The sequence below is a fragment of the Nycticebus coucang genome, chromosome 20 (assembly GCF_027406575.1).
Source record: "Nycticebus coucang isolate mNycCou1 chromosome 20, mNycCou1.pri, whole genome shotgun sequence".
Taxonomy (NCBI): Eukaryota; Metazoa; Chordata; class Mammalia; order Primates; family Lorisidae; genus Nycticebus; species Nycticebus coucang.
Window position 1 is genome coordinate 11,714,009 of NC_069799.1, and position 72,089 is coordinate 11,786,097.

Genomic DNA, 72,089 nt, shown 5'->3' on the forward strand with positions numbered 1-72,089 from the left:
AAAGAAAGAAAGAAAGAAAAAATAGAAGAGAAATCTGTTCCTTGATCAGATTCAATCCATAAGGATATGCCAAATGGAGGAATAATTTCAAGTATCAATTTCTTTACTACTGTCGGAGCATCTGCACATCTGGTTGGGTAACATTCAGTCCAGGCACTAAACAGATAATAACTAAGCAGTGGGAAAAGCCTAAAGCTGGAGGTAAATCTATCAAATCAATTTGGAGTGCCATAAATGGCAACATGTGTCTTTGGGGACTCCCTAGAGATTATTATTCTCCTCCAGAGATTTGGTGATATTTACAAATAGTATACTGGGAAATAATTTGGTCAGAGATTCTGTAGATTCCAGGGAAGTACCAACTATTTTTTAGTTCCTTAATTATCATTTGCACGTAGGTCCCATTTGGTGAGGGATAAGTGCAAGACAAAAAGTTAAAGGAAAGGGGGCCACGATGAGTCCATTTAGTCCAATATATAATCCATTTGATAACTGTTTAGCACCTTTATGTATCCATTTATCTTTTTAAGTCTGTGGGTTATTAATCTGATGATTATTGATGCCAGATAAAGATAAGGGGAAGGTAATAAGTTGAATGGAAAAAGGAGAAGGGGGACCATTTTGGCAACATGTTTTGCAGCTCTGCCTGCTCTATCATTTCCTAGAAATACAGCATCTGTTTCTTTAGTGTGGGCTGGACAATGAATAACAGTAACCTTAGAGGGAAGGTGAATGGCTGTAATAGGGAAGCAATTATAGGCCCATTGGCAATAGGAGTGCCAGTTGACATTAAGAAACCACGAGATGCATTAATGTACACAGCTATGATTTATTTAAAAAAAAAAAAAGAAAGAAACCACAAGATTTCCAAATCATGACACCTGCATGGCAGACTTTGAAGGCATGTTTATTGTCTGTGTAAATAGTGACAGTTTTTCCTTGTGTTAATGTGCAAGCTCTAGTGAGAGCTATAAGTTCGGCAGCTTGTGCTGATTTTATAGTAGGCAAGGAGTATGCCTCCAGGATTTCATGTGGAGAAACTATAGCATAGCCAGCTAGTATACTATTGAAGAAGCTAGGGAAATTTTGCCCCAATATATGACTTGTTGGTATAAAGAATATTTTGACTAAAAGGCCATTCATGATCAGGAAGCATTAAAGGAGGCCTTTCCTCTGTCTACATAAAACTTGAGCAACCTGATTGAGAATCAGAAGGGGCTGCTGACTTCCTTTCTACATGCTAATAGATCTGGTCTCAGAGTTATTTGAAGCAGGATACCTGTCTATGAGGTTAATCTACAGATAAATCTGTTTCCACCCATCTACACACACTGCCCCCTAGCAACCAGTTGCTGCACCTATACTTTCCATATTCTCCCCCCTCCCTTCCAAAAGGCATCTATAAAAGTCTCTGAACATCACGGAGACTTTGGATCATCATTCCTGTGGTTCCCCTCATGTGCATGGTATTTGGAAATAAACCTTTCTCTTATTAATCTACCATAAGTGTAAGTTGATTTTTCAGTGAATCAACCAAGGGAAAAGGGCAATTTTCTCCATGATCCCTACACTATCCTTGAAATCACATTTCAAATCACATTTGCAAGAGCCTTCACAAAAGAAAATTAAGTCTGGTTTATCTAAAGGAATGCCTGAGAAATTTTCTCATGGTTTTAAAATCACATCAACAGCTGTAAGGTAGTTATGTGAAATGTACTGGGGGTCTCCATCATCAGGGAGAGGTAGTAGTGTAGCTGGATTTAAAATGTTGCAATGGTGGCACAACCCATATTCAGTGAGTGGGAGCCAGCCACATACACCAAAGCTGCCAGGTTTGAACCTGGCCCGGGCCAGCTAAAACAACAATGACAACTGCAACAAAAACAACAACAACAAAACCAGGGGTTGTGGCAGGCGCCTGTAGTCCCAGCTACTTGAGAGGATGAGGTAAGAGAATCGCTTAAGCCCAGGAGTCTGAGGTTACTGTGAGTTATGACTCCATGGTACTCTACTCAGGGTGACAGCTTGAGACTCTGCCTCACACACACACAAAAATGTTGCAATGGTGTAAAATAGTGGAGGGGTTGGTTAGTGAGGATTGTTCAGAGGTGGTTCACCATCTACCCTGTTTCCCCCAAAATAAGACAGTGTCTTATATTAAGGTGTGCTCCCAAAGATGCGCTAGGTCTTATTTTCAGGGAACGTCTTATCTTTCCTGTGAGTAGGTCTTATTTTTGGGGAAACAGGGTAGTAGAGAGATGCTGTGTTTGTGGACTTGTAAGAGAGCATGGGAAACATGTAGGTGAATAGGCGAACCTAATGTGAGGGTGCTGGCTTTGTTAACTAGGGTGGCAGCTGCTGTTACTGTATGTAGGCATGGGACATGCTTGGAGCCAAGGGATCTAATTGACATGAAATATGCACTATTCGGGGACAGATCTGAGAGGGAAAAGGCTATCTTAAAATACAGCACCAAATTCCATTATTTTTAAGGCAGTATAAATGGAAAAGTTTATCAAAACTGGGTAGCCCTGAGAAAGAGGTGTGGATAATGCTAATTTGATAGTTTTTTAATTTAAAAAAAAATTTTTTTTTATTTTTAATTTCAGTTTGCTTGTTCATTCTTCTTTGTTTGAAGTAATCCTTTTTTGTTGATTTTCTTTTTCCTCTGGCGGTGCTGGCTGTTTTTGATATTGTTAGTAGAGACGGGGTCTTACTCTGGCTCACTGCTGCTCATACTGGTCTTGAACCTCTGAGCTCAGACAATCCACCCGCCTCGGTCTCCCACAGCGCTGGACTACAGGCGTGAGCCACCACACCCGGCCAGCTAATTTGAGAGTTTTAAAGGCGTCTAATGCCTCTATAGGTCAGAGGAGGATAGGCTCGTGGATACTGTCAGAAAGGAGGGAATATAATGACTTAGTGAGGGCGGCAAAGTTGGCAATCCATCGGGGGCAGTAGCCAGCTGCCCCTAGAATTTTACCTACCCTGTTTCCGTGAAAATAAGACATCCTCTGAAAATAAGACCTACTCACAGGAAAGATAAGATGTCCCCTGAAAATAAGACCTAGAGCATCTTTGGGAGCACACCTTAATATAAGACACTGTCTTATTTTCGGGGAAACAGTGTAGTTACTTTTTAGTTTTGGGAAAGGGGATAGACAAAATTGACTCAAGGTGTTTTGGGGTGAGTTTTTGAGTGCCTTAAGATATTTTGGGTCCTTACTAAGTAACAGTGGTCTGTCCCACTGGAGTTTAGACTGAGAGGCTTTATGGCCTTTCTTAGCCAGAGCTTTTAAAAGAACGAGAGAGTCTAAGAGGGCACCTTGTTTAGTTCGATTACATAGTTAGAACATCATGAATGTACTGAACTAGAGTGGACTCATGCTTAAAGATTACAGAGTCTAAATCAGCCTTGAAAATTTGAGAGAATATTGAGGCAGATTGAGAATATCCTTGGAGTATTCAGGTCTATGTTAATTGTCTCTCTCTGAAGGTAAATGCAAAGAGAAATTGTGAATCAGAGTGCAAGGAATTGAAAAGAAAGCTCAGCAGAAATGAGTCATTGTAAACCAGGCTGCATTAGCAGGAATCTAGGTAAGGATTGTAGCTGGATTAGGTACAACAGAGTATGGAGGGATTACCAAGGAGTTTATGGCTCTCAGATCTTATACAAAATGGTAGATTTGATTCCCATCTGAATCAAAATTTCCTTCCTTTTTTACGGTAGAATTGGGATTTTACAGGGTGAGGTGGTAAAAATGAGTTCTCTTTGCTGTAAAAGGGAGTCTGTTATAGGTGTAATTTCCCATTCTGCATCTCATGAGAGGGGGTATTTAGCTACTGAGGGAAAAGAGTTTTTTTGTTTGTTTGCTTGCTTGTTTTTTGAGGAGAGGCTTACAGGCTTTGCACTTAGTAGTTGTCAGATTTCATTTACATGTTTTGCCCAAAGGCTATCTGGGATACTCCAGGACTATCTCATTTACATGTTTTGCCCTAATCTATCTAGGACACTCTCATTAAGGGAATTTATTTTTTTTAATTAATTAATTTATTATTATTATTATTATTTTTGAGACAGAGTCTCACTTTATCACCCTCGTAGAGGGCCGTGCCATTACAGCTCACAGCAACCTCCAACTCCTGGGCTTAGGTGATTCTCTTGCCTCAGCCTCCTGAGTAGCTGGGACTATAGGCACCCACCACAACGCTTCACTATTTTTTGTTGCAGTTTGGCTGGGGTGGGGTTTTAACCTGCCATCCTCAGTATATGAGGCGGGAGCCCTACACACTGAGCCACAGGCACCACCTCATTAAGGGAATTTAAAACAGAATTGGTTTCCATTAAGGAGAGTAAGAAGTTTGGAGTTTCATCTGAGGGCAGAGACATAAAGATCCTATTTTCATTACATTGTAAGGTAGCATTCAATTCAAGTAACAGGTCTCTACCAAAAATGTTTGCTACTGAAGAATCAGATATTAGAAAAGCATGGTGAGTGTTAAGACGACCTAGAGATGTAGGAGTAACCTCAGAGATAATGAAATAGGTTGTCGAGAGACTCCATTAGCTTGAATAGAATCAGAGGTGAAAGGTAGAGATAATTCTTCTGATCAAATGATAGAAAATGTCACACCAGTGTCAATCAAAAATTCCACTTCCTAGCACAATAACTAAGAAAATGCCAGGAAGGCTATGTTAACCAGTGTGATGAAAATGTGTCAAATGGTCTATGAAGCCAGGGTATGGTGCCCCATGATCACATTAATGTACACAGCTATGATATAATAATAATAAAAAAAATTCCAGTTCCTGATCCTCTACTTTAAGGTTAGTGGTGGGGTCTAGGGTGGGACTGAGGCTCAGCTGTCCCAATCAACTGGATATTGTTGAAGAAACGAAGAAAATTTCACCCCAAAATATTATTCCTTGGTATAAAGATTATTTTGAATTAAAGGCTATTCATAATCAAAGAACTTTAAATGAACACTTTCCTCTATCTTAAGGGGCTGCTAGACTCCTTATCACATGCTAGTAGACCTGTGTTAAGGTTATTTGAAGCACAATACCTGTCTCTCTCTCTCTGTTTCCCCTCCATCTACCCATCCCCCCTAGCAGCCACTAACTACACCTATACTTTCCAGTTTCTATCCCCCCTCCCTTCTAAAAGGCATCTTTAAAAGCCACTGACTATCACTGGGACTTTAGGAAATCATTCTTGTGATTACCTCCCATGTGCATGGTATTTGGAAATAAATCTCTCTTATAAACTACCATAACTGTGAGTTGATCTTTTCAGCGAATCAACCTTAGGGGAAAGGGCAAGTTTCTCTGCAACCCCACCAGTTTGGCACTTTGAGCCGGATCCTCAAAACTGGACTGCTCTCCTGGAAGGCCACAGTGGAAGGATTGGAACACGGACCCCAGATGACACATGGTGAGATATTTTACTTACCAGTCACCTCCCAGGCTTTCTCTCTGTGGGCCCTGGTTGAGCAGACTGTAAAAGATCTTTTGTTCTTTCCATAGTTAAGATTGATAAGAGAAATGTTTTTGTTGGTGACTAGTCTTGTAAGCAACTCTGGTATTGGTATATTTTGTGGTGTATGAATATTCATATTGTTTGATCCCATCTCCTCTCAGAAATAGCTTTTATTGTTATTGTCATTTTTTGTCTTGTCCCTTGTCTTTCTGTGTCGTTTTGTCTAAAAAAGCTTACCATCTGGTGGAACTCGGGCGTAGCCTCCCCCGGCCTGACCTTCAGACTAGGCCCCACATGCCAGCAGTTAGACAGCTCCTGCTGGGCTGATGTCTTATAAGATGAACTTCGTTGTGGGGCCCTGAAACAAAAACTGTATGAAGTTTCTCTCTTGTCCTGTTCTGTATCTCTGAGTGTGACTTTGTGACTGAGTGGGAGTTCTCCCCTCAGTCTCTGCCATCCGGAGTAGAACACGCAGATACAAGTGTGCAAAAGGAGGGTGTGTTTTGTCGGGAACACGTCAGGTGGCCAGTCTGAAAAGACAGGGAGTCTGAGACACGTGTGTACAGAACGTGTCAAGCTCTGAGGAGTGAGTGTTTTGTCCTTGTCTATTCTAACATGAGTCTGTTTCTGAGAATGAAGTTTGGAAATCATGGGAACTGCCTCCTCTAAGCCCTCTCCAAGAACACCTCTAGCTTATATGGTAAAAACTTACTCTAGGCCTGTGAGACTACTGCCAGGGCTCTCTATAAAGAGGCTTATTAGGTTGAGTTGCTTTTGGAATGAATATACCATAGAAAATTCTAATTATAAATGGCCAGAAGATGGATCCTGTGAACTAGAAAAAACTTCTTAATTTAAAGAAAATTCTAGAGAGCTCTCATCCTAAGCAATTGTCTTATATATATTTATGGGAAGATCAAATTGAAAGAAAAACAAACATCAGTGTTATGACTAACCTTCAAAACTCCCTTAAAAAACTGAAGAACAGAAATTTGAATTAGAACAAAAGTTAAAATCTGTCTCCACCTTAAATCCCCCTGTGACTTATACTCCTCTCTACCCTCAGTTACCTGTTTCTGATCCCCGAGAAGAACTTTTAGATCACTGGGTTCCTGGTCAAAATCAACCTCAAAATCCAACCCAAATTCCTCAACAATCACCCTTAGGAGATAGTAAAAGTATTTCAATCCCACCTTTTCCAGGAAACTGTGCTGATAACCAGTTGACCAATTTAAAAGCTGTATCTCGGGCGGCGCCTGTGGCTCAAGGAGTAGGGCACCAGCCCCATATGCCGAGGGTGGTGGGTTCAAACCCAGCCCCAGGCAAAAAAAAAAAGCTGTATCTCTCCAAAATGTACAGAAGGCCCTCAGGTCTGATTTGCAATCCCGGAACATACAGGTTGATTGCATAAAAGCTGATAAGCAAGAAGTAGACCTGGTACAGAGACAAAGTAAAGCTCCATTCTCTGTGCCATATGATGCCTCTTACTTTCCAGGATTGTGTAATCTTACCCCATCAGCCCCAGACCTTCCTATACAGTGTCCCTTAAGAATGTGTCCAGGCTTTCCGCCACAGAGAATTCATGTGCTCTGGACTGCAACAGATCTTCTGAATTATAAAACCCTTTTACCTACACTTTCAGAAGATCCCACCAAATTCAGAGACGAATTAGAGAGGCTTATAGCCATTCATAATCCCACTCACAGAGATCTTGACTGGCTGCTGAGGAGTGTTCTCCCTACACATGATCATACTGGAGTCAGTAGATAAGCCAGAAGGCCTCTAGGAGAAAACCTATCCATAGAGGGAACAGTGGCCAGATCCTCCTCCTGGACCCCCTATAAATGACCAAAAAATTACAATAAAGGAATACCTGGGAGGCGCCTGTGGCTCAGTGAGGAGGGTGCTGGCCCCATATACCAAGGGTGGCAGGTTCGAACCTGGCCCTGGCAAAACTGCAACAACAACAACAAAAATAGCCAGGTGTTCTGGGGGGGACCTGTAGTCCCAGCTACTCCAGAGGCTGAGGCAAGAGAATCACTTAAGCCCAAGAGCTAGCTGTGAGCTGTGATGCCATAACACTCTACTGAGGGCAACGGAGTGATACTTTGTCTCTAAAACAAAACAAAACAAAAAAATAAAAACAAAAACAAAACAAAAAAGAAAAAGGGAAAGATAAACCTCCCCAAATCTCAGCCACTTAATTTTTCCCCGATAGTACAATATCTAGTTGATTAATGGGGAAAACTGATCCTCAGTCACACCCCACACCCCACCATTAAACTTAAAGTAGAGGATCGGGAACTGGAATTTTTATTAACACTGGTGCAACATTTTCTACTATTTGCTCAGAATTGTTTCTACCTCTCATTCTATTCAAGCTATTGGAATTTCTGCACAGCCTATTGCATTACCTATCTCTCAAACCACTCTTGTATTTCTAGGTCCTCTAAATACTCACCATGCCTTTCTAATATCTGATTCTTTACCAGCAAACCTTTGTGGTAGAGATCTGTTATGCAAATTTAATGCTACCTTACAATGTAATGAAAATGCTACCTTTATTTCCCTGCTGTCAGATCAAACTCCAGACTTCTTAGTCTCCTTAATAGAAACACATTCTATTTAAATTCCCATAATGACACAATCCTAGAAGATGTCCCAGACAGCTTTTGGGCAAAACATGGAAATGAAGTTAGATTACTACTAAGCGCAGAGCCTGTAAGCTTCTCTTGGGAAAAAGAAAACAAAACTTTTCCTTCTGTAGCTCAGTACCCCCTCTCATGACATACAGAACGGGGAATTGAACCTATAATAGACTCCCTTCTACAACAGGGAGTAAGAAACGAAGGAAAATTTGATTTAGATGGATTTGATTTGATTCAGATCTTTTGTACAAGATCTGAGAGCCATAAATTCCTTTGTGATCCCTCCACACTCTGTTGTTCCTAATCCAGCTACAACACTTACCACCACTCCTGCTAATACATCCTGTTTTACAGTAATTGATCACTGCTCAGCTTTCTTTTCAATTCCCTTACACCCTAACAATTTCTCTTTACTTTTACCTTCAGAGGGAGACAATTAACTTGGACCCGAATACCCCAAGGATACTGTGAATCTCCGTCAATATTTTCTCAAATTCTCAAGGCTGATCTAGACTCTATAACCTTGAGGCCTGGGTCCACTTCAGTTCAACACATTGATAATCTTCTACACTGTAATCAAACAAAACAAGGTGCTCTCTTAGACGCTCTCATTCTTTTAAAAGCTCTAGCTAAGAAAGGCCATAAAGCCTCTCAGTTCAAACTGCAGTGGGTACAGACCACCGTTACTTACTTAGGATATGAAATATCTCAAGGCACTCAAAAACTCACCCCAAATGCCTTGAGTCAATTTTGTTTATCCCCCTTCCCCAAACTAAAAAACAACTACAAAAATGTCTAACAGCAGCTGGCTACTGCCGCTAATGAATTGTGGATTTTACTGCCCTCACTAAATAAATCATTATATTCCCCTATCATCTGTATGTTCTCCATGCTGTGTCTGCTCTTCTACAAGTCCACAAAACAGAGCATCTCTCCACTAGACGACAAACTATGAACAAGCCCTACTAACCAACCCCTCCATTATCTTACACCGTTGTAACACCTTAAATCCAGCTACATTCCTACGTATTCCTGATGATAGAGACCCCCATTCCATCTCACATGATTACCTTGCAACTGTTGATATGGTTTCAAAACCATGAGAAGATCTCTCAGACATTCCTTTAGATGAACCAGACTTAATTCTGTTTTGTGATGACTCTTGCAAACATGATTTCGAAGGCAGTATAATAGATGGTTATGCTATAGTTTCTCCACATGAAACCCTGGAGGCATACTCCACACCCACTATAAAATCAGCACAAGCTGCTGAACTTACAGCTCTCACTAGACCCTGTACATTGGCGGAAGGAAAAACTACCACTATGCCTTTGGAGTCTGTCATGCAGGCACAATTTGGAAATGTCATGGTTTCTTTTCTTTTCTTTCTTTTTTTTTGTAGAGACAGAGTCTCACTTTATTGCCCTCGGTTGACTGCCATGGCATCTCCTCCAACTCTTAGGCTTAGGCAATTCTTGCCTCAGCCTCCCCAATAGTTAGGGACTACAGGCACCTGCCAGAACGCCTACTATTTTTTTTTTTTTTTTTTTGCAGTTTGGCCAGGGTAAGGTTTGAACCTGCCACCCTTGGTATATAGGGCCGGTGCTCTACCCACTGAGCCACAAGCACCGCCCATGTCATGGTTTCTTAACATCACCTGGCACTCCTATGGCCAATGGGCCTATAATTACTTCCCTATTACAAGCCATTCACCTCCCCTCTGAGGTTACTATTGCTCATTACCCAGCCCACATTAAAGAAACAGATCCTGTATCTTTAGAAAATGACAGAGCTGTAAAACATACTGCCAAACAGCCACCCCCATCCTTTTTTCATTCAACTTATTACCCTCCCCTTATCCTTATCTAACATCACTAGTCATCAGATTAATACTTCACAATCTAAAAAGATAAAAGTATACATAATGGTGCTAAATAGTTATCAAATGGATTATATATTGGACAAGTGGACTTCCTGTAGCTCTTTTAGTTTTAACTTTTTGACTTGCATTTATCTCCCACCAAATGGACATATGTGCAAATGGCGGATAATTAAAGAACTAAAAAATAGTTGGTTCTGCCCTGGAATCTACAAAATCTCTGATCAGATTATTTTCCAGTGTACTATTTGTAACTCTAATCAAATCTCTGGAGGAGACAAATACTCTTAAGGAGCCCCCAAAGACCCACATTGCCTTTTGCAGCACTGCAAATTGATTTTATAGATTTACCTCTAGCTTTAGGCTTTTTTCATTGCTTAGTTATTGTCTGTATGTTTAGTGGATGGTCTGAATGTTACCCAACCAGACGTACAGATGCTACAACAGTAGTAAAGAAATTGGTAACTGAAATTATTCCTCAATTTAGTATACCTTTATGGATTGAATCAGATCAACAAATGCATTTCACAGCAGAAATAAATCATCTACTAGCAAAGGCTCTGCGGTACCTATTAAAATGTCATACCCCATGTCACCCTCAATCCTTAGGACAGGTGAAATGTAAAAACCTAGACATAAAGAGAACTTTGGCAAAAATATGTCAAAACATTGGACTTAAATGCCCAGAATCATTACCTCTGGCCCTTATAAAAATCCATAATACCCCAAATAGAAGACATGGATTAACACCCTTTGAAATAGTGTTTGGTCACACTATGTCTACTGGTACCTCTAAACCTCCTGGGCTGACTGGAAAGTATAGGGATCTTGTTATGCACAGGAGTCCCCCAATCTACAACACCAGATGAGTTGAATTTAAATAAGAGTCCCATTATTGAAGAGCCAACTGGCAACTGCCTCAGTGTCCCAACATGGGGCTTCTGAGAGCAGTTGGCTGAGGCTCTGACTTTTTTTTTTTTTTTTTTTGAGACAGAGTATTACTTTATCACCCTGGGTAGAGTGCCATGGTGTCACAGCTCATAGCAACCTCCAGCTCTTGGGCTTAGGTAATTCTCTTGCCTCAGCCTCCCAAATAGCTGGGACTACAGGCTCCTGCCACATTGCCTGGCTGTTTTTGTTGTTGTTGCAATTTGGCTGGGGCCAGGTTTGAAACCCCTTCCCCCTCTCAGTATACGGGGCCAGCACTTTACTCACTGAGCCACAGGTGCTGCCCTAAGGCTCTGAATCTTATAAGGCAAAATTTTTCCAGAGGGCAAGCAAACATAGTTACCGAAGCAAAAACACAGTTAGAGGAAGTCACGAGGGTAAGGAGGCTTAGTCAGATTATACAATGGTATGATCACCAGAGCAATTAGTAATTTTTTTTTTACAAAACAGGCACAATCTACAATGTCCTAAAATAATGTAGGTAGGGGGACTCACAAGTGAGGGTCATAAACAGCATGATCATAAAAAGCTCTAATCACCAGGGATATAATTATGAGTGCAGTCAGTAACTTACATTACTAACAATTTTAGTTGAATGCATTCACAGATATACAATGGGAGGGCAAACAAGACGAATCAGCTTAACAGAAAAGGAGTAAACAGTAAAATGGAGTTAAACTTGCTCTTTTAACATTTCCATATCATATACAGATGGCATGAAGACCACTTTAACATAATCACGAGGGTTGTCATAAAGGTAATTAGTGAATTTCTACATAATATTAATAATTCCAACAGTTCTGACAAAGTATACTTAAAACACCATGCAATGGGTGGGGAGGCAAGTGGAACCGTTTTTTTTAAATGTGATAAAATGTAACAAAAACAACAGGATAAAATCAGACCTGCTTCTCTTTCCCACTGATTCTTAGGAAAAAGAAATAACAAAATGGAATTAGGCTTGCTTCTCTTTCAGTTTATCAATCTGAGTGAACAATTTGGTACCATGACCAGCTATATACAGGCACTAACTAATGTACTTGGAGCATATCATCAACAGGTGAAAAGAGCATGGCCTCTGCCAACTGATAAGCCTTGTCATGCCTTTCAGCCAGGAGATCTTGTATATATCAAAGTTTTCAGAAGAAAACATACACTGTCACCCCGCTGGGAAGGCCCTTATGAAGTACTGCTAACCACCTATACTGCCATAAAAGCAAAAGAAAAACCCTCCTGGATTCACATGAGCCATGCCAGATTGCACCAAGATGGTTGAAAGACAACCCCTACAGGTGACCTGAAAGTAAGGATTTCCAGGGCCAATCCCCAGGTCCCTGAAGCAGATGACACCATGGAATAGACAACTGTTCCCAAGATCTTGGATCAAGAAACCATTTAAATTCATTTTCCTTGCTTTTAAAATCCCCAATAGTCACTCTTGAACACTTTTTCCTTTAAGCATCCCCCTCCACTCTCAGAAGTTAACACATTGAAAGCTGAGTGAAGGTTGCCTCAATCTATTCCATTCTCTCTTCTTTTTATCTTCCCCTATGGCTCTTCTTTCAAGCTATACCTTACTGTTACTAACCCTTATTATTTCTCCAGCAGGTCAAGCTCAGACCCAGCACCCTTTGCACCAGTCTTTCAAACCCTGGCCACACTAACTAATCAATCTGATTGCTGGTTATGTCAACATCCAGATCGTTCAAAGGGACCTGAATTCATTTTTATCTCTACTGATGTGAGTGCCTGTGGAACCAATGTGGAAAATGGACGAATGATAAGATGTGGCATCCACGACCAGAGAAGATACAACTTCCGACTTCACCTGCTGGGGAGATAAGTGGACACAGAAAAAGTGTGGAACTATCTTTTTTCAGGTAAAATCACTAGAAAAGAAATTTCCCCTCTGCATTGAAAATAGGAATGATGCTGAATCTTTTCTAGGTGATATCCTGGAACACTATTGGGATCAAACTCTATGGTTTGATTTCACAAATGGCATTCTTGCACCTCTCACAAAGATCATAGATGATGCCGACACTAACCTACATATTGACAATACATGTCGAATTATCATCTGTTATGAACAGCCCACAGGTCACACCTGTGAAACTTGGAATAGTTCACTCTCTCCCTTTGTTAAACTGCCAGGCACTTACAATTACATCTGAATTGACAAAAGTCTGGACTGGTTAGGCAACAGCAACAAATCATGTAAGTGTCAAAGCCAGATGAAAGGCCTTTTGCATCAAATACTCCTCAACCTGTTCTGTTCCTACAAATTAATAGGAACACCTAACAACCAGATATGTGAACGTGCCAGTGAGAAGAAGAAAACACAGGAAACTCCAAGCTGGAAAGTCATAGGTTCTAACCTGACTCTATCCATAAATAACACTGGTCTTTTTATCTTCTGTGGTAACAAGGTATACAAATGGTTCCCACCCAAATGGTCAGGATGCTGTGAACTTAGTTATTTGACACCCTGTTGTTACCAAGTACTCCACTTTGACTACTAGTCAAATTACCAACTTGCACTCTTTTGTTCATAAGGTTGTACTTTATAAACATATGAAACATAACATTATAATATATCCCCTTGTATGTCATAACTCGAAGTTCTTTTCAATGCTCAGGATCCTTTACCCAGCATTCAGAACTTATGAAATTGAACAGTCATGAATCTCTCCATAGTAATAGAAGAGCTCAACATCACCATACAGGCATTGAAAACACTTCAACCAGAGATTAACAGCCTAGTGTTTGTTGTAATTCAAAATCACCACATCTTGGACATCTTGACAGCTCAACAAGGAGGAACTTGTGCTGTTATTGGGGGAAAATGTTGTTTTTATGTAAATCAATGAGGGTAAATAGAGACTGATGTACATCTCTTAAAGGACAAGGTAAACATTCTTCATCAAATTAATGAAGCAAACCATTCTGTTGGACTGACCTCTTCCTGGGAATGGGAGACTGGTTTAATAGGGTGGGGGGAAATGTGCTCAGGCCTGTTCTTTTCTGCTTACTTATTCTCATTCTAATTTATGTTCTTATATCTCTTTTAAAACATCCTATTCCTAAATTACTAACCTGATCTCTCTCTCCAGTGTTACTAACTCAGCTCTTAATATGTGAAATTTCTAGGGACATTCCAGATGAGGGGAATGAAGGAGCTAAGAAAATTTCACCCCAAAATATGATTCCTTGGTACAAAGATTATTTTGAATTAAAGGCTATTCAGAATCAGGAAACTTTATTATTATTATTATTATTATTATTTTGTAGAGACAGAGTCTCACTTTGTCACCCTCAGTAGAGTGCCAGTGGCGTCACAGCTCACAACAACCTCCAGCTCCTGGGCTTAGGCAATTCTCTTGCCTCAGTCTCCTGAGTAGCTGGGACTACAGGCACCTGTCACAACACCTGGCTATTTTTTGTTCTTGTTGTTGCAGTTTGGCCGGGTTGGGTTTGAACCCACCACCCTCGGTAAATGGGACCAGTGCCCTACTCACTGAGCCACAGGTGCTGCCCATAATCAGGGAACTTTAAATGAAGACTTTCCTCTATCTTATAGGGCTGCTAGACTCCTTAGCAGATGCTAGTAGACCTGTGATAAGGTTATTTGAAGTACAATACCTGTCTCTCTGTTTCCCCTCCAACTACCCATCCCCCCTAGCAGCCACTTACTACACCTATACTTTCCACTTTCTCTACTACTCTCTTCTATTTTTTATTTTATTTATTTATTTATTTATTTATTTTGCCAGTTTTGTGTCTCTATTGACGCTATAAGACTCAGGCTTTGACAGCATACTTCCGCAGTGGGTATAGCTGTTCCTTGTGCTGCTGCTTCTTGGTCTTCAGGTTCTCCACATGCTTGTTGAGCCAGTGGCACCCAGCACGTGTCTTCTTAGGCCACAGATCCAGGGGCTTGTACTTCTTGCCCTGTAGAACTTCCTGAGAGTTTCTTTCTGAGTCTGGTTAATGATGGTGAGAACACAGGCAATGGATTTACAGACGACTCTGATCTTGGAGAGTTTGGATGCAGTTCCGCCTGTCACTTTGGAAACACAGAGCTGAGACAACTCCACCTTGAGATCATCCAACTGTTTCAGGAGCTCCTCCTTCTTTCTGCAAATGTCCTGAGCCTTAATCTTGGCCATTGCTGCACAAGCCTCTTCTGCCGCTGCTGCCTGGACCAAGGGAAAGAGGAAGTCACCCTTCCCTTCTAAAAGGCATCTTTAAAAGCCACTATCACTGGGACTTTGAGAAATCATTCTTGATTTTCAAGAAATTGAGAATGGTATTTGGACATGAATCTTTCTCTTATTCATCTACCATAAGTGTGAGTTGATCTTTTCAATGAACCAACCTAAGAGGAAAAGGCAAGTTTCCCTAAGACCCCAACACTGTCCTACAGGAGAAAAATTACCTACCTTTTTTTTTTTTTAAGACAGAGCCTCAAGCTGTTACCCTGGGTAGAGTGCTGTGGCATCACAGCTCACAGCAACCTCCAACTCCTGGGCTCAAGCGATTCTCCTGCCTCCACCTCTCAAGTAGCTGGGATTACAGGCGCCTGCCACAACGCCCAGCTATTTTTTGGTTGCAGCCATCACTGTTGTTCGGCGGGCCCAGGCTGGATACGAACCTGCCAGCTCAGGTGTATGTATGAATCTTTCTCTTATTCATCTACCATAAGTGTGAGTTGATCTTTTCAGTGAACCAACCTAAGAGGAAAAGGCAAGTTTCCCTAAGACCCCAACACTGTCCTACAGGAGAAAAATTACCTACCTTTTTTTTTTTTTAAGACAGAGCCTCAAGCTGTCACCCTGGGTAGAGTGCTATGGCATCACAGCTCACAGCGACCTCCAACTCCTGCACCCAAGGGATTTTCCTGCCTCAGCCCCCCAAGTAGCCGAGACTACAGGCACCCGCCACAATGCCTGGCTATTTTTTGTTGCAGCTGTTGTTGTTTTAGCTGGCTCAGGCTGGGTTCAAACCTGCCAGTCTCAGTGTATGTGCCTGGCACTATGACCACTGTACTATGGGCACTGAGACAAAAAAAATAACTTATTGAGACTTGGGGTGGTTTTTCTTTTCTTTCTTTCTTTTTTTTTTTAATGACTGGACAGTTAACTTTCCAATGTCCAGATCTGCACACATCTTGAGGAATAAAACAAGATGACCTATTTACTTTCAGAGAACTGTTTTTGCTTTTGCAATGATTCAATTTGTAAAGCAAGAACTGAGAATTTTAAATCTTTCTTTCTCTTGTTCTCTTGTAAGATATTTTCAAAAACCATGTAGCTGTTTCTACTATAACACTTAGAGGTTGAGCAGTCCGGCCAAGTACACTGTTGTTTTCTGTTTGTTTGTCTGTTTTGTTTATTTGTTTGTTTTTTTGCATCCAAAATCTTTTTAATAAGACAGTAGTTTCCAGGGTTAGTTTTGTAGCTTCTGTTGGCCCATAAGCCTTTGGCACACTTGAACTTCCAGCCCTTCAAGTAGACATAGGGTTTGGTATGTCTTTGTGGGGTTCATGCATCCTTGCCAAAATGCTGGTACACCTCCCAGCCCTTGTGAGGACCAGAAAGCAGGACAGTGCCACAGCCCTCGTGGGAGTCCATGGCCAGCTGGCTGAAGGTGAGGATCTTGTTCCCAGCCTTGAGGATGAGGGTGCAAGTCCAGCTGCCCAGGCACAAGGCACATACCCTCAGATTGGGCACATCCTGAACCCACACAACATCAGTTATGGTCCCCACAGACACAGCTGTTTTGTTTTCCTGCCCAGGAAGTTTCATCTTCCAGATCATCCACAAAAGAGAGAGTGGTGGCTGATTGGTGTGACTCATAAACCACATCTTCAGGACCACCTTATTGAAGGTAGTGTTGGTGTGTCTGGCCAGAAACCTGTACAGCTTGACCAGCAGCCTTAGGTAAATGACCTAGCTTTGGGGCTACTTTTGACGAACCTTTTGGTTCTTGTTGTGGTGAAGATCAACTCACCAGATGGCAACTCGTGGTTGGCCAGGTCCAGAAAGAGCAACTCTACTGTTTTGAATTTTTTTTTTTTTTAAATTTCTGGAAGTAAATTTCCAAGCAGGGCAAAAATTAAAAGATTTCTATGCTCTACCACTTCAGAAGTAAATGATATATGTCTCTGGAAAACTTTCATAAATCTTTAAATGAAGGCTTTAGGATGTTCTCCCTCCTTCTGAGTACATAATTCAACTTTAGACCAATTTACTTTAGGAGAGAAAGCTTCTAATATTGCTTCCAATAGACTCTGAATGTCAGAATTTAGCTGAGCAATTTTTTGGTCATTTGTAGAAGATCCAGGAAAAGGATCTGGCCATCTGTTTCCTCTATGGATAGGATGTTCTCCCAGAAGCCTTCTGGCTTGTCTAATGACTGCAGTATAATCATGTGTGGGAAGAACACCCCTTAGCAACCAGTTAAAATCCCTGTGAGTGGGATTATGAATGGCTACAAGCCTCTCTAATATATCTCTAAATTTGGTGGGATCTTCTGAAAGCAAGGGGAAAGGGGTTTTGTAATTCAGAAGATCTGCTGCAGTCCAGGGGACATGAATTCTCGGAGAGGGAGGCCTGCATGCATTCTTTTTTTTTTTTTTTTTTTTGTAGAGACAGAGTCTCACTTTATGGCCCTCAGTAGAGTGCCGTGGCATCACACAGCTCACAGCAACCTCTAACTCCTGGGCTTAAGCGATTCTCTTGCCTCAGCCTCCCGAGTAGCTGGGACTACAGGCGCCCGCCACAACACCCAGCTATTTTTTGGATGCAGTTCAGCCGGGGCCGGGTTTGAACCTGCCACCCTTGGTATATGAGGCCGGCGCCTTACCGACTGAGCCACAGGCGCCGCCCCTGGATGCATTCTTAAAAAGCACTGTATAGGGAGGTATGGGGCTGATGGAATTAGATTACACAGTGCTGGGGGAATAAGACACATTATATGGGATAGAAAACAGAGCTTTGCTCTGGCTCTGTAACTGGCCTATTTCTTGGTCATCAGCTTTTATGCAATCAACCTGTGTATTTTGAGATTTTTAATCAGGCCTGAGTGCCTTCTATAAATTTTGGAGAGATACAGAGATTAAGGTATGCAACCGGTTATTAAAAAGTTTTTCTGAAAAAGTTGGAGTTGACATAGTTTTAATAGCTCCTAAGGACAATTGTTGAGGGTTGGATTTTGAAGTTGGTTTTGACCAGAAACCCAGTAATCCAAAAGATCTTCTGAGGGATCAGGGACAGGTAATTGAGGATAGAGAGGAATATAAATTGAAGGGCACCTTAAGGTGCAAGCGGATTTTAATTTTTGTCCTAATTTAGATTTCTGCTCTTCAGTTTTTTTAAGGGAGTTTTGAAAGCAAGCCACAACACTGATATTTTTCTTTCAGTTTGATTTTCCCATAAATACAAATAAGGCAATTGCTTAAGATGAGAGCTCTCTAAAATTTTGTTTAAGTAAGGAGTTTTTCTAGCTCAAAGGATCCATCTTCTGGCCAGTCATAGTTAGAATTTCCTAAGGTATATTTATTTCAAAAGTGACTCAATCCAATAAGTCTCTTTATAGAAAGGTTTAGAGGAAGTTTTTACCATAGAAGCTAGAGGTACTCTTGGAGAGGGCTAAGAGGAGACAGTTCCCATGATTCCTAAAATTCACTCTGAGAAATAGATTTATGATAGACAGTGACCAAAAAGATCACTCCTCAGAGCTTGACATGTTTGGTACACACAATGTACTGCTGAGAATTTCATGTGTCTTGGACTCCCACTCTTTCAAGATTGGCCACCTGACAGGTTTCCAGCAAAACAGCACCCTCCCCCCAACCAGATGACAGAGAATGAGGACAGAATTTTCACTCAGTCCCAGAATCAAGCTCAGAGACAACGCAGAATGAGAGGGAAACACACACATATATATATGGAAACCTTGTAACCACAATCAGCTAGAAATATATGTATATTATATATATATATATTCTTTTTTTTTTTTGAGACAGAGTCTCAGGCTACCACCCTGGGTAGAGTGTCTTGGCATCACAGCTCACAGCAACTCAAATTCTTAGGCTTAAGTGATTCTCTTGCCTCAGCCAACCAAGTAGCTGAGACTACAAGCACCCACCACAACAACCAGCTATTTTTTTGTTGCAGTTGTCATTGTTGTTTTTTTAGCTGGCTCAGGAGGGTTCAAACTCACCATCCTCCAGTGTATGTGGCCTGCGCCTTACCCACTGATAAGTGGGTGCCACTGGAAATACAGGTTGATCTCTCTAGCTTGGGGCAAAATGTTAGGGTACGCTCTTCACAAAATTGCCCAGGCCTAGGAAACTGGGGTCCATTGTTCAGGCTTGAATGTAGGATCCCTGTATCAATAGAAGGGGAGGTTTAGGGTTTTTCCAGATGAAGGGTGATCTAAGGGTCTGCAACTAAATCAGGTCTTGGGCTGGACCCCTTTTCACTCTTTATGACCTGATGATCTCATGTATGGAAGACATGAATCTCATTAGCACATCATCTGACTAACGTTTGCCTTTTGAATTTAAATGCCCAGAAAGTTTATGAAAAGTATAAAACAATTGGGCGGCGCCTGTGGCTCAAGGAGTAGGGTGCCGGTCCCATATGCCGGAGGTGGCGGGTTCAAACCCAGCCCTGGCCAAAAACCAAAAAAAAAAAAAAAAAAGAAAAGTATAAAACAATTAAGTCTTTTCCCAAAGTTGGCTTAATTGCCTCTGGGGTTAAGAGGGCAATGGCTGCTACCACCTGTAATTAGTGTGGTTATACTTTAGACATGGTGTTAATTTCTTTACTAAGATAAGCTACAGGTTGTACAACTGGACCCCAGTGTTGGGTCAAGACTCCCAGGATAGGAGGCTCCCATAGCTCAGTTGGCAGGGCGCTGGCCATATACACCTAGGGTGGCGGGTTTGAATCTGACCTGGGCCTGCTAAGCAACAATGACAATTGCAACCGAAAAATAGCTAAGCATTGTGGCGGGTGTCTATAGTCCCAACTATTTGGGAGACTGAGGCAAGAGATTTGCTTAAGCCCAGGAGTTTTAAATTGCTGTGAGTTGTGATGCCCAGGGTGACAGCTTGAGACTCTGTGTCCAAAAAAAGAAAGAAAGAAGAAAAGAAAAGACTGCTAGGATAATCTGTAGCATAGAGATTAAATTATTGTCTGGTAGGAAGACTTAAAGCAGGGCCTGTAAAAGAGCATTTTTCAGCTGTTTTACCTGCCTTCAGTTCCCATTCTAGAGTGACCAGGCACTCTTTGAGTATTTTTAATTAAAGAATAGAGTGGTCCTGGTATTTCATTACACCCAGGAATACAGAGTCTGCAAAAGCCTGTAATCCCTAAGAAGCCTGGAGAGTTCGAGGTTTGGGTTCTATTCTTTCTTTGCTCAAGGCTCTCTTACCATCTGTAAGTTGGAGGCCCAAACAGTATACTTCAGGCACATATAATTGGGTTTTAGCCTTGGAAACCTTGTACCCACAATCTGCTAGAAAGTTTAATAGAGCTTGGGTAGCTTTGTGGCATTCCTCTGCATCTGGTGCTCCCAAAAGAATGTCATTTACATACTGAACAAGAGTCACTGTGGGATGTGAGAAATGACTCAAGTGTTGGGCTAAGTCTTGTCCAAACAAGTGAGGGCTGTGTCTAAATCTCTGAGGTAATTTGGATCAATTGAGCTTATTTTTCCATTCCCATCTGCCCCTCAGTAGCCCATACTTTGGGTTAATTTTTGTCTCTAATAAGGGAAGGCACAGTAGAAGTACTTGTCCTATATTCATATAAATGGTTATTCCTGCTTTAGTTAGCAGGACTTTCAGTCATGATTAGAAAAGCAGGAGAGAACAGCCAGTGGCACAAATTGCAGTTTAAATGCTGAGAGGAGAATTTGGTAACCAGCTTTCAAAACACCTCCTATATAGTTCTTTTTATTATTATTATTTATTTATTTATTTTTTGAGACAGTTTCACTACGTCACCCTCAGTAGAGTGGTGTAGCATCACAGCTCACAGCAACCTCAAACTCTTGGGCTTAAGTGATTCTTTTGCCCCAGCCTCTCTAGTAGTGGGACTCCAGTTGCCTGCTACAGTGCCTGGCTATTTTTTTTTTTTAAACCAATCCCGAGCTGAGTTCAAACCCACCAGCCTCAGTGCACGTGGCCAGCACCCTAACCACTGAGCAACAGATGCCCAGTCCCCCTGTATATTTCTTTTAAAATAATCTGGCCTCCTTGGGCAGCACCTGTGGATCAGTGGGTAGTGGCACTGGCACCATATATCAAGGGTGGCAGGTTCCAACCTGTCCCTGGCCAAGCTGCAACAAAAAGTAGCTGGGTGTTGTGGCAGGTACCTGTAGTCCCAGCTACTCTGGGAGGCTGAGGCAAGAGAATCACCTAAGCCCAGGAGTTGGAGGTTGCTGTGAGCTGATGCCACAGCACTCTACCAAGGGTGACAAGGTGAAACTCTGTCTCAAAAATAATAATAATAATAAAATAAATAATGTGGCCCTCTAAGGAGTCAGGCAATAAATTGGATGTGTTTGCTCACCACTTCCTTAAGCCATTCAAGAAAGGCTGAGAGACTTTCATTTTGTTCCTGGTAAATGGTAGACAACTTTGAATAATTCATAGGCCTTTTTTTGGATCAATGTCAACCTTCCATGATACATGTTAGAAAATATTTATGCCACCAGTCACCTTGTTTCTTAGGGTCCATTCAGGATCCTTAAAGGGAACTGTCTTCACATGGGGTATCTGTTCCTGTCCTCGGGGAACATACTACTGTCACTATTGGACATAAACCACAATTCACCCCACTTTCTAGTCTCATTCAAGACTTCACTTTTCTCATCCAAAGTTCAAGTTTATTCGGTAGTAGCATTACATCTTTCTAAGACAGGACAAACCTTTGTCCTAACCTTTAGAGAACACATGTGTACCTATCTGGGTCATCAGAAAATTTTCTTAAATTAATTTGTTTTAAATCTCTTAGAGAAAATGAAGTGAATACTCACACATTTCCCCTTTCACCACCCACAGTCTCAACCACAGGTCACAAATCAGGATATAGTTGCTTTCTGGGTGTCCCAACAGGACCAGAAGAAACTCTTGGAACAGACTCATTCTTGAGGTTTTCTAAAGGTGTGGAGGACGGAGCAGGTGTAGAAGTAGATGTGTTTGAACTGGGCAGTGATGACATCTCTTTCTGGAATCTCTGGCCATTTGGGGAAGTTACTATAGCCAGGAGAGATGGATCTATCTGATATATTGTACCTAGTTGGGGGTTGTCTCTGAGAAAAAAGAAAGCCTTCACATAGGGCACTTCAGACCACTTCTCTTCTTGTTTACAAAAAAGATCTAACTGGGAGGCACCTGTGGCTCAGTGGGTAGGGCACCAGCCCCACACCAAGGGTGGTAGGTTCAAACCCGGTCTGGCAAAACTGCAACAAGAAAATAGCCAGGTGTTGTGGCAGGCGCCTGTAGGCCCAGCTACTTGGGAAGCTGAGGCAACAGAATTGCCTAAGCCCAGGATCTGGAGGTTGCTGTGAGCTGTGATACCTAGGCATTCTACCTAGGGTGGTAAAGTAAGACTCTGTCTCTACAAAAAAAAAAAAAAAAAAAAATCTAATTGAAAAATGGTATCATAATGTAGAGTACCCTCTGGTGATCATTGTTGATCCTTGGCAAGTTGATAGTGAGGCCAGGCCTTGTTGTACCCATTGCCACCTGTAAGAAAAACTCGGATTCTACTTCAGGTACAAATCAGATGATTTATTATACCTGCACAGGGGGGCTGCTGCCCAAAAGGGCTAGCGGCCCTGAAATGAGGAGCAGGTGATTTTTATACCATTTTTGTGCTATGTTAGCAAGCAGGCAAGCGAGCACAAAAGCAGAACATGGCAGTTAGCTCAGGGTGGGGTTATAGTGTGGTAGTTGGCTCAGGGGGGCTATAGCATGGTAGTTAGCATGCGGACAAATTTAGCTTAGTAGCTTGGGAAACTCAGCTTGAGTAAGCTTTCACCATTGTTTTACCTGTGGCTAGGAATTTTGGGGAACACAGGGAACTTCCTTATTCTATTCTGAAACCTGTTCCAGGATTTTGCCAGCGGGGGGATGGTTGAGACGTGCGGGGACTTAGGCTGAGACAGTTAGGGGCCTTTAGGGGTCCTTTGCTGGGTTGATTATTACAGCCTGGGTGCAGAAGAAAACCATGCTTTCCTTTTTCAGCGTCAGGGGATCAAATGGATCACCATGCTTCAGAAAGCAGCACAGCGGGTGTTCTCTTGGTGAGAGAATGTGTTCCCCATCCCAGATCTTCAATCCTGGAAGGTGGCCCCAAAATATGTTACTGGATTTCTTCCTTCAGTAGGTCCTTTGTCTCAGGGATTCCAAGAATGGCCCACAGACCACGGATCAGTGGCAAGATAGGATTTTATTAGACAGAAATTAATACAGAAAGAGTAAAAAAGCACCAGAGCTTCTAGCAAAGGAGAAGACTCAAGTTGGAAGTCTCCAATTTTCAAATAATTTTTGTAATGAAAATCAGCACATCCTGGCTTGGCACTTGTAAAGGCGCCAGCCACATACACCGGAGCTGGCAGCTTCAAACCCAGCCTGGGCCTTCCACAATGCAATGACAAGTACAGCCAAAAAATAGCCGGACATTGTGCTGGGTGCCTGTGGTCCCAGCTACTTGGGAGTCTGAGGCAACAGACAAGCTTTAGCCCAAGAGTTTGAGGCTGCTGTCAGCTATGAAGCCATGCACTCTACTGAGGTCCACATAGTGAAACTGTCTCAAAAAAACAAACCAAAAAAAAGGTGAAATAATGTTATTGTCATTTACTTTTCATTTTCTTTGTATAAAAATCTCAGACAAGGTATAGTAAATACTTTTTTATATTATGTATTCCTTCTATACTTTTAATACTGGTTGCTAACAAAAAGAAAAAAACATTTTCTGGTTAATATTATTTACCTAATTTTAAACTTTCTTACATGTAATTAATTTTGATGTATCTTATTTTATTGTAGGATATTAAATATAATTAGGTATTGCCATTTGTGTGACATTTGCTGTATTTTTTTTTTTTTGAAATATAGTCTCACTCTGTCACCCTGGCTAGAGTGCTGTGGCATCACAGCTCACAGCAACCTCAAACTCTTGGGCTTAAGTTATTCTCTTGCCTCAGCCTCCAAAGGAGCTGAGACAATAGAACCACCAAAATGCCCAGCTATTTTTTCTCTTGCAGTTGTCATTGTTGTTTAACTGATCTAGGCTGAGTTCGAACCCGCCAGCCTCAGTGTATACTGCTGGCACCATAACCACTATGCTATGGGAGCCAAGGCAGTTTTTCTATTTTTAGTAGAAACAGGGTCTCCTCCATTCTTTGGTCTGAAACTCCAGAGCTCAAGCAATCCTCCTGCATCTGCCTCCCAGAGTGTTCCACTCCCAGAATTACAGGTGAGAGCCTCTGTTCCTGGCCACATTTGATGTATTTTATTTACCTATTTTTATTGGCATTTTACACTGAAATCATGCAATATTTATAAGTATATTTAATTTTTATGTAGGAAAAATAATAGTATTTAGCCTTTTGTTTTACTTTGCCAAATAATTTCCAATATCTTGGAATTGCTGAGAAGAAATACCTCTTAATCTAGTATCTCAGACACAGTGATAAATAAAAACATGTTCATCATTAAAGAGCACATGCCAAAGACTGAAAATTCACACTAATATATTTTCATTAGAATGAGAAGAAGAAATTTGGTCCTAGGAGAAAGAAAACATAAGAAACCAGGCCAGGCAGCAGAGGGCCATGAGCTAAGGTTATTTTTATTTTTTTATTTGAGACAAGAGTCTCTCTTTTTCACCCTCGGTAGAGTACTGTGGTGTCACAGCTCACAGCAACTTCCTGCCCTTGGGCTTAAGCAATTCTCTTGCCTCACCCTCCCAAGTAGCTGGGACTACAGGTGCCTACCACAATGCCTGGCTATTTTTTAGTTTCAGTTGTGATTGTTGTTCAGCAGGCCCAGCATGGGCTTGAATCCCCTTCAGGCATATATGATCAGCTCCTGGCTGACTAGGAAGCTATGGTTCGTGCAGTGAACTGGATGTTGACTATGCACTTTGGTTCTCCTTTCCATGGTGTCTCATCCCCCAACGACTTAACATTGCCTCACGGGGATGGCAGAGCCCTAAAAGACAAAGCAGAAGAATTGAAGACCTTTTGTGTCTAGGCCTGAAACTAGCATACTGTCATATTCACAGATTTTATTGGCCTGATCTAATAAGGCCAACAGATCCAAGTTTTGAAAAACAGACTTTGCAATGAGAGCAGCTGTGATCTGCTAGGAAGAAACATTCTCCTGGTGCAATTTGCTGACTTATTTTTCTATTGGTGCAGAGATAGAGAATTGCTGTCATTTTTGCCATCAGTATTATCAGACCTTTTCTTGTTAATGAGGTTTAAATAACTGTTCCAAGTCAAGGAACTTGTCCAAAGTCTCACAGTTACTTAGCAGCTGGGCTCAGACTGAGAATCAACTCTGCCTGACTCCATGCTCCTCCACAGAGCACAGTACTCATGCAGTTCTCCTGGGCCTGTGAGGTTCTGGAGAGTGATTCTTCTGTAATAGAAGCAGGATTCCTTTGAGATTCTCATCCTTCTAGTACTCTTCAACACTGGGAATAATCCCTTCCAGAAAAATGCTTCTGAAGCACCTTAAAAATGATTCTGAAGCACCTTGTAATAAACTGGAGAAACAGCTAAAGTCTGAGTTTAGGAAATCAAAGCCCCCAGACAAAGGGTGTCCATAAAGTTTATGTGTGATTTAAAATATGACACCCTGCTCGGTGCCTGTGACTCAAGTGGCTAAGGCGCCAGCCACATACACCTGAGCTGGTGAATTCGAATCCAGCCCAGGCCCACCAAACAGCAATGACGGCTGCAACCAGAAAATAGCTAGGCATTGTGGCCGGTGCCTGTAGTCCCAGCTACTTGGGAGGAGGAGGCAGGAGAATTGCTTGAGCTCAGGAGTTGGAGGTTGCTGCGAGCTGTGATGCCACGGTACTCTACCCAGGGTGACATCTTGAGGCTCTGTCTCAAAATAAAAATAAAAATAAAATAAAATAAAATAAAATAAAATAAATAAAATAAAATAAAATAAAATATGACACCCTTCATATTGCTTATTTCTCATAATAGAATATGAAAAACACACACATAAAAACATATATATGTTTTTTCTTTTTGTATTGTAGTCTATAATTTTAAACAGACGAAAGCAAATTACAGTGCCTAGAATATCTCTCACTACGAAGGCAAGAGACAAAAAAAGGAGATTTCAGCTTTGTGCATTGGCAGTATTGTAGCCAATGAGGTTTATCCGAGGCGCGATTATTGCTAATTCAAAAAAAGGAGATCTGCTAGGAAGAAACATTCTCCTGGTGCAATTTGCTGACTTATTTTTCTATTGGTGGACATTTGGGTTACTTTTTGTTTGAGGGCTATTATAACAAAGGATCTATAAACTTTCTTGAAATGATACATTTTTTATTCAACTTAATTTTTATCAAGATTTCATAGTCATCCTATTTTTTAGTGGTTGCTTCACAGAATACAACATACTTTTACCACAATTTTATTTTTTTTTTGGCCGGGGCTGGGTTTGAACCCGCCACCTCCGGCATATGGGACCGGTGCCCTACCCGCTGAGCCACAGGCACCGCCCGACCACAATTTATATATTTCTTTCTTTCTTTTTTTTTTTTTCTAGAGTCTCACTTTATCGCCCTCGGTAGAGTGCCGTGGCATCACACAGCTCACAGAAACTTCTAACTTCAGGGCTTAGGCGATTCTTTGCCTCAGCCTCCTGAGTAGCTGGGACTACAGGCCTCTGCCACAACACCCGGTTATTTTTTTGTTGCAGTTTGGCCGGGGTCGGGTTTGAAACCACCACCCTCAGTATATGGGGCCGGCGCCCTACTCACTGAGCCACAGGCACTGCCCCTTTTACCACAATTTATTTAGGGTTAACACTGTACTATTTTAGTAACTTTAAAATATAAAATCTTTGCTACAGGCCAAGCATGGTGGCTTATGCTTGTAATCCTAGCACTCTGGGAGGCTAAGATGGATGGATGGCTTGAGATCAAGAGTTGAGACCAGCCTGAGCAAGAGTGAGACCCTGTCTCTGCTAAAAATAGAAGCACAAGAACAACAACAAAAACTAGTAGGGCATCATAGCAGGCACCTAAGTCCCAGCTAGTGGGGAGGCTGAAGCAAGGGGATAGCTTGAGCCCAAGAGTTTAAGGTTGCTTTGAATTATGATGATGCTAGGGCAATCTACCCAGGGTGACAGAGTGAGACTATCTCACAAAAAAGAAATCTTTGCTACCAAACTGTTCCATTTCCTCCTATCTCTTGTGCTACTGTTATAAATTTTACATCTACATATTGTAACCCCCATAATTGGAAATATTATGATGCTATCCAACGATAGTGCTTCTCCTTTAAGTCACATACAGAATTTTCTCATCCATCAGTGAATCTTAACTATACTTATTCCTACTGTGAGAATGTAGTGAGAATTCTCTTATTCTCCATTGCACATCTCCATTTATAATTTAAAATTACTCTGTGAGAAAGACCTGTCCCCACATCTATTCCTACTTTCCTTCCTTCCTTTATTCCTTCCTTTGTTCTTTCCTGCTTTCCTTTTACTCTGCCTTTCTTATTTGGTTCCCTGACACCTGTGGATTAAGGACTGTTATTAGGGAAAAAGTGATGCAGACACCACTAGAACTGCTGTTACACAGGAATGTAGTGAAACAAAAAAGTTATATATTCTTGAGGGCATTTAAGAAGTGAATGTCTCAAAAAAAAAAAAAGAAAAAAAAAGAAGTGAATGTCACCATCAAGGCTCTGGAGAGCACAGAGTCAGTAGATTCAATTGATCTACTTGGACCATGTGGTGAATGATGGATATTGGAAAATGACAGTGGATCAGAATAAACTTAACCAGGTGGTAACTCCACCTGCAGCTGCTTTAGCAGGTGTGGTTTCATTGGTTAAGTAAATTAACAGAGCCCTGGTATCTGGCATTCAGCTATTAATCTGGTAAATGCTTTTTCTCCATACCTGCTCATCAGGCCCACCAGAAGTAGTTTTCTTTCAGCTGGCAAGGCCAGCCATATGCCCTCACTGTCTTACCCCAAGAATACATCAACTCTAGGCCCAAAGCACGACTTACTTCACAGGGATCTTGATTACCTTTTCTTTCCATAAGATGTCATAGAAGTCTGTTACGTTGATGACATTATACTGATTGGCCCTAGTGAGAAAAATCAGCACCTGCTCTAGACTTATTAGTAAAATACTCATATATTAGAAATAGAGCAGTAACTCCCAACAAAAATTCATGTACCCTCTTTCTCAATAATTTCTGGGGACCTAAGGGTGTGGAATATGTCAAGATGTCCCTTCCAAGATGAAGAGTAACTTGTTACATGTCTTCTTTCATGTGTAATAAAGAGGCACCGCCAAGTGGAGTTCTTTGGATTTGGGAGTCAACATATTTCTCATTTAGATGTATAACTCTGGCCCATTTTCCAAGTGACCCAAAAGGCTGCTAGTTTTTGTTTGTTTTGTTTTGAGACAGAGCCTCAAGCTGTCGCCGGGTAGAGTGCTGTGCACAGCAACCTCCAACTCCTGGGCTTAAGTGATTTTCTTGCCTCAGCCTCCCAAGTAGCTGGGACTACAGGCACCTGCCACTACACCTGGCTATTTTTTTTTTTTTTTGGTTGTAGTTGTCATCATTGTTGTTTGGCAGGCCCAGGCTGGATTTGAACCTGCCAGCTCTAGTGTATGTGGCTGGTGCCTTAGCCATTTGAGCTACAGGCGCCGAGCCTTTTTTTTTTTTTTTGAGACAGAGTCTCATTATGTCAACCTCAGTAGAGTGTGGTGGCATCACAGCTCACAGCAACCTCAAACTCTTGGGCTTAAGCGATTCTCTTGCCTCAGCCTGCCAAGTAGCTGGGACTACAGGTGCCCACCACAACACCTGGCTATTTTTTTGTTGCAGTTGTCATTGTCATTGTCATTTAGCAGGCCTGGGTCAGTTCGAATCTGCCAGCCTGGGTGTATGTGGCTGGCACCCTAGCCGCTAAGCTATGGGCACTGCCCCAAAGGCTGCTAGTTTTGAGTGGGCCGAAGAACAAGGCAAGGCTCTGCAATGAGCCCAGACTGCCATGCTAGCTGCTTTGTCACTTGGGCCATATAATTCAGGAGACCCAGTGGTGTTCGAAGTTGTCAGTGGCAGACAGGGTGTCAGGGCAGCCCTACTTAGGGCTTCTGGAAGACCTCTGGAGGAGGGGGAATAATAACTAAATCCCTCTTGAGAAACAGATCTTGGGCTTCTATTATCCTTAGAAGAGACTGAAAGCCTAACTATATGCCACTAAGTTACCGTGTGACTGGACCTGTCCTTTATAAACTAGGTGCTACCTAACTCACAAAGCTGTAAAGTTACATGTGCCTAATAACACTCCATTGTTAAAGTAACATACACTTTATCAGACAAAAACACTTCCTAAAGGCATAAGTTACATAAAGAAGAGGCCTGGCTCAGTGCCTGTAGCTCAGAGGTAAGAGCGTTGGCCGCATGCACCGGGGCTGGGGGGTTCAAACCCGGTCAGGGCCTGCTAAACAACAATGACAACAACAACAACAACGACAACAACAACAACAAAATAGCCAGGAGTTGTGGCGGGCACCTGTAGTCCTAGCTACTTGGGAGGCTGAGGCGAGAGAATTGCTTAAGCACAAGAGTTTGAGGCACGAAAAAGAAAAAAAAGAAAAGGCCTGAAAGACATAAGTAAGTTACATAAAGAAGAGGCCCGGATGCCCATAGTCCTCATTCTTGCTACATTGTCCTCTTCCTCCCACTCTTTATGTTCTCATGTGATTAGTTGAGAAAGAAAAGACTTTGGACTTCTTTAGATATGATTCTGTGTGGTATCCAGTTACCACTCAGAAGTGAATAGCTGGGCGGCGCCTGTGGCTCAGTCAGTAAGGCACCTGCCCCATATACCAAGGGTGGAGGGTTCAAACCCAGCCCCTGCCAAACTGCAACCAAAAAATAGCCGGGCATTGTGGTGGGCGCCTGTGGTCCCAGCTACTTGGGAGGCTGAAGCAAAAGAATCGCCTAAGCCCAGGAGTTGGAGGTTGCTGTGAGCTGTGTGACGCCACAGCACTCTACCGAGGGCGATAAAGTGAGACTCTGTCTCTATTAAAAAAAAAAAAAGGCGGCGCCTGTGGCTCAGTCGGTAAGGCGCTGGCCCCATATACCGAGGGTGACAGGTTCAAACCTGGCCCTGGCCAAACTGCAACCAAAAAATAGCCGGGCATTGTGGCGGGCGCCTGTAGTCCCAGCTACTCAGGAGGCTGAGGCAAGAGAATCGCTTAAGCCCAGGAGTTGGAGGTTGCTGTCTGTGAGCTGTGTGAGGCCACGGCACTCTACCGAGGGCCATAAAGTGAGACTCTGTCTCTACAAAAAAAAAAAAAAAAAAAGCGAATAGCTTAGCTTGGCTCCTGTGGCTCAAGCGGCTAAGGCACCAGCCCTGAGCTGGCGGGTTTCAATCCAGCCTGAGCCCGCCAAACAACAATGATGGCTGCAACCAAAAAGTAGCCGGGCACTGGGCAGCGCCTGTGGCTCAATGGATAGGGTGCCGGCCCCATATGCCAGAGGCGGCGGGTTCAAACCCAGCTTGGGCCAAAAGCTGCAACCAAAAAAAAAAAAAAAATAGCCAGGCGCTGTGGCAGGCACCTGTAGTCCCAGCTACTTGGGAGGCAGAGGCAGGAGAATCGCTTGAGCCCAGGAGTTGGAGGTTGCTGTGAGCTGTGATGCCATAGCACTCTACCCAGGGCAACAGCTCTATGGCTCCTCTCTGGATCACCCTGAAGGACAGTGGCCAAATTCAATATTCCTGGTGGGCAGAGCTTCCAAAAGTGCAACCGGTTGTTCCCTCCACATGAAAGAAGAAATGGCCAAATTACTCACCATAGAGTAATCTCAGTGGAAGAGATTTTAATAATCAAGTAAACAACACAACCTGTGCTGTGGATACCAGTCAGCCTCTTACCACAGCCTTTTCTGTCACTGCCCAGTGGACTCATGAACAAAGTGGCCATGGTAACAACAATGGGGTCACGCATGTGCACAGCAACGTGAATTTCCTCTCACTGAGCCCAGCCTGGTGATGGCCACAGCTGATTGATTGCTCACTCTGCCAACAGCAAAAATGAATACAGACTTCCTAATATGTGACCATTCCCTGGGGTGATTAGCCAGCTACCTTGGGGCAGGTGGTTCCATTGGAAACTTTCCATCAAAGAACGGGCAGTGTATTCTTTGTACAGTAACAGACAATCCCTCTGGATATGAATTGGTATTCAATGCTTCTGCCAAAACTGCCATCTGTGGACTCATTTGAACTGTGGACTAATTTGTACTGTGAATATACAATAATGCTATTTCAAACAGCCTTGCTGCTCATGAAAAAACTAAGCGGAGCTAAGAAAGTGTGGCAGAGGGCCCATCCTCACCAGTTCATGGTCTTACCGTAAAGCTTTTCCCCATTATAAAGCAGCTGGCTTGATAAAAAGGTGGAGTGGTCTTTTGTTTCCTTTTGTTTGTTTGCTTAGAGTCTCACTTTGTTGTCCTGGGTAGAGCGTCCTTATATTAGAGCTTACAGTAGCCTCAAACTCTTAGGCTCAAGTAAACCTCTTGCCTCAGCCTCCCAAGAGAGAGAGACTACAGGTATGCACCATCTTCCAGGCAGTTTTTTCTATTTTATTTATTTATTTATTTATTTTTTGCAGTTTTTGGCTGGGGCTAGGTTTGAACCTGTCACCTCCAGCGTATGGGGCTGGCACCCTACTCCGTTAAGCCACAGGCGCCGCCCTTCTATCTTTTTTTTAATTTATTTTTAAAGGGCTGGGGAGCACCCACGGGGCTCAAACCGGCAGAACCTGCGCCTTTAGTGAATCAAAGTTGTACTGTACAGGCTCGGCACCTATAGCACAGTGGTTGTGGTGCCAGCCACATACACCAAGAATGGTGGGTTCAAGCCCAACCTGGGCCAGCTAAACAACTACAGCAAAAAAAAATAAAATAAAATAATGGCCAGGCATTGCAGTGGGCACCTGTAGTCCCAGCTACTTGGGAGGCTGAGGCAAGAGAATTGCTTGAGTTTGAGGTTGCTGTGAGCTGTGATGCCATGACACTCTACCCAGGGTGACATGGTGAGACTCTGTCTCAAAAAAAAAAAAAATTCACTGTACAGGCAAAGGAACCGCTGAGCTAGAACCATCCGGTTTTTTCTATTTTGTAGTAGAGATGGGGTTCTCACTCTTGCTCAGGATGGTCTTGAACTCCCAGAGTGCAGGGATTACAGACGTGAGCCACGGTGCCTGGCCCCATCTTTAGTATGATGATGAAAAGAAGTACTGATAGTAAGCTTCTTTCATTTCCAGTCTCAAAAGGAAATCTTTCATTATTTCACCATAATTTGACATAGGTTTTTATAGAAAACTTTTTACCAAACTAAGGAAGTTCTATTCCTAGTTTTTAGTGTTTTATTTTATCATGAATAAATATAAAATACTTTTTCTGCATCTACTGAGATGGTAAGATAAATTTTGACTTGTATTCTGTTAATAATGTGCTGTACTCTGATTGTGTTTCCATAAAATACATAAGTTGAAATCCTAGCCTCCAAGATAATTGTATTAGCCATGACATGTTATTAGGTCATGGAGGAAAAACATTCATTATTTGGATTAGTATCTACATAAAAGAGGGCCCAGAAGGACCTTTCCTTCCTTCCCATGTAAAGAGACAGCAAAGGATTTATGCCATAAAGGTACCCACTTTATGGCATTTTCTTCCAGCAACTCAAGCAAACTAAGACATAATATAATACAAAAACTCAGGCCAGATATCTGCTGCATCCAAGAATCGCATCTTACATTAAAAGACAGATATAGACTCAAGGTGAAGGGATGGTCATCTATATTCCAGGCAAATGGAAAGCAGAAAAAAGCAGGCATTACAATCCTGTTCGCAGACCAATAGGCTTTAAACCAACCAAAATAATTAAGGATAAGGATGGACACTTCATATTTGTTAAAGGTAATACTCAATATGATGAGATCTCAATTATTAATATTTATGCACCCAACCACAATGCACCTCAATTTATAAGAGAAACTCTAACAGACATGAGCAACTCGATTCCCTCCACTTCCATAGTAGATGGAGATTTTAACACCCCTTTAGCAATCCTGGATAGAGCCTCCAAAAAGAAGCTAAGCAAAGAAATTTTAGATTTAAACTCAACCATTAACAGACATCTACAGAACATTTCATCCCCAAAAAACTGAATACACATTCTTCTCATCAGCTCACGGAACATACTCCAAAATTGACCACATCCTAGGCCACAAATCTAACCTCAGCAAATTTAAAAAAATAGAAATTATTCCTTGCATCTTCTCAGACCATCATGGAATAAAAGTTGAACTAAATAACAACAGGAACCTGCATACCCATACAAAAACATGGAAGCTAAACAACCTTTTGCTGAAGGATACATGGGTTATAGATGAGATGAAGAAGGAAATCACCATATTTTTGGAACAAAACAACAATCAAGACACGAATTACCAAAAGCTCTGGGATACTGCAAAGGCAGTCCTAAGAGAGAAATTTATAACACTGCAAGCCTTCCTCAAGAAAACGGAAAGAGAGGAAGTCAACAACTTAATGGAACATCTCAAGCAATTGGAGAAAGAAGAGTACTTCAACCCCAAACGCAGCAGCAGAAAAGAAATAACCAAAATCAGAGCAGAATTAAATGAAATTGAAAACAAAAGAATTATAGAACAGATCAATAAATCCAAAAGCTGGTTTTTTGAAAAGATCAATAAAATAGACGAACCTTTGCCCAACCTAACCAGGACAAAAAGAGTAAAATGTCTAATTTCATCAATCAGAAATGGTAATGATGAAATAACAACAGACCCCTCAGAAATTCAAAAAATCCTTAATGAATACTACAAGAAACTGTACTCTCACAAATATGAAAATCTGAAAGAAATCTACGAATACCTGGAAGCATGCCACCTACCAAGACTTAGCCAGAACAAAGTGGAAATGTTGAACAGGCCTATATCAAGTTCTGAAATAGCATCAACTATACAAAATCTCCCTAAAAAGAAAAGCCCAGGACCAGATGGCTTTACATTAGAATTCTACAAAACATTTAAAGAAGAACTAGTACCTATGCTACTAAACCTCTTCCAAAATATAGAAAAAGAAGGAATATTACCCAGCACATTCTACGAAGCAAACATCACTTTGATCCCCAAACCAGGGAAAGACCCAACAAGAAAAGAAAATTATAGACCAGTATCACTAACGAATATAGATACTAAAATACTCAATAAGATCCTAATAAACAGAATCCAACAACACATCAAAAAAATTATACACCATGACCAAGTGGGATTTATCCCAGGGTCTCAAGCCTGGTTCAATATACGTAAATCTATAAATGTAATTCAACACATAAACAAACTTAATACCATATGATTCTTTCAATTGATGCAGAAAAAGCTTTTGATAATATCCAGCATCCCTTCATGATCAGAGCACTTAAGAAAATTGGTAAAGAAGGGACATTTCTTAAACTAATAGAGGCCATCTACAGCAAACCCACAGCCAATATCGTATTGAATGGAGTTAAATTGAAATCATTTCCACTTAGATCAGAAACCAGGCAAGGTTGCCCATTGTCTCCATTGCTCTTTAACATTGTAATGGAAGTTTTAGCCATTGCAATTAGGGAAGAAAAGGGGATTAAGGGTATCCAGATAGGGTCAGAAGAGATCAAACTTTCACTCTTCGCAGATGATATGATCGTATATCTGGAAAACACTAGGGATTCTACTACAAAACTTTTAGAAGTGATCAAGGAATATAGCAATGTCTCAGGCTACAAAATCAACACCCATAAATCTGTAGCCTTTATATATACCACCAATAACCAACCCGAACAAACAGTCAAGGACTCTATTCCTTTCACGGTAGTGCCAAAGAAGATGAAATATTTGGGAGTATACCTAACAAAGGACGTGAGAGATCTCTACAAAGAGAACTATGAAACTCTAAGAAAAGAAATAGCCAAAGATATTAACAGATGGAAAAACATACCATGCTCATGGCTGGGAAGAATCAACATTCTTAAAATGTTCATACTGCCCAAAGCAATATATAATTTTAATGCAATTCCTATTAAAGCTCCATTGTCCTACTTTAAAGATCTTGAAAAAATAATACTTCATTTTATATGGAATCAGAAAAAACCTCGAATAGCCAAAACATTACTGAGCAATAAAAACAAAGCAGGAGGAATCACGCTACCAGACCTGAGACTGTACTATAAATCCATAGTGATCAAAACAGCATGTTACTGGCACAAAAGCGGAGAAGTGGATGTCTGGAACAGAATAGAGAACCAAGAGTTGGATCCAGCTACTTACCGTTATTTGATCTTTGACAAGCCAATTAAAAACATTCAGTGAGGAAAAGATTCCCTATTTAACAAATGGTGCTGGGTAAACTGGCTGGCAACCTGTAGAAGATTGAAACTGGACACACACCTTTCACCATTAACTAAGATAGACTCTCACTGGATAAAAGACTTAAATTTAAGACATGAAACTATAAAAATACTTGAAGAAAGTGCCGGGAAAACTCTTGAAGGAATCGGCCTGGGTGAATATTTTATGAGGAGGACTCCCCAGGCAATTGAAGCAGTATCAAAAATACACTACTGGGACCTGATCAAACTAAAAAGCTTCTGCACAGCCAAGAACATAGTGAGTAAAGCAAGCAGAGAGCCCTCAGAATGGGAGAAAATATTTGCAGGTTATACCTCCGATAAAGGTCTAATAATCAGAATCCACAGAGAACTCAAATGTATTAACAAGAAAAGAACACGTGACCCCATCTCAGGGTGGGCAAGGGACTTGAAGAGAAACTTCTCTGAAGAAGACCGACGCACAATCTAGAAACACATGAAAAAAAGCTCATCATCCTTAATCATCAGAGAAATGCAAATCAAAACTACTTTGAGACATCACCTAACGCCGGTAAGAGTAGCCCACATAACTAAATCCCAAAACCAGAAATGTTGGCGTGGATGTGGAGGAAAGGGCACACTTCTACACTGCTGGTGGAAATGCCCACTAATACGTTCCTTCTGGAAGGATGTTTGGAGAATACTTAGAGACCTAAAAATAGACCTGCCATTTGATCCTATAATTCCTTTACTAGGTTTATACCCAGAAGACCAAAAGTCACAATATAACAAAGACATCTGTACCAGAATGTTTATTGCAGCCCAATTCATAATTGCTAAGTCATGGAAGAAGCCTAAGTGCGCATCGACCCACGAATGGACTAGCAAATTGTGGTACATGTATAGCATGGAATACTGTGCAACCTGAAAGAAAGATGGAGACTTTACCTCTTTCATGTTTACATGGATGGAGCTGGAACATATTCTTCTTAGCAAAGTATCTCAGGAATGGAAGAAAATGTATCCAATGTACTCACCCCTACTGTGAAGCTAAATTATAGCTTTCACATGAAGGCTATAACCCAACTATAGCACAAGACTATGGGGAAAGGTCCAAGGAAGGGGAAGGGAGGGGGAAAGTTTTGGTGGAGGGAGGGTAATGGGTGGGGCCACATCTATGGTGCATCTTAGAATGGGTACAGGCGATTACGCTAATGTACACAGCTATGATTTAACAATAAAAAAAAGAAAAAATATTAAAATAAACCAAACAGATTCTAACAATACTAATTTGCTATATAAGATGTGAAAAAATGTACTTCAAGTTTTAAACTTTTCTCCTATCCCTAGAGAAAGCAAATTTTAAAAAAAAGAGGGGTTCTTGCAAAAATAAAAATAAAACACAAAAATTAATCATGTATGAAATACATTTTTTTTAATGCTTCAGTTGGTCCTATATTAAAGTAAGGTTTTGAGAGCAAGGACTTCCTAGACCCTTCCTTTATCCCCCATTTTCTACTCATTTCCGTTTCTTTTATCAAACAAGGTTAGGTATAGATTTTCCTAAGTCAGGTTGTGTCAGAGGTAGTGTTAGGATGCAGTTTACTTGATTATATACTGTAGTGTGTAGTTAGTTCAAATGAACATGTCATTATGTAAAAGGATTATGTTAAGTAAAAATGCAAAAAGAAAAATGTACAGCCCTCACTGTCTTGCACTAAGTAGAATTTTGGGAAGCTGAGAACAAATACAAAGCCAGGAAAGGGCATTTGCCTCATCTCCCATAAGCCCCTTTAATGCACCAATTCAGGCTGGTTTTTCACGAAGGGCAGCACCCCACTCACATAGTAGGCAATACCAAGAGACAGCAAAGTGATGACAAAGATCAAGAGCAAGACCTTCCAGAAGCCCAGATCCTCTACAAACTCCTGCCATGTGGTTCAAAAGCTGGAAGGGGGCTTGGCGTCTGTGGCTCAAGTGGCTAAGGCGCCAGCCACATACACCTGAGCTGGCGGGTTCGAATCCAGCCCAGGCCCGCCAAACACCAATGAAGGCTGCAACCAAAAAATAGCTGGACTTTGTGGCGGGCGCCTATAGTCCCAGCTACTTGGGAGGCGGAGGCAGGAGAATTGCTTGAGCCCAGGAGTTGGAGGTTGCTGTGAGCTGTGATGCCATAGCACTCTACCCAGGGTGACAGCTTGAGGCTCTGTCTCAAAAAAAAAAAAAAAAAAGGTGGAAGGGACTCCTTTGCCTTACTGTAGGCTGGGATTGAGGAGAGAGTGGCTTTCCATGGCACTTTCACTCTCAGCTGTCTGCATGGTCTCCAGTTTCAAGTGGGTTCCTCTGTTAAATCCTTTTACCTCCTGTTCTTCCAAAGATTCCAGTAATCGGATAACATCTTTATTCACCTCCCCTGCGTTTTGCTAGAACTAAGGGAGTAGCACCTTGATGATTGCAAATGTCAATTTTTAGTCCATTGGAAACTGAGAATTAAATGGTATCCACATGGCCACAAAGGTGAAGAGCTGTGTTTCCTTGATAATCTGTGGCCAAAAGATCAGCACCAAATTTATGCAATAACTGGCAGATTTCTACATTCCCGCAAGCTGCTGCCAGGAGTAGGCCTGTTCTGCCCCTGTTGTCACGAATATTTGGGTCAAAGCCACTTTCCAAAAGCCACTTGGAATAGTTAAAGTCTCCATCAATACAGGCTTGTAGCAAGGGCACATGAGTCTGCAAAGAATCATTTACAAAAACATAGGACATTGTTCTGATTCATTGTTCTAAATGCGCAAGCCTTAAGATGAGATCATCTTTTCAGGGGTCACTTAGCAGTTTCTCTGGATTCTTAAGAAGGTTTAACAAAAATAATGCTCTAATGTGCCAGCAAGTTTCTGAGCCCTGAGAGAGATGTGCAAATCCTGTCTTTTTACAAGGGCACCCTGGGGCAATGTGTCACTCTGGACAGCTCGCTCACATCTCAACAGCTTGGACTGTGGTCTGCTTATAATCTACCATGTACTTCTCAGGCGAACGCTGCTACTCTAACCAGCAGCAGCAACCACAGCAGCACCTCCCGGTGGTGACACGGGGTGGAGGGGACAGGGTAGCCCTCTTCTTTTCATTCTTTATTGTTTTAATGAAAATATATTAGTGTGAATTTTCAGTCTTTGGCACGTGCTCTTTTAATGATGAACATGTTTTTATTTATCACTATACCTGAGATACTAGATTGAGATATTCTCAGCAATTACAAGATATTGCTCCATTTTCCATATTTTTAATTGCTTTTTCTAAAAGAATCTGGTTTTTACTTACATTTCTTTGTTCTCATATATAAGGGGTATCTGATTATGGATTCTGCTATTTGTTTGTTTGTTTATTTATTTATTTTGAGACAGAGTCTCAAGCTGTTGTCCTGGGTAGAGTGGCGTGATAGCTCACAGCAACCTCCAACTCAGACGCAAGCGATCCTCTTGCTTTGTTTTTCTATTTTTAGTAGAGACAGGGTCTTGCTTGCTCAGGCTGGTCATGACGTCCAGCAATCTACCTGCCTCGACCTCCCTGAGAGCTAGGATTATAGGCGTGAGCCACCTCGCCCAACCTCTGCTTTATTTTTAAAAGATAGTTCTTCTGTAGATAGATGCCTAAGTGGATAGTAGATTTTTCTTTTTTTCTTTCTTTTTTTTTTAATTAATTAATTTATTTATTTATTTTTCTTCTTTTTTTTATTGTTGGGGATTCATTGAGGGTACAATAAGCCAGGTTACACTGATTGCAATTGTTAGGCAAAGTCCCTCTTGCAATCATTTATTGCCCCCATAAAGTGTGACACACACCAAGGCCCCACCCCCCTCCCTCCATCCCTCTTTCTGCTTTTCCTCCACCCCATAACTTTAATTGTCATTAATTGTCCTCATATCAAAATTGAGTACATAGGATTCATGCTTCTCCATTCTTGAGATGCTTTACTAAGAATAATGTCTTCCACTTCCATCCAGGTTAATACGAAGGATGTAAAGTCTCCATTTTCTTTAATAGCTGAATAGTATTCCGTGATGTACATATACCACAGCTTGTTAATCCATTCCTGGGTTGCTGGGCATTTAGGCTGTTTCCACATTTTGGCGATTGTAAATTGAGCTGCAAAAAACAGTCTAGTACAAGTTTCCTTATGATAAAAGGATTTCTTTCCTTCTGGGTAGATGCCCAGTAATGGGATTGCAGGATCAAATGGGAGGTCTAGCTTGAGTGCTTTGAGGTTTCTCCATATTTCCTTCCAGAAAGGTTGTACTAGTTTGCAGTCCCACCAGCAGTGTAAAAGTGTTCCCTTCTCTCCACATCCATGCCATCATCTTAAGTTTGGAGATTTTGTGATGTGGGCCATTCTCACTGGGGTTAGATGATATCTCAGGGTGGGTTTGGTTTGCATTTCTCTAATATATAGAGATGATGAACATTTTTTCATATGTTTGTTGGCCATTCGTCTGTCATCTTTAGAGAAGGTTCTATTCATGTCTCTTGCCCATTGATATATGGGATTGTTGGCTTTTTTATGTAGATTAATTTGAGTTCTCTATAGATCCTAGTTATCAAGCTTTTGTCTGATTGAAAATATGCAAATATCCTTTCCCATTGTGTAGGTTGTCTCTTTGCTTTGGTTATTGTCTCCTTAGCTGTACAGAAGTTTTTCAGTTGAATGAAGTCCCATTTGTTTATTTTTGTTGTTGTTGCAATTGCCATGGCAGTCTTCTTCATGAAGTCTTTCCCCAGGCCAATATCTTCCAATGTTTTTCCTATGCTTTCTTTGAGGATTTTTATTGTTTCATGCCTTAAATTTAAGTCCTTTATCCATTTTGAATCAATTTTTGTAAGTGGGAAAGGTGTGGGTCCAGTTTCAGTCTTTTACATGTAGACATCCGGTTCTCCCAACACCATTTATTGAATAGGGAGTCTTTCCCCCAAGGTATGTTCTTGTTTGGTTTATCAAAGATTAGGTGGTTGTAAGATGTTAGTTTCATTTCTTGGTTTTCAATTTGATTCCAAGGGTCTATGTCTCTGTTTTTGTGCCAGTACCATGCTGTCTTGACCACTATGGCTTTGTATTACAGACTAAAATCTGGTATACTAATGCCCCCAGCTTTATTTTTATTACTAAGAACTGCCTTAGCTATATGGGTTTTTTTCCAGTTCCATACAAAACGCAGAATCATTTTCTCCAAATCTTGAAAGGACGATGTTGGTATTTTGATAGGAATGGCATTGAATAGGTAGATTGCTTTGGGAAGTATAGACATTTTAACAATGTTGATTCTTCCCATCCATGAGCATGGTATGTTCTTCCATTTGTTAATATCCTCTGCTATTTCCTTTCTGAGCATTTCATAATTTTCTTTATAGAGATCCTTCACCTCCTTCGTTAGGTATATTCCTAGGTATTTCATTTTCTTTGAAACCATGGTGAAGGGAGTTGTGTCCTTAATTAGCTTCTCATCTTGACTGTTATTGGTGTATACAAAGGCTACTGACTTGACATTGACTTTATATCCTGAAACATTACTGTATTTTTTAATGACTTCTAGGAGTCTTGTGGTTGAGTTTTTGGGGTTCTCTAAGTATAAGATCATGTCGTCAGCAAAGAGGGAGAGTTTGACCTCCTCTGCTCCCATTTGGATTTCCTTTATTTCCTTGTCTTGCCTAATTGTATTGGCTAGAACTTCCAGCACTATGTTGAATAGTAAAGATGACAGTGGACAACCTTGTCTGGTTCCAGTTCTAAGAGGAAAAGCTTTCAGTTTTACTCCATTCAGTAAAATATTGGCTGTGGGTTTGTCATAGATAGCTTCAATCAGTTTTAGAAATGTGCCACCTATGCCTATACTCTTCAGTGTTCTAATTAGAAAAGGATGCTGGATTTTATCAAATGCTTTTTCTGCATCTATTGAGAGGATATATGATCTTTATTTTTGCCTCTGCTAATATGGTGGATAACGTTTAAGGACTTGCGTATGTTAAACCAGCTTTGCATCCCTGGGATGAAGCCTACTTGATGATGATGAATGACTTTTTTGATGATAAGCTGTAATCTATTGGCTAGGATTTTGTTGAGAATCTTTGCATCTATATTCATGAGTGAGATTGGTCTGAAATTGTCCTTTTTGTTTGGGTCTTTTCCTGGTTTTGGTATCAGGATAATGTTTGCTTCATAGAATGTGTTAGGGAGGATTCCTTCTTCCTCAATTTTTTGGAATAATTTCTGCAGTACAGGAATAAGCTCTTCCTGGAAGGTTTGATAGAATTCTGGTGTGAAGCCATCTGGACCAGGGCATTTTTTGGTTGGAAGATTTTTTATTGTTTCTTTGATCTCAGTGCTTGAAATTGGTCTGTTCAGGAGCTCTATTTCTTCCTTGGTAAGTCTAGGGAGAGGGTGTGATTCCAAATATTGATCCATTTCCTTCACATTGTCAAATTTCTGGGCATAGAGTTTCTGGTAGTATTTAGAGATGATCTCTTGTATCTCTGTGGGATCAGTTGTTATCATTGTTCCCCTTTATCATTACTAGAGATTTTACTTTTCTATTCCTCGTTAGTCTGGCCAATGGTTTATCTATTTTATTTATTTTTTCAAAAAAACAACTCCTTGTTTCATTAATTTTCTCAATGATTCTTTTGTTATCAATTTCATTGATCTCTGATTTGATTTTGGAGATTTCTTTTTTTCTACTGAGTTTAGGCTTAGATTGTTCTTCTTTTTCCAAGTCCATAAGATCGCTTGTGAGATTGTTGATGTGCTCTCTTTCTGTTTTTCGAATGTAGGCATCTAAAGCGATGAACTTTCCTCTCAAAACTGCTTTTGCAGTATCCCATAGGTTTTTTTTAGCTTGTGTCTTCATTGTTGTTATGCTCAAGGAAGTTAATGATTTCCTGTTTCATTTCTTCCTTCACCCATTTGTTACTCAACAGAAGATTGTTTAATTTACAAGCCTTTGTGTGGGGTCGAGCGTTTTTGTTAGAGTTGAGTTCCACCTTTAGTGCCTTATAGTCTGAGAAGATACAAGGTAAAATTTCAATTCTTTTGATTCTGTTGATATTTGTTTTGTGTTCCAGGATATGATCAATTTTGGAGAATGTTCCATGGGGTGATGAGAAGAATGTATATTCTTTATCTTTGGGGTGGAGTGTTCTAAATGCGTCTGTCAAGCACAGTTGTTCCAGGGTCTCATTGAAATCTCTTATATCTTTGTTTAATTTCTGTTTAGAGGATCTGTCCAGCTCTGTAAGAGGAGTGTTAAGGTCCCCTGTTATTATGGTATTATCAGATATCATATTGCTCAGACTGAGTAAGGTCTGTTTCAAGAATCTGGGAGCATTCAAATTGGGTGCATAGATATTTAGAATTGAAATGTCTTCTTGTATTTTTCCCTTGACCAATATGAAGTGACCATCTTTGTCCTTTTTGACTTTAGTTGCTTTAAATCCACAGGAATCTGAAAATAAGATTGCAACTCCTCTTTTCTTCTGAATGCCATTTGCCTGAAAAATTGTCCTCCAACCCTTGACTCGGAGCTTTAATTTGTCTTTTGAAGCCAGGTGTGTTTCTTACAGACAGCAAATTGATGGCTTGTGTTTTTTAATCCAGTCAGCCGATCTATGTCTCTTCAGTGGGGAATTCAAGCCATTAACATTTATTGAGATAATTGATCAGCGTGGTAGTATTCTATTCATCTTATTTTGTGAGAGTCCATTGCTTAGTTTTATCTTTTGCATCAGTGTGGAGGTTAGGTACTGTCCTTTAATTTCTGAGTTCTTACTTTGCTGCTGATCCATTGTGGTGGTCAGTGTGCAGAACCGGTTGAAGTATTTCCTGTAGAGCTGGTCTTGTTGTGGCAAATTTCCTCAATGTTTGTATATCCGTAAATGATTTGATTTCTCCGTCAATTTTGAAGCTTAGCTTAGCAGCATACAGAATTCTGGGCTGGAAATTGTTCTGTTTAAGTAGATTAAAGGTAGATGACCATTGTCTTCTTGCTTGGAAAGTTTCATTAGAGAAGTCTGTGGTCACTCTGATGGATTTGCCCCTGTAGGTCAACTGGCGCTTACTCCTGGCAGCTTGCAGAATCTTTTCTTTTGTCTTGACTTTGGACAGGTTCATCACAATGTGTCTTGGAGAAGCTCGGTTAGAGTTGAGGTGACCTGGGGTCCGATATCCCTCTGAAAGCAGTGTGTCAGAATCTTTGGTGATATTTGGGAAATTTTCTTTTATAATATTCTCTAGTATGGCTTCCATTCCTCTGGGGCATTCTTCTTACTCTTCTGGGATTCCTATAACTCGTATGTTGGAACGCTTCATAAAGTCCCATAATTCTGACAGTGAACGTTCTGCTTTCTCTCTCTTCTTTTCTGCCTCTTTTACTATCTGAGTTATCTCAAGAACTTTGTCTTCTACCTCTGAAATTCTTTCTTCTGCATGGTCTAACCTGTTGCTGATACTTTCCATTGTATCTTTAAGTTCCCTAATTGACTGTTTCAGTTCCTTCAGCTCTGCTATATCCTGTTTATATTCTTCATATCGTTCATCTCTTATTTGATTCTGTTTTTGGATTTCCTTTTGGTTATTTTCCATTTTATTAGCAGTTTCTTCATTGTTTCCATCATTTCTTTCATTATTTTCATCATATGTATTCTAAATTCCCTTTCTGTCATTCCTAACATTTCTTTATAGTTGGAATCCTCTGCAGTAGCTACCTCATGGTCCCTTGGCAGGGTTGTTCTGGACTGGTTCTTCATGTTGCCTGGAGTTTTCTGCTGATTCTTCCTCATGAGTGATTTCTTCTATCTGTTTCCTTGCCCTAATTTTCCTTTCACTTCCTTTTGCTCTTTAAAATCTCGTGCTTGTGGACTGAGGGTTCAATGAGTTCTTTTGGTACAGGAACAGACGGGGGAGAAGGTTGAAGAGCAAGAAAGGGATGAAAGAAAGGAGGACTGAGTGAAAAAAAAAATAGAGAACGGAGAGGGGGTGGGTAAAAGGAATATTAACAAAAAGAAGAGAGGCACAGAAAGAGGGAGCTAGAGCAGTATAGGTGTACAGTAGGGTACTTTGACACAACCTTAAAAAAACCCCACCTTCTGGGGGTGCCCAGTTGGGTGGTTCCCTTGAGGGCTGCAGCTCTTTGCTAACCTGATCAGAAACAGTACCCCACCTCCACCAAATAGAGAGGAAAGACAAAAATGCTATAAATCAAACCAAAAAAAAGCAGACAGAAAACTTTATGGGAGAAAATTGGGTGGAAAACCAAATAATATCAGTAGAAACACTAGCAAAAATGAAGTTCTAGTTATTGAAAAAAGCAGCAATGGGAAATTATAATTAAACTAGAAAAATTGAGAAAGAAAAAAGATCTGTACGGAAAACGTTGAAATTAAAAAACAAAACGACATCAACAATATCAAAATAAACAAAACAACAACAACAACAAAAAACAACAAAACACAACCAAAAACAAAGCAGTATGTATATGTTGTTGAATATTGTCTGGGCAACACATGGTCTTCTGGCGTATGAGATGTTAATTACAGTTCTGATACAACTGGAGGCTGCTGATTTCTCAAACCCCAGCAGGTAGACACCCTAAATCTCTCTTCAGCCCACTTAAAAGGCACTTTGAACTTGTAAACTTGCTGAGCAGAAGCTTTCCCAGGAAAGTGCTTGTCACTGGAATCACTGCTGAAGTGGCTATCCACTTACCCAGTGTGCCAAAACTGGTCTCACTCTGCCCCTGAGGGTTAGGGTTGCAAGGTGGCTCAGACCCCACCCTTAGGCTACTCAGTTGCTAGGTTACCGGCTCCCACCCAATTCTAGCTCTGTGACCCTGAGGGCGGAGCTTGCTGGGGCAGATCACTCACAATGGCTCCCTGTGGCCCACCACCAAACACTATTAGCTCCGTCTGGCTCAGCAGCTCAGACTGGGGCCCTAGACAATGGCCAAAGTTCTCCGCACTCCCACTCAGGCTCTCCCCAAGGCAGTTCAACTGAGTGCCAAGTCCAAAGACACCAAAACAGTTCACAGGTAAGGGCTTTCAGGTTTGCAGTCTCACTGCTACTGAACTTACAGTTGCGGGTGGGTTTAGACTGATTCGGATAGATTTTTCTTTCCACACTTAAAAAACATACTTTCAGGCTGAGTGTGGTGGCTCACACCTTTAATCCTAACACTCTGGGAGGCTGAGGCAGGACAATCCCTTGAGCTCAGGAGTTTGAAAGCAGCCTGAGCAAGAGCAAGACCCTATCACTACTAAAAATAGAAACAATTACCTGGGTATTGTGGTAGGCAACTCTTGTGTCAGCTTCTTGGCAGGCTGAGGCAGGAGGATCCTTTCAACTCCAAGTTGAAGGTGGTTGTGAGCCAAGTTGATGCCACAGCACTCTAGCCTGGGCAACAGAGAAAGACTCTGTCTCAAAAAAAAAAAAAAAAAAAGGGTGGCGCCTGTGGCTCAATGGGTAGGGTGCCAGCCCCATATACCAAGGGTGGTGAGTTCAAACCAAGCCCTGGCCAAACTAACAACAACAGTAAAAAAAAAAAGTGGGCATTGTGGCGGGTGCCTGTAGTCCCAGCTGCTCTTGAGGCTGAGGCAAGAGAATCACCAAAGCCCAGGAGTTGGAGGTTGCTATGAGCTGTGATGCCCCGGCACTCTACCCAGGGAGATAAAGTGAGACTCTGTCTCTACAAAAAATAAAAAAAGTAATTTAATTGTTACGTGTCTGTTGTTTTTGATGACATATCATCCATCAATCACATTATTTCTCCCTGCAAGTGATGTGTTTTCTAAACAGCTGCATTCAAGATTGACTATCTTTGACTTTTAAAAGTTTCACTATTCGGGCGTTGTGGCCGGCACCTGTAGTCCCAGCTACTCGGGAGGCTGAGGCAAGAGAATCGCTTAAGCCCAGGAGTTGGAGGTTGCTGTGAGCTGTGTGATGCCATGACACTCTACCGAGGGCCATAAAGTGAAACTCTGTTTCGACAAAAAAAAAAAAAAAAAAAAGTTTCACTATTATTTACTTAGGTTTTATGTTATTTGTATTTTTCTTTAGGGATTTGGTAACTTTTTTAGATTTAGAACTTTAGATATTCTCCAAATTTTCAACTATCAGTTGCTGATTTTGTTTTGTTTTCTTTGTTTTCTTCTTGAGACAGAGTGTCACTATGTTGCCCTCAGTAGAGTGCTTTGATGTCACAGCTCACAGCAACCTCCAACGCTTGGGCTTAAGTGCTTCCCTTGCCTCAGCCTCCCAAGTAGCTGCGACTACAGTGCTTGCCACAATGCCCGGCTATTTTTTTTGTTGCAGTTGTCATTGTTGTTTAGTAGGCTGGAGCCGGGTTTGAACCTGCCAGCCTGGGTGTATGTGGCCAGTGCCATAACCACTGAGCAACGGGTGCCGCCTGGTTCTGTTCATTTTTCTTCAGACTTTTTCTACTCTTTCCTTCATGTTAGATAATTTTTTTTTAATTAGTCTTATTTATTATTTATTTTTTTTGCAGTTTTGGCTAGGGCTGGGTTTGAACCTGCCACTTCTGGCATATGGGGTTGGCACCCTACTCCTTTGAGCCACAGGCGCCGCCCCATGTTAGGTAATTTTAACGAACCTGCATATAATTCTTTTTTCTATTTATACTTTGCTGACAAGTTCAAAAGTAATTTTTATATTATCTTTATGTTTGGGTCCTTTTATAGTTCTCATTTCTCTGCTGTTATGTATCTATACATTTATTATGAGCGTATTTTACCAATTTACTTCTGTAAACATATTTATAATAGCTGGTTTCAAATTAATGTCTGCTAATCGCAACATTTTAGACATCTTAAGAACACCTTCTACTACCTGATTTTTATCTTGTGTAGAATTACGTTTTTGTTTCTTCACACATTATAAATTTTAAAATTGTTTAATAGAAACTATATGAATGGCTTGTCACCCGTAACTCAGTGCTTTTGGCGCCAGCCACATACACAGGGGCTGGTGAGTTCCAATTCAGCCCAGGCCTGCCAAACAACTACAACTACAACTAAAAAATAGCCAGGCATTGTGGCGGGTGCCTATAGTCCAAGTTACTTGGGAGGCTGAGGCAAGAGAATTGCTTTAGCCAAAGAGTTGGAGGTTGCTGTGAGCTGTGATGCCATGGCACTCTACCAAAGGCGACATAGTGAAACTCTGTCTCAAAAAAAAAAAAAAAAAGAAACTATATGAGTATTTGTTGAATTCATTTAAATAATAATGCTGTTATTTTTCTAGGAGGCAGTTAACTTGGGGGAACTCAAAAGTCTGATCCCTACCTATTCTATGGTAGAAGCCAGCTGATATTCTCATACACATGTACTTCTTCTTTTTTTTTTTTTTTTTGTAGAGACAGAGTCTCACTTTACTGCCCTGGGTAGAGTGCCATGATGTCACAGGACTCATAGCAACCTCTAGCTCTTGGGCTTCCGCGATTCTCCTGCCTCAGCCTCCCGAGCAGCTGGGACTACAGGCGCCCGCCACAACGCCAGGCTATTTTTTGGTTGCAGTTCGGCCGGGGCTGGGTTTGAACCCGCCACCCTCCGTATATGGGGCTGGCGCGCTATTCACTGAGCCACAGGCGCCACCCATACTTTTTACATCTATATCAGTCTTGTTTACTATTACATGTTTCTATATATGCATATATAATATTTTAGCCACATTTTATCATTGTCATGCATGAAATGGTTAGTTCAACAAATTGCTTTATCATTGCTGGATGCAAGACTCAGGTTGATTTGCTTTTTAAATTTTATATTAATTGAATTATACAGTATGTATACTTTGTTTTTGTTTTTTTTTGAGATGGAGTCTCAAGCTGTTGCCCCTGGGTTGAATGCTGTTGCGTCATAGCTTACAGCACCCTCTAACTCCCGGGCTCAAGCGATCCTTTTGCCTCAGTTTTTTCTATTTTAGTAGAGACAGGGTCTCGCTTTTGCTCTTGTTGGTCTTGAACGTGTGAACTTAGGGAATCCACCCAACTCAGCCCGTCACAACTCACAGCAACGTCCAACTCCTTGGGCTTAGGCGATTCTTTTGCCTCAGCCTCCCGAGTAGTTGGGACATAGGTGCCCATCACAACGCCTGGCTATTTTTTGTTACAGTGTGGCCGGGGCAGGGTTCAAATCTGCCGCCCTCGGTATATAGGGCCGGCTCCCTACTCACTGAGCCACAGGTGCCACCCTGGTTTTTTTTTTTTTTTTTTTTTATTTGAGACTGAGTCTCAAGCTGTTGCCCCTGGGTTGAGTGCTGTTGCATCATAGCTCACAGCAACCTCCAACTCCTGGGCTCAAGCGATCCTCTTGCCTCAGTGTTTTCTATCTTAGTAGAGACAGGGTCTCACTTTTGCTCTTGTTGGTCTTGAACGTGTGAGTTCAGGGAATCACCTGACTCGGCCTCCCTGAGTGCTAGGATTACAGGTTAGAGCCACCTCGCCTGGCCAAGTATGTATACTTTGGTTCTGCTTTCTTTTATACAACTTGATGTTTGTGATATTTATCAAGGACATTGCATGTACCTATACTTTATTTCTTAAGTTCTTCCTATTACATGAAATATTTTAAAATTTTACCATTTTAGGGGCAGCACCTGTGACTCAGTGGGCAGGGCGCTGGCCCCATATACCGAAGGTGGCATGTTCAAGCCCGTCCCCTGCCAAACTGCAACAAAAAAATAGCTGGGCATTGTGGTGGGCACCTGTAGTCCCAGCTCCTCCGGAGGCTGAGGCAAGAGAATCCCCTAAGCCCAGGAGTTGGAGGTTGCTGTGAGCTGTGTGATGCCATGGCACTCTCCTAAGGGTGATAAAGCGAGACTCTGTCTCAAAAAAAAAAAAAAGGAAAAGAAATTAACTTTTTCTTTTGAAACCGAGTCTGGAGTTGTTGTCTTGGGTAGAGTGCAATGTTGTCCTCATAGCTTATAGCAACCTCTACCTCTTGGACTCAAGTGATCCTTCTTGCCTCAGTTTTTCTAGTTTTAGTAGCTATAGAGTCTTGCTGTTACTCAGGCTGGTCTCGAACTCCTGAGCTCAAGCAATTTACTTGCTTCGGCCTCCCAGTAAGAAGTTAATTTTTAAATTGAAAATGCTTTAATAGATTGTCACTGAGTTGTGCTATTTTTTTTAAGCTTATCAGAACATAATTTTTATTTTAATTTTTAAAAATAAAAAGATAGCTAAACACAAAGTATAGATCAGAAAACCCTCATTTAACATAGAATTTTTTGGAAATTAAAATATTGTAACAAAGTGGCTTTCTATCCCATACTAAAATGTAAATAAAACGTCTTTCCCCAGATTTATACTCCAAACATAGGAACACCCTAAAAGCTTTTCAAATCTATGAAAAAAATTCTACCATGACCAATTTAAATTACTTGGGAAAGGGTAAGAGAGGGAATCAATAATCAGAGCCAGTTGCACACAGATGGAAAATGCTTGCAAGTCACTCCCAAATATAGCCCTACCTTATATATAAATCACAATAAAAATAAAAGTGCCTACATTACAGAACTGTGAAATTTTGTTTAAAACAATAACAGTAAGAAAAAATAAACCATTGGCTTTCAATGGAATAATGTAACACATAAGGCTAGAAAATACTGAAATAACAGTTAAGACTCAAAACACAAGTTTACTTTTAAAAAAGTTTTCTGGAGAAATAAATGCTAGCTAGGAAAGCAGGAGTTTCAGCAGGATGGCCTCTCAGACCAATCTGAAACAGCACAGATACATCTACCCCATTCCTAACCCACCAGAAATTCTAGTTGACATGAGGAGGAAAAAAAGGCTAAACCAAAGCAAAAAATTTCTTCCCAAATCTCACGTTCCAATGAATTTAGTCAGGAAAATTCCCAACACTGAACTTTATCTACCTGGCATTTCTCCCTTTAGCAAAATCACCTTCATTTCTCTGTTATGACATTTCCCCCATTGTACCTACTCTCAGCAAATCCAGTTTCCTGGAATCAGAGTTTAATAAACATAGAAGATTATACTGGAGTCAACTGAAGGTTGTATATTAACCAAAAGTTCTGAGTTAACAACCAAGGATATAGACCTCAAATTCTTATCCTCAATTCAGCACCTTATGATCAGTATTTGGCACTAGCTGGGTAAAGGTGTAATCAGAACTTATGAGCTGGGGCAGATGTAATTAAACCATAACCCATATAACCTATGATTTGGTTTCAAATTCAAATGGCAGGCATAGATGGCCACACCTAAAATATTCCAGAATTGGAGAGGAAACATTACTAAGATATGAATAAAACCAGCCAAATTAGCTTGGCAAACAAAAATTCTGGTAAAAAGAAAAAAATGATCTATCCATCTGATAATTAGCAAAATGGACATTTTTCAACCCTAAAACTAGTTTAATCGCATACCTTTCTACTAAACTAGGATTTTTTTTCTACATCCATTTTTCCTAATCCTTAGGCTTCATGAGAAATTGTTTATTTTATAAAGAAATAAAGTATATATGGCCACAGTCTAAAAAAGCTCATAACTGGGGCGGCGCCTGTGGCTCAGTGAGCAGGGTGCCGGCCCCATATACCAAGGGTGGCGGGTTCAAACCCGGCCCCGGCCAAACTGCAACAAAAAAATAGCCGGGCATTGTGGTGGGCACCTGTAGTCCCAGCTACTCGGGAGGCTGAGGCAAGAGAATCGCCTAAGCCCAGGAGTTGGAGGTTGCTGTGAGCTGTATGATGCCACGGCACTCTATTGAGGGCGATAAAGTGAAACTCTGTCTCTACAAAAAAAAAAAAAAAAAAAGCTCATAACTGGAAAATTATGTCACTTAAAAAAAAAAATCTCGCACGGTTGCGTCATTACTTATGGTAATTCACTTGGTGCTGGATCTGCCCTCACCAAAAAGCATGGCACTCACTGCCCAGGTGGAATACTAATACTGCACAAAGAGAAGCAGTAACAACAAAGTCTCCATAGAACTCTTTCTATTTATTTAACTGTGTATGAGCATTCAGTTAATGCTCCAAATTAAAAATGGTGTAAAAAAAGCGACTTTTAATATAAACAGACAAGAAGCTGTGATGCCAGTGGCCACTTGGCGCTGCAAATAGGGAAAATAAAGCAGTCTGCATGAGTGAAGCATGGATCAGGGAGAGGAGAAAAGGGAGGCACAGGAGGCAGATTTCAAACAGACAGTGACACGAAACTGTTGTACTAATGGATGTTTCGTTTGAGGATATCTGAGCATGGGCCAAGAACACGTTCAAATCTAGGTCAGTCCAGCTTGACACACTTCACTGGGCCACGCGCAACCACCGTGGCAGCTCGAGGACGATTCATCAGTAGTGCTAGTGTGATTTCACCAAAATAATCAGAAGGCCCTGATCTTCCCACTTCAACAAACTCTTCATTTTCTGAACGACGTTGTAGCACAGCAGCTGACCCCTCTAAAATAATCAAGAACTCTTCCTGGTTCTCTCTGCACCACAATCTTCTGCCCATCATCAAATTGGACTGGTTCCAATGCATCAGCTACTGTAAGACGTTCCCACTTATCCAAAGATTCTAAAATAGACATTTTACCTAAGGAATTCCTCATACATCTTCTGCTTCCTCAGTGTGTTTCCCATGAGGATTCTTCAATAGCTGTCTCGGTCAATACCCCACAATTTCACATTGGTCTTTGCTTTGACAGTGGCTGCTCAGAGGTTCCGTAAATCAAAGCAAATTCTCCAAAACGCCCTCATTCCCCAAAACGGGTTGCCCACTCATTGTTGACATACACATCCATTTCTCCTTGATCAATCACATAGAAGTTATCCCCTTCATCACCTTGCCGAATAACAGTTTCTCCTGCAATGAAGAGACTGGAAACATGACATCAAAAATATCACTTCTCTCACTATCATCGAGATGTGAAAACAGCACATTCTTTTCGATGACTTTGGCTAAAGTGGCCATTGTCTTACAATCTTTTGGTATAACCTTTCTAACATATGAAGCAGCATCTTCCTCTGTGTAGACTTCAGCGCTGATAGCGCCTCGTTGTCTCTGACCCTTAACCATTGGGTTGTGTGGAGGAGGAAAGATTTCATCTTCCCTTGAGTCTGTACGAGTGCCTGCCTTCTGCAGATTCTGAATCTGTTTTGCCTCCTCCTTCTCCAACCTCTTAAAGTATTCCCTGAGGAATGCCATTGGTCTCTCAGGTCGGACGGTGCAATAGAATCCTCGAGGAGAGCCTGAATGTTGTGCTTCTGCACATAGAGCTCACATTCCCGGAGGCTGCGCTCCTCCTCACTGGCAGCAGTGCTGCCAGCTGCCATGGTTCTCTGGGGACGGGCGGCGGAGGACACGGGGTGCAGGTGCGAGGCTGTGTCGTGCTGAGCTTCCTCAGCACTTCCTGAGTTGTGCTATTTATTATTTAAAATAAAGATTATTGTGGTTTTTACTATAAACCATTATATATAAAACTATAATTTTAAAAATGAAAAAACAACAGTTTTAGAGAGACTATTCTCACTGTTCTCCAAAATTGCTGGCCTTCTGACAAAGTTTAGTGGACCCATCCCTGTCTCTATATTTTGGCTGACAGTGAAAGATGGCCGGACCATTTTCATCTGATAACAATAATATTCTAGAAACCCTAAGGCAGGCTGGGCACGGGGCCTCATGCCTATAATCCCAGCACTCTCTTAGACCAAGGCTGGCGGATTGCTTGAGCTCAGGAGTTCCAGACCAGCCAAAGTAAGAGGGACACCCCATCTCTACTAAAAATACAACAGTTAGTCAGGTGTCGTGGCACATGCCTATAGCTCCAGCCACTCAGGAGGCCGAGGCAAGAGGATTTCTTGAGTCCAAGAATTTGAGGTTGCTGTGAGCTATGATGCAATGGCACTCTAGCCTGGGCAATAGAGTGAGATTTTATCTCAAAAAGAAAGAAAGAAACTGTGAGGCACTTCACTTTTATATCTCAACAGAGAAAGCAAAAGGACCTGTCAATTTCAGACAATAGTTCATTTAATTGTTACTTTCATGGTAAAAAGTCATTCAGTAAACACCTATGAGTTGCTAAATTCTGTCTTAGAGAATTTATCACTAAATTACAATATCCAGATGACCAGAATACAGAACAAAGTTATCTTCTGTCACAAATCCTCCACCCTGCACAAGACTGAGACTAATACTTGGATGAATTTATGTAATTCATCGATTTATCTAGGCTCGGTGTGGTGGCTCATGCCTGTAATCCCAGCACTGTGGGAGGCCGAGGGGGGTGGATTGCCTGAGCTCACAGGTTCCAGACTAGCCTGGGCCAGAGCAGAGACCTCATCTCTAAAAATAACCAGGCTTTGTGGCAGACTCCTGTAGTCCCTGCTACTTGGGAGGCTGAGGCAAGAGAATTGCTTAAGCCCAAGAGTTGGAGGTTACTGTGAGCTGTGACACCACAGCACTCTATAGAGGGCTACATAGTGAAACTTTGTCTCCAAAAAAAAAAAACCCCACTTGAACCAAGGGTTTGAGGTTGCCGAGAGCTATGATGCCACAGCATACAAAGTGAGATTCTGTCTCAAAAAAAGAAGAAAAGAAAAAAGATAATATTTACATATGTGATCAATATAATAATTAATAAAGTTTTTTGTGGTACTAAGTCTTAAAAATCACTGTGAACTTTAAGCTTCCAGCACATTCCACTCAGACCAGCCATCCTCCAGGTCTGTGTCTTCAGCAGTCCCACATGACCAGCAGCTGCCACACTGAGGTGCAGTTTTGAGAGCTCTGACGCTACTGACTTCAGAGAAATGAATGGTCTCTTCGTTTTCTTCCAAATGTGAAAGAACACCCACTTCTCAGCCGGTATCTCTCCTCTACTGTGGAAGACACAGCACCCAGAAAAAGAGCAGTGCGTGCAAGGAGGCAGTGTTGACAAGTAGACGCTGTCACCCACCTGCTGCTTGGAAGGGACAAATTTCACCCCCAGGAGATAAGACAGTGTAGAGAAGGTGTGAGGGCTCAGGAGGAGGGAACCCATGTCTTCAGATCTGTCCATAGTTTTGAAGGGCTTAGATGAGTGGAATAGATTAAAGGAATATTTAGGGTGTGGCCAGGCTGTGGCTGTCTGTTTCCTCATGTGGTGTGGGGCATCAATCACATGTACACATGTCTACATGCATTTTTGTATAACAAAATACACAACATAGGGTGCGCAGGTCAGCCGGGAAGGAGGCGTGGGCACGGAGCCTGAGGCAGCCTCAGAGCCCGGGCCTGCCCTGCCGCGTAGGGCGTCCCGGGGGCTCCTTGGGGGCTCACCCGGCTCCCGGGACCCCAGGAGCCCAGCCCTGCGCGGATGGCCCTGCTCCCGCAGCCCGCGCTCACCCTCCTGCTGCTCCTGTTGGCCGCCAGGGTCAGGTGCCAGGAGCAGGCCCAGAGTACCGACTGGAGGGCCGCCCTAAAGACCGTCTGGACGCCTACCTGAATGCGCCTTGGACCTCCTAAGAGGGCAGGATGGGCTCTGCCTGTAGAAGTGCAGGGACGGATCTAAACCTTTTCCCGTTATGGTTACAAACCCTCCTCGCGGAATGGATGCGGCTCTCCACTGTTTGGTGTTCATCTAACATTCGTATCCCTTCCCTGACAGTGCTGCAACCAACATGACAAGTGCTATGAGACCTGTGGCAAAAGCAAGAATGTGAGGAGGAGTTCCGGTATACCCTCTCCAAGATCTGCCGACAGGTGCAGAAAACACTAGGACTAGCTCAGCATGTTCAGGCCACTCTGCTGTATCTCTCCTGTGAAACAACTGTGGAGAATGGCTCGGCACCTGTAGCACAGTGGTGAGGGCGCCAGCCATATACACTGAGGATGGCGGGTTCGAACCCAGCCCAGGACAGCTAAACAACAATGGCAACTACAACAACAACAAGAAAATAGCCGGGTGTTGTGGCGGGCGCCTGTAGTCCCGGCTGCTCGGGAGGCTGAGGCAGGAGAGTCGCTTAAGCCCAGGAGTTGCAGGTTGCTGTGAGCTGTGTGAGGCCACAGCACTCTACCGAGGGCCATAAAGTGAGACTCTGTCTCTACCAAAAAAAAGAAAAAATAAGATGGTGTGTACTCTTGTCACAAACATGAAGAAGACTCAATTTCCACTTTTTACATGAAATGAGAAGATCATACAACCTAGATAGAATTGGGGATGGGACTGATAATACCTGGAAGAAAATGCGTTCACATAGATTAAACTATTGCTAATGGTGTGTGTGTAACTTTGTGTGTTTGCCACTGAATACAAGTAAACTCTGTCTTCTTGAACAAAAAAAATCCTACTTATCCAAATAACAGTAATGTCAGTGGAGCTACAGAACCCTCTGTAGCTGGGAGTTTCTTCTTCAACCTTAGGTTTCAGGCTTAGTTTCTGGAGAGTGACTGGCCAGCAGATCCAGTGTAGGGGGTGAGGGGCTTCAAAGAGGAGTCAAGATCTTTGTTGGGGCCAGACAATAACCAGTGAGAATTCTTTGAAAGAACACATTCCTGGGTGGCGCCTGTGGCTCAGTGAGTGGGGCGCTGGCCCCATATACCGAGGGTGGCGGGTTCAAACCCAGCCCCAGCTGAATTGCAACCAAAAAATAGCCAGGTGTTGTGGCGGGCGCCTGTAGTCCCAGCTGCTCGGGAGGCAGAGGCAGGAGAATCGCTGAAGCCCAAGAGCTAGAGGTTGCTTTGAGTCCTGTGACATCATGGCACTCTACTGAAGGCGGTAAAGTGAGACTCTGTCTCTACAAAAAAAAAAAAAAAAAAGAAAGAAAGAAAGAAAGAACACATTCCCATGCACAACCAGGAGCTAAGTCCTGATTTGGGTTCTAGAGGCAAAGTGGCCACTTGTCATCCCTGTAGTTACTTTTCCATTGGGAGGTGGTCACCAGGTGGTGGCTAAAGATTTGCAATCAATATTACTAGAACTGCAAACAGCTTCAGGTGCTTTGCCTTTGTCTTTTTGTTGACAAATAATAATATGGTACATTTATGTGGTACAAGGTCATTACATTATATTTGGGATATATATGTAAATTATGGAAAATTTTAATGAAACTAATTAATGTATTACTTTTATGGTGAATCATTTTTTGTAGTGAGACTATCAAAATTATATTTTTTTGTTTTTGAATGATGTAATGCATTATTATTAACCAGCCAGTGTGAAGACCCCCTCTGAGGAACTGACTGCAAGAATGTTTTTGCACGCTCGCTCCTGTTTTAATCTCCCACACCCCCAATGCATCAGCACCTCAGTGCTTTAGCCACAAAAATTCCCTCAAAAACTTCAGTCTAAGACCCTTTGGGGAGGCAGATGTGAGGTTCCCTGTCACTTCCTCTTTTGGTGGACAATCAATTATTAAACTTTCTCTGATACAACTGCTGTTTGGAGTATTGGTTAACTGTTAGTGCACGAAGGGCAAGAACCTGGTGGGTCCATAACAGTAACATCAGGCACTATCTGTCTTTCTGTGACTGGCTTGTTTACTTACTCTGATATATTTCAGTTCCATCCATGTTGTCACAAATGACAGAATTTCCTTCCTTTTGAAAGCTTACTAGTATCTGCTGATGGGCACTGTTGTGGAAATGTGCATATCTCCTCAACATAATGATTTACATTCCTTTTGATGGGTGAGGGCTGTCCAGAAAGTACCAAGCCATTATTAATACTATTTTTTATATTATCCCAAAGTGGAATTAATATCATAAGGTACTTTGATTTTTAGTTTTTTGAACAACCTACACATTTTAATAATGGTGGTACTAGATTCCCACCAAGAATATACAGGTGGTGCCTTTTGTCCACATCCTTGGCAACAACTGTTACCATTGGTCTCTCTCTCTCTCTTTTTCTTTTTTTTTTTTGAGACAGAGTCTCATTATGTTGCCACAATGCTTGGCTAATTTTTGTTGTTGTTTTTGTCATTGTTGTTTAGCAGGCCTGGCAGGTTAGAACCCACCAGCTCCAGTGCATGTGGCCGGCGCCATAACCACTAAGCTACGGGCACCGAGCCTATCTTTGGTCTCTTGAATAAGTCATTCTAATAGGCCTGATGCTGCTGTCCTCTTATTTCAATTAAGTGGTCTGGATGTTGCATTTCAAGCCTGTAAATGGCCTTAAACTCTCAAGTTAAATACATTTTTCATTGCATTAGCAACATTTCAAACTACAGAGTGTCCAGAAGATCACATATAAAGCACAATAAACATGGAAAATGTAGATTTTGTGCTGGGTCTTGCTGCCCAATCCCATTGCTTTTTGTTTTTGTTTTTGAGAGAGTCTCATTATGTCGCTCTCGGTAGAGTGCAAGGGTGTCACACCTCATAGTGACCTCAAACTCTTTGGGTTTAAGAGATTCTCTTGCCTCAGCCTCCTAAGTTGCTGGGACTACGAGTGCCTGCCACAACACATGTCAATTTTTAGGGACAGGGTCTCACTCTTGCTCAAGCTGTTCTCTATCTCCTGAGCCCAAGCAATCTGCCCGTCTTGGTCTCCCAGAGTGTACATTTGTTTTTTTGATTCAATAGGAATGGGTATTAAAATGCCTACAAACTAAATAACACGGTCTATTACATGTCCTTTAAAATGGCACAAAATAGATGAAATTAGTCCTTGACAATGATGGGAAAATAATAAACATTTTTTGAAGATTTTTGATTAGCACTATTTGTGATGGGCTGTATTACAGAATTATCTCTACTATTGCAAACGATTTCTATCACAATATTTAAAGAAAGCATATAAACATTTTATTTGTTTGTTTGTTCATTTATTTATTTATTTAGAGACAGAGTCTCAAGCTCGGTAGAGTGCCTTGGCGTCACAGCTCACAACAATCTCAAACTCTTGGGCTTAAGTGATTCTCTTGCCTCAGCCTTCCCAAGTAGCTGGGATTACAGGCACCCACCACAACACCCAGCTATTTTTTTTTTTTTTTTTTGGTTCTAATTGTCATTGTTGTTTGGCAGACCTGGGCTGGATTTGAACTTGCCAGCTCAGGTGTATGTGGCTGGCACCCTAGCTGCTTGAGCTCCAGGTGCCGAGCCAGAAAGCATATAAACATTTTAATTAGACCTGGCTAACATACTCCACATCAGCCCTGTTGCATACAGGTAAATGTACAAACAAAGGTAAATGTACACATTATCGTGATAGATTTTGAGGAGCATCCTCAGATGTGGTGAGATGATTGCAGGTGAACGAGTAGAGGACAGTGCAGCATTAGAATTGGGAAGAGAGCACTCTACATGTAACTATACACCATGGTGTTACATAGAAATCTTAGTGGTTGCAGGGCAGGCACCTGTAGTCCTAGCCACTTGGGAGGCTGAGGCAAGAGAATCACTTAAACCTAAGAGTTTGAGGTTGCTGTGAGCTGTGATGCCATGGCACTCTACCTAGGACAACATAGTGAGACTCTGTCTGGGAAAAAAAAAAAATATATATATATATATATTATATATATATAATTGTAAGATTTTCTTTGTAGGTATTACTGAGAAATGATATTCTTTTTTTTTTTTTCTCTTGAGTCTCAAGCTGTCGCCCTGAGTAGAGTGCTATGGTGTCATAGCTCACAGCAACTTCCAACTCGGGCTCAAGCAATCCTCTTGCCTCATTTTTCTATTTTTAGTAGAGATGTGGTCTAGATTTTGCTCAGGCTGGTCTTGAACTAGTGAACTCAATCAATCCACCTGTCTCAGATTCCCAGAGAGCTAGGATTACAGGCGTAAGCCACCACTCCCTGCCTAGAAATGTCATTCTTTATAAATGACACCATTACATTATTCTAAGGATCTGTGAGTTAAGAGTTGTAGGTCTTCTATAAGACAAAGTGAAAGGGCTCCTGAACCGAAATCATGTTCTCCACACCCCTGAGAACATCAGGTTGCTCCTGAGTGATGTGACAAATCCCATTTCCAGGTGCTGAAGGAATGCTTAAGAGTGTAGACAGGCCCTTAAAAGCTACTGCTCATGGGTTTCCAAGTCCAGTTCTGGGCTCTCTGCTGAGAGAGAGAGTTCTGAGTTCTCCTGAGTTCTGGCACTTGTTCCTCAGTCCAGTTCTGAGCTCTCTCCTGCTTTGTGCAGGCCACGGGAGGAGACGCAGCTGGTGTTTTGCCCACCAGTGCCCTTGTTAGAGGCAGGAGGCCTTGATGTTGGTTTGTATGTGTGGGCCACTAATCCCTCGATGCCCTGCCTGCAATTATCAGCCTCTCAGAAGGCTAGAATTCACATCTAATCTGCACAGTCACAGGAATCACATGTTTTAATTGTATATCAAATATGGCATTTCATGGTTTGTAGTATATTTGCAGAGTTATGTAGCCATAATCTTAGAGTCTTATTTTTGGTTCAGTGAGTAATTTCTGGAAGAGGGATGGGCTCCCATCAGGCATCACGTGCAAAGCGTGGTCTGGAGACCCACCAGCTGGACACATCCTCCTTCCAGCCCTCTGCTCTCTCTTAGGGCATCATTTCTCCCACCCCTGGCCTTCAGAGCACACTTGAATGAATCAGCCACTGGTCCTGTGTACCAGCTACTGAGTACCTGAAATATGGCTAGTCTGAAGTGGATGAGCTACACGCTTAAAACATAGAAAGAGTTTCAAAGGTACAATACCAAAAAAAAAATCATAATTTTATGTTGATCAAATATAAAAACATAATTTTTTCTTTTTGAGGCAGAGTCTCAAGCTGTCACCCTAGGTAGTGTGCCATCCATGGCATCATAGCTCACAGCAACTTCCAACTTGGGGTCAAGCAATCCTCTTGCCTCAGTTTTCCTATGTATAGTAGTGTCGGGGTCTCGCTTTTTGCTAAGGTTGGTCTGGAACTCATGAGCTCAAGCAATCCACCCACCTTGGCCTCCCCAAGTGTTGGGATTACAGGTGAGAGCCACTGCGCTTGGCCTGCATTTTCAAAGCTCAGGCTGCCTGTTCAAAAGACCAGAGGTCAGAAAGATTACGAAATCTTTTTTTTTGGCAGTTTTTGGCCAGGGCTGGGTTTGAACCCACCACCTCCGGCATATGGGACTGGCGCCCTACTCCGTTGAGCCACAGGCACCATCGGATTACAAAACCTTAAACGTTAAAATCTTTGTCACGTTATTTTTATGTGAATAAGATACTCTATGTGTGTGTGCATGTGTATATGTACACACATATAAAATTCACAAAATATGTAATTTATATTGAAGGTTAAATATAAATGTTTTTCAGGCACGCTAGATCTCCAAGCAGAAGCAAATCCCTGTCTAAAAAGAGCTACAAGGTCTAGATAAGCCTGAGCAAGAGCAAGACCCCCGTCTCGAAAAATAGCTGGGCGTTGTGGCGGGCGGCTGTAGTCCCAGCTACTCTGGAGGCTGAGGCAAGAGAATTGCGTTAGCCCAAGAGCTGGAGGTTGCTGTGAGCTGTGACGCCACGCACCCTACAGAGGGCTACAAAGTGAGACTGTCTCTAAAAAAAAAAAAAGGAATCACTTTAACCCAAGTGATTGAGGTTGCTCTGTGCTAGGATGCCATGTCACTCTAGCAAGGGCGGTAAAGAGAGACTCTGCCTCAAAAATAAACACATAAATAAATAAAGCTACCGACAGAAAAATCCCAGTTATTTGGTCTCAGTCCGGTCTGATCACGCCTCTCCTGTCAGTTATAGCCAGAAGGGGTGGGGTCTAGAGCCTTATCCAATCACGGGCAAGGAGATCAGGACTGTCCAATCAGGTTCACAACCGGAAGGAAGGAGGCGGTTTCCGAGATCTGGCGCTGCAGCCTTTCTTTTTGCGGGTGCGGAGCTTCTCTGTCGGCTTCGCTGCTCGTCACTGGGAGCGTTCGTTTGTCTCTACCACCTGCTCTGTCAACCTATGACCTGCAGGTACCGGGAGATTTATAGGGAGGACGCCCGGATACTTTGGCATCTGGGAAATGGTGAGCTCCCCGAGCGGGGGAGGGGTTGGTTGAACTCAATGGAAGCGGCTTTGGCGGGTCCAGGGCCTGCAGCCTCAGCTCCGGGGTCTTGATACGCAGTTTCACCGGTGGCGCCTCTCGGCCCTCGGTCTCCTGTGATCACAGGGTAAGGCTGGGCAGGCAGCTGGGACAGTGGGCGTCTCGCTGAGTCTCCGCACGTGGACTGCTGCCTCATCCGGAAACTTGTCTGTGTAACTCTGAGCCCACAGCCCCTTGTCTCCCCGCATTGTGATGTGACAAGGGAAGGGTCGCTAGGAGGATCCTGACTCAATTGCTGGGTTCGTGCACGGATATGATTGGGTGGGCTCCTTGAAGTCACCGTGATACCGGAATTCGTTTTTAGTAGGTTCTTGGTCTAGGTGATTCAAAGAATGAATCCATGGATCACAGATCAGTGGTAAGACAGGATTTATTTACAGAAAAGAACATAAAAACAGCAAAGCTTCTGGCAGTTAGAGAAAAGCACTCTGTCTTTCCTGGGACACTTTGTCTTGGGTTTATATAGTCGCATGATGTCCTCTGTAGTTGCAGTAGTGATTCTGTGACAGCGTGTCTGGGTACAGTCCCTTTCATTCCCAGGCTTAGGCAATTTGCATGAAATTGACCAGGCCTAGGAAACCAGGGTTCCCTGTTGAGCCCCAAGTGCAAGGGGAGGGAAACCTAAGGTGCTAGTGTCCCCCCAGCAGGCCCCTCCAGCTGCTGGATCCTCCTGCGGGCCATACCCCCTGCCTACCCACCAACCCGCTGGTTCCTCTGCTTGCTGCTACCGCACTAATACCGCCAAGGCTGAGGCAGCCAGTCCTGCTTTTTCCTGAGTTGGGGGATGATAGGAAGGGGCAGTTAGGGTTTCTCTGGAGGGAGAGCAATCCAGGGGGTCTGCGGTAGAATCAGGTCTTGGACTGGAACCATCTTTACTGTGTGTGGCTTGATATTTCTGGAAGACACAAATCTGATTAGCACATGAAAAGGCAAGGGTAGAACAGGGACAGGAGGGGGTTAATTATAGTGTCAGGTTAGAAGAAGAACATCAGTGATGTTGAAAAGAAAACTATATTAACGCTTTTCTTACTGTCTACTAAATAGTAACTTTACACTCTGCGCCTGTAGCTCAGTGAGTAGGGCACCAGCCACATACACCAAAGGTGGCTGGCTCGAGGCCAGCCCGGGCCTGCTAAAACAATGAATGACAAATACCACCAAAAAATGGCCGGGCATTGTGGCAGGCACCTGTGGTCCCAGCTACTTGGGAGGCTTGAGGCAAGAGAATTGCTTGAGACCAAGAGTTGGAGATTGCTGTGAGCTGTGACGCCACCGCACTCTACCAACGATGACGCAATGAGACTCTGTTTCAAAATAAAAATAAATAGTAACTTTAAATTTTCTTTAGGCTCACAAGTGTAGGTGGACTGTGGTTGATTCTCTTCATGGTCTGCTTCTGTGGAAGGTGGTGGGTTCCAGGATTTTACTCGTGAATGATGTATCCAGGAAGCTATTCCCATAACTTTTACAGCTGTAGAAGACGACAAGATAAGAGAAAAGGTATCTTCCCAAGTTGGGGTTAGGGAAGGTGAATTGGAGGGAAGAGTTGTGATCATGACTACATCTCCACGACAGAAAAGCTCCTTCAGTGTTGAATGTGAAAATATAGTTGGGAGGTTTCTAAGGCTTTGTTGAAATTTAGCTAAAGAAGTAATATGTTATACTAATTCTGTAGTTTCTTGATCTAATAATAAATTGTTAGTTAAAAAAGGGTCTTCCATAGAAAAATTCAAATGGGCTACAACCGAGTTTCTGAGGTAAGTTTCTTATTCTAAGGAGAACAATGGAAAGCAGTTTAGCCCAAGGGAGATGATTTTCTTGAGTTAGCTTTCAGTAACTGTCCTTTGATTTTATCATTCATCTTTTCTACCTTCTCAGAGGATTGGGGCCTCCTAGAGCAGTGTAGATGATATTTTATACCTAGGGCTTTATATATTCCCTGTGTCACAGCTGCCTTGAACACTGGCCCATTATCACTTTGCAAACTCTGAGGGAGTCTATACCTGGGGATAATCTCATGTACTAAAGCCTTTACAACCTCCTCGGCCTTTTCTGTTCTACAAGGGAATGCTTCAACTGAATTAGTAAAAGTATCCACAAATACCAGCAAATATTGTCTACCATATACTTTAGGGAGGTGAGTGAAATACATTTGCCAATCTTCAGCTGGATATTTATACCTTGTTTCTGTATACATGGGGGAGCTAGATGGTGATTTGAAGGATTGTTTCTCTGACATACCTCACATTCGTGTTATCTGTTTTATGGTTTTAAATAACTTGTTTCCATAAAGAGAGCTTTAGCCATTTGATAGGCACCAAAATGAAAAGACTGATATGAAGTTTTAAGTATTTTCCATTGACTTGTGGCAGGTAATAGCAAAAGTCGACTTCTTTTTTGTGGCCAGCCTGATGGAAGTAGCGAATAGTTTCTGGCTAAAGTCCATTCCTTTTCTTTTTTGGGTATATTGAGGTGCATGATTCTTAAGTGATCCCTCCCAAATAAGGGGTGCTACAAGGGGAATTATTCCTTTGTGTGCTGCTATTTTAGCTTCTTTATCAGCAAGTTGCTTATCTTCAGAAATCTCATTTAAGGTCTTTTGGTGTCCCTTACAATGAATAACTGCCACTTCTTGTGGAGCATGAAGGGCTTGTAACAACCTGTCAATTTCATGATGATATTTTATGGACGAGCCATTGGAAGTGAGATATTGTCTTTCTTTCCATATAGCAGCATGGGCATGTAAAATGAGGAAGGCATATTTTGAGTCAGTGTTTCTCCCAGTATCTCTTTCCATATAGCAGCATGGGCATGTAAAATGAGGAAGGCATATTTTGAGTCAGTGTTTCTCCCAGTATGTCCTTCCATATAGCAGGATGGGCATGTAAAATGAGGAAGGCATATTTTGAGTCAGTGTTTCTCCCAATATCTCCTTCTATATAGCAGCATGGGTATGTAAAATGATGAAGGCATGTTTGGACTCATTTGTTTCTCCCAATTTCTAAAGCACGGGTTAAGGCTATTAGCTCAACTATTTGCGCACCGGTTCCTGAGGGGAGAGACCCACCCTCAATTACAGCATACTGAGTAAGTACAGCATAGCATGCTTTTCAGGTTCCATGTTCTATGAAAGAACTTCCATGTGTATATAAAACCATGTCAGGATTAGGTGGGAGGTTTTCTTGTAAGTCTTCTCTAGGTCCCTAGGTCTGTGCTATAATTTGTTGGCAGTCATGTCCGATTTCCTCAGGAGATTCAGGGAGGAAAGTGGCAGGATTCAAAGCAGCACAGGTGGGTAATTGTAGCCCTGGTACTTCTAGTAATAAGGCTTGATATTTAAGAAGGTGGTTATCTGACAGCCAAAGATTGCTTTTTGTATTTAAGGGTCCAGTGAGGTCATGAGAATTGTAAATAATTACATGTCTTCCTAAAGTTAGCTTGGTTGCTTCTGGGGTTAAGATTGCTACAGCTGCTACAACCCGTAGACAGTGTGGCCATCCCTTGGCCATGGTGTCAGTTACTTTATTAAGATATGCTACGGGCTGTAAAACTGGACCGTGATGTTGGGTCAAAACTCCCAGGGCAATTCCAGTTCGTTCTGTAATATACAGATTAAACTGTTGTGCAGTGGGAAAACTCAAAGCAGGGACCAGTGAAAGAGAAGTTTTCAGCTGTTGGAATGCCTTATTTGCTTCCAGTTCCCATTCTAGAGTGACTAGGCCCTCTTTTTGAGCATTTTTAATTAAAGAATAGAGTGGTTTAGCTATTTCATGACACGCAGGAATTCAGAGTCTGCAAAAGTCTGTAATTCCTAAGAAGCCTGGAAGTTGTCAGAGAGTTCGAGGTTCAGGGTGAGCCAACATCAGTTCTATTCTTTCTTTGCCCAAGGCTCTCTTCCCCTGTGCAAGCTGGAGACCCAAATAGTGAACTTCAGGCACACATAATTGGGCTTTAGCCTTGGAAATTTTGTACCCACAGACAGCTAGAAAGTTAAATAGAGTTTGTGTAGCTTTGTGGCATTCCTCTGCATCTGGTGCTCCCGAAAGAATGTCATCTACATACTGAATAAGAGTCACGTAGGATATGAAAAATGACTCCAGTCTTTGGCTAAGCTTTGTCCAAACAAGTGAGGGCTGTCCCTAAATCCCTGGGGTAACACAGTCCATGTGAGCTGGGTGTTGAAGTCAGAGGGGTCTTCAAAAGCAAAAAGGTATTGGGAATTTTCATGAAGTCGAATGCAAAAGAAGGCATCTTTTAAGTCTAGGACTGAAATAGGCAGCCTTTTCAGGGATATGAGACAATAAAGTATAGGGATTGGGAACTACAGGATGGAGAGGAATGACCGCTTCATTTATAACGTGGAGGTCTCGGATTAGTCTCCAAGTTCCATTTGGCTTTGGCACTCCTAGAATAGGAGTGTTACATGGACTATTGCAAGGTATAAATAATTTCTGTCACTTTAGATTCTGTATTATGGGTATTAGTCCATTCTTAGCCTCTGCTTTTAGAGGATACTGTTTTTGATTGGGATAGATGTTGGGATTCTTTAACTTAATTTGGACTGGTTGAGCATATCTTGCTCTTCCCCCCGTCCCTCAGTAGCCCACACTTCTGGGTTAATCTCTGTCTCTGATAACGGAAATAATGCATAATATGCATTCCTGTCCCAACATATAAATGGTTGTTCCTGCTTTAGTTAGTATGTTCCTCCCCAAGAGGGGAGCAGGACTTTCAGCCATGATTAGGAAGGGGTGAGGGAACAGCCAGTCATCCCAATTGCAACTTAAAGGCTGAGACAAAAATTTGGTAACCAGCTTTCCAGACATCCCCTGTATAGTTACAGATTTGGGGGATAAAAGACGAGGGTTAGAGGGAAGTTTAGAAAGTGTTGCTCCAGTGTCCCGAAGAAATTTTATCTCCTGGCCCTCCACTGTGAGGCAAACGTGGGACGCTTGAGGGGTGATGACGCAAGCTGGAGGCATGAGAATCTGCCCCGGGTACCCTTGGTCCAGTTTGGCGGCTGATGGGGTCACTAACCCCGGAGGCCTTTGCCTCGTGGGACAGACCACCCTCCAGTGGTCACCCTTGCATTCTGGACAGGGGCCAGGTGGCTTGCCCAGCCGGTGGTTCAGCTAGGGGCAGTCCTTCCTGAAGTGGCCAGCCTGACCACCTTGGCAGCACTTGTTCTTAGTTCCTCTGGCTTCCCTCTGCCCCTGAAAGGTGCTTGTTTGTTGGAGTGCCATTACTAGAGCTGTCATTGTTTTCTTATCCCTTCTCTCTTTTTCCTCCTCTTTCTCCTAAGTTTCTTGTCCTTTCTCACATACCCAAATGCTTACTACATGTACCACTCTCCAACTCATGACATTGTTTTTTTCAACTTATCACATTATTAAATATTTGTCTTTTACTTCTTTCTGAACCAGACAGTATTTTAATTTGATTTTTTTTCTTTCTTTCTTTTTTTTTTTTTTTTTTTTTTAAACAAAGCTGTGAGAAGCCTTTGAAAAAGAATTTCAGGGCTCGCTCGGCACCTGTAACTAAAGCGGCAAGGGCCCAGCCACATACACCGGAGCTGGCAGTTTGGAATCCAGCATGGGCCTGCCAAACAACAATGGCAACTATAACTTAAAAATAGCCGGGCCTTGTGGCAGGCGCCTGTAGTCCCAGGTACTTGGGAGGCTGAGACGAGAGAATCGCTTAAGCCCAAGAGTTTGAGGTTGTTGTGCGCTGTCACGGCACGGCACTCTACCCCAGGTGACAGCTTGAGACTCTGTTTCAAAAAAAAAAAAAAAATTCAGGTTAGTGTAAGGGTACATACATTTAGGTTATGTTGTTTGCATTTGTTAGGTCAAGTCCAAGTTGCAGTTTAGTCCTTCACCCAGGAGGTTTGCTCTATGCCCCTACCTTGTTTATACGAGGCTCTTTTAAAAATATTTGTTTTCTTTCTTTCTTTCTTTCTTTCTTTCTTTCTTTCTTTCTTTCTTTCTTTCTTTCTTTCTTTCTTTCTTTCTTTCTTTCTTTCTTTCTTTCTTTCTTTCTTTCTTTCTTTCTTTCTTTCTTTCTTTCTTTCTTTCTTTCTTTCTTTCTTTCTTTCTTTCTTTCTTTCTTTCTTTCTTTCTTTCTTTCTTTCTTTCTTTCTTTCTTTCTTTCTTTCTTTCTTTCTTGTCTTTCCTTTTCTTTCTTTTTTAGACAGAGTCTCATTTTATCACCCTCAGTAGAGTGCTGTGTTGTCACAGCTCACGGCAGCCTCCAATTCCTGGGCTTAGGTGATTCTTCTGCCTCAGCCTCCCAAGTAACTGGGACTACAGGCGCCCGCCACAATGCCTGGCTATTTTTTGTTGCAGTTTGTCCGGGGCCAAATTTGAACCTGCCACCCTCGGTATATGGGGCTGGCACCCTACTCACTGAGCCACAGGTGCCGCCCATCTTTTTCTTTTTTTAGACCCTGGGTAGAGTGCCATGGCATTATCATAGGTCACAGCAACTGCAAACTTTGCTTCAGCCTCCTAAGTAACTGGGACTACAGGCATGTTCCACCAGGTTGGTTAGTTTTTTCTATTTTTAGTAGACAGGGGGCCTTGCTCTGGCTCAAGCTGGTCTCCAACTCCTCAGCTAAAGACTGATAGAATTACAGGTGTGAGCCACAGCAGCCAGCCTGGTTTAGTTTCTGCACCTTTCACAGGATAGGAAAGTAGAGAGTTATCACCTGGTACTCCTTTATCAAAACAAAACAAAATAAATGTATTTCTCCACTTTTATATTCCTAGGCATACAAATCTTGCCAGATAGTCTTTAGGTTGATGAGGTTACACTTTGGAAACTTAATATCTGGGGATGACCCTGGACGCCCACAACTGCCATGTCTCTTGGAGTCTCTAGTGAACCTCAGCCCTGGCTCATCTCTCAGAGGGGTCCTCCTGAGGTGTGAAATTGGAGCCAATGGGGGAACCCCTGGATTTCTTGTGGCTGAGATGGGTCTCCAATTACACCCCTTCATCGAAAAGTCTAACTTCATGGGTCATTGACGTTTATTCTCCCCAACTTGAGTCTCCATTTGCTGGAGACACATTGGTCCTCTTCCGGTTGGATCTTGGTGTTTAGAGGAAAAGGCAAAAGTGATTCCTATCATTTGATTTTTTTTTTTTCCAGAGTTGGGAGGGAGAAGAAAGTATCTTAAAAGACAAGGTCGCTTCCTGAACCCCTGCAGTGCAATAAGCTGCAAAAGCAATTTGCACTTCAGACACACAGCCTGCATGGTGCAGTGTCTCCTGAATGGTGGTCACTCAGTCTGTCAATGACTGTGAATGTCTGTGTTGCCATCAGCATTTCCTGGATTTATCACCAGTAAAACTGTAAAATACAGTTTATCATTAGAGCTCAGAAGATGAAAAAAACCTTTGTCCAGTGTGGCAAGAAAGGTGGCTTCCTGGGGGGTGGGGGGTGGGGAATCTAGTCTTCTGTTCATTTGTTAGAAATTTCTTTTTCTTTTCTTTTTTTTTGAGACAGAGTCTCACTTTCTTGCCCCTATTAGGGTGCCTTGGTGTCATAGCTTACAGCAACCTCAAACTCCTGGGTTCAACCAATCCTATTGCTTCACCTTTCCGAGTAGCTGGGAATACAGTCCCCTGCCACAACGCCTGGCTATTTTTTTGGTTGCCCTTGTCATTGTTTTGTTTTTTTTTTGCAGTTTTTGACCAGGGCTCCAGCATATGGGGCTGGCGCCCTACTCCTTTGAGCCACAGGTTCCGTGCACGCTGTTTTTGTTTTTTTTTAATTTATTTATATTTTGCAGTTTTTGGCTAGGGCCGGGTTTGAACCCACCACCTCCAGTATATGGGGCCAGTGCCCTACTCCTTTGAGCCACAGGTGCCACTCTGCCCTTGTCATTGTTTAGCAGGCCCCCGCTTGGGTGTATGTCCCTGGTGCCCTACTCACTGAGCTATGGCTGCCACCCTTTTATAAAATAGGAGTCTCAGTCTCAAGATTCCTCAAATCTTGCTGCTTTCTAATTTCAATTTGCTGAAGCCTGAAACAATTTTATTCCATGATTTGAGTGTAATAGTTTTGCTTACTTGAAAATCTGAGATCGAGTGATGCAAAGAGAATTCTTGACGTAAATTGTTTTATGCTGAAATTAAATAATAAGAATATAACCTTCCATGGACTCTTCATCCAGGTGAATCAAGAGCCTTTGGTGGTTCTGGTCCTTATGCACCATGAGGTGACTGCAGCACTGAGGCCTGTTAGCCTTTGTAGCCTGTCTATATAAAGGAGAATATATATATATAGGAAATATATATATATATATATATGAGAATTAAACTTAATTTTGCCTCGTTTGCATTCTCAGTTACTTATGTTAGCTTTAGTATTTAGCTAATATTATGCAGAAACATTTTTTAATCCTTTCTTTGCCTCAGCCTATTACACACATGGTAATGTTTGCCTGAGTCACCCAGTTTACTCACTCTTTCCACTGCTACTAGGCTTGAGGTGTTTCCAGTTTATTTTTTGATGTTATTGACAATGTCTTTCTTGCTTTTCTCTGCTGTGCTTACACTTATACATTCATTGACCTAATGGAAGAAGCTGAGCCACCGGAATATAAAGATTTTCCTTTACTCAAGGTGAGATGAGTTGCCTGAAAGACTCATATCAAAGTAATCTTGTATGTAAGCTCTGTTCAGTCTTTATTATAGGTAGATTTTACAAGGCAAAAAGGAGATTATGAAGTGGGCCAATACAAAGAAATTTTCAACAGTTTACAAAAATAACATAGATTAGTGATTGGCTACACACCGTCCAACTGTAGTGTGTGAGTTGTGGTGTTCACACATGACACTCTTAGGTTCATTTATAGCTACTTGTGCCCACAGTCAGTGTACTGTCCACATAGCAGACAGACTGGAGATGGTTACTTAGCGCAGTGTCAAGGGGCAGAGTGGGACATGAGTGCTGCCTCATTCCATTGCCTCTCTGGGCCTGATAATTTAGAAGCTTTCATTCCTCAAATAAAAGTTTCTTTTTTTATTTCCCCTTTGGATCCAAATCTTTCTTTTTACAAGCTTCGATGATCAAAGTTTGACTGTCAGTGTTTCTGGTGCTGGGAATGCTCATTCCTGTCTGATGCTGGAGAAAGGAAAAGAGGAGACATGTCAGTGAGGAATTTTAAGAGCACCCCAAAGCCAAATTGGGATGGCATCACAGAGTGGCAAAAGAGACTCGAGTCAAGTCATTTTTTTTACATAACTAATATGAAGTTTGTTTGTTTGTTTTTAAGACAGAGTCTCAGTTTGTTGACCTCGGTAGAGTGGCATGGCGTCACAGCTCACAGCAACCTCCAGCTCTTGGGCTTAGGTGATTCTTTTGCTTCAGCCTCCCGAGTAGCTGGAACTACAGGTGCCCGCCACAACGCCCAGCTATTTTTTTTGTTGCAGTTTGGCAGGGGCTGGTTCAAACCCTCCACCGTCTGTGTATGGGGCCGGTGCCCTACTCACTGAGCCACAGGCGCCGCCTGATTTTCCTACTTTTGGAAATACCATGATTTTAATTTTCTTGAAGGAAGTAAAACAACTGGTTTGGCGCTCGTAGCTCAGTGAGTAGGGCACCTGCCACATACACAGAAGCTGGCGGGTTTAAGCCCCAGCCTGGTCCAGTTAAACAATAATGATAACTGCAACCAAAAAAATAGCCGGGCATTTTTCCGGGCACCTGTAGTCCCAGCTACTTGGGAGGCTGAGGCAAGAGGATCACTTAAGCCCAAGAGTTGGAGGTTGCTGTGAGCTATGACACTATGGCACTCTACCAAGGGCGACAAAGTGAGGCTCTGTCTCAAATGTTTAGTGACACGTTTTGAAAGGCCTTGATAGTGAAGAATATTACCTGTAAAGAGAGCTGATTATAGGGTACTTATTCATGTGTCTGGGCATTTTTCGTATTGTTCTAAAGGGAGAAAGCTAATATTTTCTAATGGCCAGGCACAGTGGCTCATGCCTAAAATCCTAGCACTCTGGGAGGCTGAGGCAGGTGGATCACCTGAGCTCAGGAGTTGGAGACCAGCCTGAGTAAGAGTGAGACCCTTTCTCTACAGGAATAGCTGTGTGTTATGGCTGGGCACCTATAATTTCAGCTACTTGGGAGGCTGAGGCAATAGGATCGCTTAAGGCAGTGGTTCTCAACCTTCCTAATGCTGCGATGTATTTTTATTCTTAACGGGGTCATGACCCACAGGTTGAGAACCCCCGGCTTAAGGCCAAGAGTTTGAGATTGCTGTGAGCTATGATGCCATGGCCCTCCACTGAGGATGACAGACTGAAACTCTTTCTGAAAAAAAGAATAACAAAAAACCCCATAAAGTATACCAGCAAAAGAGCCCTAGGTTATGAAAAGTTAAGAGTT

General features: G+C 42.0%; 5 pseudogenes; 1 reads left to right on the forward strand and 4 right to left on the reverse strand.

Moving 5' to 3' along the window:
• Nucleotides 1-14,756: 14,756 nt before the first annotated feature.
• On the reverse strand, nt 14,757-15,124 carry LOC128572694 (60S ribosomal protein L35-like; annotated as a pseudogene).
• A 171-nt stretch (nt 15,125-15,295) lies between these two features.
• LOC128572442 (ribosomal protein L18-like) lies at nt 15,296-31,187 on the reverse strand (annotated as a pseudogene).
• LOC128573263 (uncharacterized) lies at nt 26,343-26,471 on the forward strand (annotated as a pseudogene).
• A 6,247-nt stretch (nt 31,188-37,434) lies between the features above and the next one.
• Nucleotides 37,435-38,407, reverse strand: LOC128572692 (ankyrin repeat domain-containing protein 46-like; annotated as a pseudogene).
• Nucleotides 38,408-51,551: 13,144 nt separating this feature from the next.
• On the reverse strand, nt 51,552-52,988 carry LOC128572688 (cAMP-dependent protein kinase type I-alpha regulatory subunit-like; annotated as a pseudogene).
• Nucleotides 52,989-72,089: the final 19,101 nt, after the last annotated feature.